Consider the following 72,089-nt stretch of genomic DNA (forward strand, 5'->3'; position numbering starts at 1 on the left):
GGTATCTGTAGAGCACTATAGGGGGAGTTATTTGTGGGACACTATATACAGGGGTGGTCTATATGGGGGCACTATCTACAGGGGCTCTATGGCAGGCACTATCTACAGGGGGCACAGTGTGTGTGTGGGACACGGTTGTATGGTGCTATTATAATTAGAGGTGCAGTGTATGGCGCTATTATATTTAGGGGGACAGTGTGTGGTATAATGATAACTTTATATTTATTTATAGGTGCAGAAATGTTGGAAAAGTGAGAAGCTGAAGACATCTGAGCGGCAAACTGCAGAAATGGGCTGTGACCGGGAGAATTCATCATAGAGGTCTGGACCGGATGGAGAAAAAGAACTAGAATCTGAGACGTCACCGGTGAGTCACTTAATGTAAATGTTTATTCTGCCTCTAATCAGCACTGTAGTTACTGTATGATTTGCAGCGAGATGATGGGTGGTGTGATTATGATATGATTTATTTTTTGTGAAACAGCAACTCCCAGCATATCCTTACCATTGTTCGGGCCATGCTGGGAGCTGTAGTTTTACGCCGTACACACCTATACGGCAGGGGTTGCACTAAATTGAGCTGTATTTGTGCTGGTGCTGTATTTATGTACTGAGCTTGGTTCTGGTGTTGTGTATAGAACCCTATTGCTTGTAAAATGTACAAATGTTTTTATGCTCGCGTTACATAAAAAGAAATGTGGAAAAGAAATGACACGTCAATTGGTAGAGAAAACAAACACGGCGAAGGCGAAGGAGATGTCGGGAAAGAGGTTGAGGGGGGGGGGCGCCAAACTGAATCTTTGCCCCGGGTGCTGGAGAACCTAGCTACGCCTCTGTACATAACTATGACGATAAGAGCCCAGCTCCCTGCAGTGTGCTCAGTCCGGGAAATGCGGCCGACCTGCGGACCGTATATCACGGACTGAACACGCTCGTGTGAATCCGGCCTTATTGTGTGTATCAAAGAAGTGTGCCACACAAATACTAACTAAAAATCACTAGTATTTATGTAGGTCTGTTAAATTGGAGGTAAAATTAGGACAGGCTCAGGTATAAAGAAACAACATTAACCACTTACCGCTCCTTGACATACTATTCCGTCATGGTAAGCACATCGTTCGCGCTCCATGACGGAACGGTATGTCACAGGAGGATCGACCATTTCGGCCGTCCTCCTGACACATACAGGAGCTGTGACAGCTGCTGTCTCGTACAGCAGTTGCCGCAGCTCCTTCAGTGGGGACCGATCGCCGTGTCCCTGCTGATTAACCCCTTAGAAGCCGCGTTTAATATCGATCGCGGCTTCTTAGGGGTAAAACCACCATTGATGCCCCGCTACATGATAACGGGGCGGGGATGATTGCTATGGCAATCGGAGGCCTAACAATAACCTTCGGATATGCCATCTATGGAAGCCTAGTGGGTCCTGACAAAGTCAGGACACACCATGCCTGCTGTCAGTGAGAAGTTGACAACTCTAATACAGTGTATTAGAATTGCGATCAGGGCCTGAACTACAAAAGTATTTCGTTATTTATCCCGCGCGGTGAACGCCATAAAAGAAAATAATAGTAAACAATACCAGAATCAAATTTTTTTGGTCACTTCATCTCCCAAAAAGTGGAATAAAAAGTCGCATCTACCTAAAAAAGGCACTGATCGAAACTACAGTTCCTTACGTGAAAAACAAGTCCTCACACAGAGTTCTTAATGGAAAAATAAAAAAGTTATGGCGCTTAGAATAAGGCAACACAAAAAGTAAATGATTTTTTTATAAAAAGTATTTTATTGTACTAACGCCATAAGACATAAAAAACTATAAACATATGGTATCTCCGTAATCGTATCGCCCTGAAGAATAAAGTGAATATGTCATTTATAGCACGTGGCGAACGCTGTAAAAAAAATTAATAAAAAACAAAAGTAGTATTGCTGTTTTTTACTCACCACGCCACTTAAAAAATAGAATAAAAACGGATCAAAAAGTCGCATGCACCCCATGAAAACTACTATGAATTCCTCAAGGGGTCTAGTTTCCAAAATGGGATCACTTGTGATATGGCGCCCAGAAACCAATGTTAGGGCATTCAGGTGTTAATAATGAAACAGTGTGTAATGTACTGCCATATTTCAGTACATATTAGTTAAACATCAACAGTAGAAGTGGTAAACCCTGAAAAGAATAAAAAAATGTTAAACAAAAATGTCAAACAAGGTAAAAAAAAAAAATGAACATACCTTAAACACCAATGTATATGTAGCCAATAATGGTGCCTAAAAAACACACACAGCTTATCCCACACAAAACAATATATAATATAATATAGCTACATCCATGAAAACATTTTATGGCTGTCACAATTTCTTTGCACCCTGAAGGCCAAAATTTGCTGGATCTGGAAGATAGGAGTCACTGAGTATCCTGCGGTATATTCTTTCTCAGCTTTTCTCTAGATTTGTCTCATAACGCTCATGTTACATTCAATGGAACATATTAGACATTATTGCTATGTGTAAATGGGCAAAATCAGAAAATAATCTGACAAGCTGATAGAATAGTTCCAGATACCAGTCCCGGTAATGTCATAGCAAAATATTAGTAAGTGGCTGAAATTACCATCACTGTAATGAAATCTATATATTAACCTCATAGTACTTGACATCTGATTTTATATAATACATCATGTTTCACCTTGACGTCCACCCTTTACATTTAGATCAGTAATAAACATTTATAAGACGGGATTGTGCTAAACCTACATGATGGTAAAACTGATCTAATAGTAAGAAGCATCAAACCTGACTTCGATCAGTAAACTGGAATAAAAAACATGGAGAGAAATGCCATGGTCCCTGTATTACATTTTCCCCAAATAATGACCCAATAAAAAATTGGTTTGCGTATCGGACATTGTTCAGGAGCAGAAGCCGACCTTTCATCCATCCAATGTTGCCCTGTCCCCTGCAGTGTGAAAAAAATCAATCCAAACACTATTAACCTTGAGCATAAGTAAGAGGATGTTGCCCTGAAGTCTTTTATAAATCTTACCGAAGACAAAACAATATATTTATTATTTCAATAAAACTGACAGTTTTTGTATCTGGCCAAATGAAAACTGGCCATTAAAATCTTATAGTACCCAGGATAATATTATGAGATGGACTGCCCAAAGGTACAATGAATTCTGATCAGTTATTATCAGCTGCTGATATCTGGGGTGACAGATACAACTTATTTAAATATATGTGGAGCTATATCTGTATGCCATTAGTCAAGAGAGTGCTATTGTTATTCATTTGAGTTCCTCTTTCCAACGCTGGCATTATGAGTCCCTGTTGCCAATAGGTGGTCCCCTGTTGAAGGCCTTACCAAAAATACTGGTTAACAAAACCACATGAAGAGGCTTAAAGGGGTTGTTCATGATTAGAAAAACATGACTTCTTTTTTTCAAAAACAGCACCACACCTGTCTATGGGTTGTGTCTAGTATTGCAGCTCAGTTCTATTGAAGTAAATGCAGCTGAGCCCCAATACCACACACAGTCTCTGGACAAATGTGTAGCTGTTTTTGGAAGAAAGCAGCCATGGATATTTTAATCCTGGACAACCCTTTTAAGGGCTTTGAGACCCTTGCACTAGGCTTTCTCTGTCTTATTCAATGATGAGTTTTCCTTGCGGAGAGGGAGCAGTGCACAGGTTCAAACCTGTGGAGAAGGGATATTCATATCATGTAAATGTCATTATTTGCATGCGTAATGCCGCCAATTATTTAATCCCATGGGACAGGCAGGCACGTATAACAAACGTCTGGGCAGCTCCTGGTATTGGCCCATTATGTGATGAGGTATTAATAGCAGCAAATGTCATATCTATTTATTCCATTTAGGCCTCTTTCACACAGTGTTTTTTAAGCCTTTTTTTTGTTTTTCTACATGCAATTTTTAAGGCATTTTTACATTTGTTTTTTAATGAAATTTTTTTCGAATTTAGTGTCATTTGGGACATGTGTTTCTCCTAGCGTATTTGAGGTTCTATTAAAAAGACTATGGAAAAAAACACCAGTGAAAATGTAATATCCAGATCATGCTGTGTTTTGATAGAAACGCTGCTAACCGCAAAAAAATGCTACAAAAATGGCACAAACTAAAACACTATGTATGTAGGCTTTCTCATATTTCACTATAGACTTTAATCTAACCTCTGACTGCTGTGATATAGCCCAAAAAATAAATGTGGCAAACAACGCCACCGAAAACACTGTGGCAAGAGTGGGAAGAACGTACGAACGCCATGTAATGCTGCCCCTGGTCAAATTTAAAGTGTTTCCCCAAATCCTTTCTCCTGCCCGTTCCAGCATGAACTGGTGCCCCTCCATGCCTGATGTAAGATCAGGCCGCAGTATAGAAATGAAAAGACACTTTAAACTCAGGAGACCAGTGCTACAAGGCAACAGTGCTGATCGCTGAGCCCAACATGATAAGCATAAGACATTACAGTCAGATGCCCAAAGTAACTAAGCGAACCAGTAGGCATGATAATAATAATAAGATCAAACACTTACTTGAAAGTATAGATAAAATTTGTCCCTTAGGGGAGCAATGTGCTGGAGGCTACATGGCAGCACGCTGAGTCCCCCGCAACACTGTACTATGGAGCCGCAGGGACTCTGTGTGGCGACTTACCATGCTGCGTTGGGTTCTGTATGTAGGAGATATTCTCTGCTAAAAGCAATGATTCTAGGCAAGAATAGCTCCATAACACAGCATGCAATCGTACAAGCCACATGTCATCTGCAGCCCGCGGGACACAGAGCCGCTAGTTCAGGTTCTGCTGCGGGACTCTGTGGAATTCCCTGACATCGCTGTCCACATATGGACAACGATGTCTGGGGCTTCACTAGAGCCAGAGTCCCGTGCAGAGCGCTAGTATAGGCTCTGCTCCGAGACTCTGTGGAATTCCCTGACATCGCTGTCCATATATGGACAGTGTTGTCAGGGTCTACCCCAGTGCGGAGTTCCGGGCAGAGCGCTAGTATAGGCTCTGCTCCTGGACTCTGTGTAATTCCCTGACATCGCTGTCCATATATGGACAGTGTTGTTAGGGTCTTCCCCAGAGCGGAGTCCCGGGCAGAGCGCTAGTATAGGCTCTGCTCTGGGACCCCGTGGAATCTTCTAACATCTCTGTCCACATATGGACAGCGATGTCTGGGGCTTCTCCAGAGCCGGAGTCCCGTGCAGAGCGCTAGTATAGGCTCTGCTACGGGACTCTGTGGAATTCCGACATCGCTGTCCACATATGGACAGCGATGTCTGGGGCTTCCCCAGAGCGGAGTCCCGGGCAGAGCGCTAGTATAGGCTCTGCTCCGGGACTCTGTGGAATTCCGACATCGCTGTCCATATATGGACAGTGTTGTCAGGGTCTTCACCAGAGCGGAGTCCCGGGCAGAGCGCTAGTATAGGCTCTGCTCCACGACTCTGTGGAATCCCCTGAGATCGCTGTCCACATATGGACAGCGATGTCTGGGGCTTCTCCGGAGCTGGAGTCCCGGGCAGAGCGCTAGTATAGGCTCTGCTCCGGGACTCTGGGGAAGCCTCTGACATCGCTGTCCATACATCGACAGTGATGTCAGTGGCTTCCCCAGAGCAGAGAGTCCCAGTGATGTCAGGAGCACAGCTGGAGTCCCAGGAAGAGCCTACTAGCGCTCTGCCCGGGACGCCAGCTCTGGGGTTGCCCCTGACATCCATGTCCATATATGGACAGTGATGTCGGGAGCAGAGCTGGAATCCCAGGTAGAGTGCTAGAAGCGCCTCTGCTCCGGGACTGCAGCTCTGGGCAAGCCCCTGACATCACTGTCCATATATGGACACTGATGTCAGTGACTTCCCCAGAGTTCCGGTGCAGATTCTATACTAGTGCTCTGCTCCTGGACACTGGCTCTGGGGTTGCCCCTGATATCACATTCCGGTCCAGGAGGATCCCCTGACGTCACTGTGTATGGACAGTGACATCAGGGGCTCCCCAGGCAAAGCGTCGGCAACTGTGGGCGTGTGCAGAGGGCACTGTGGCAGCCTCTGCGGAGGGCACTGTGGCAGCGTCCTCGGAGGGCACTGTGGCAGCGTCCTCGGAGGGCACTGTGGCAGCGTCTGCGGAGGGCACTGTGGCAGTGTCCTCGGAGGGCACTGTGGCAGCATCTGCGGAGGGCACTGTGGCAGCGTCTACGGAGGACACTGTGGTAGCGTCTATGGATGGCACTGCTGCAGCCTCTACGGAGGGCACTGTGGCAGCATCTATGGAGGGCACTGTGGCATTATCTACAAGTGGGTGTGTGGCAGTATCTACAGAGGACACTGTGGCATTATCTACAGAGGGCACTGTGGCATTATCTACAGAGGGCACTGTGGCATTATCTACAGATGACTCTGGGGCACTATCTAAAAAGGGGCTGCCCAATCTTGACATGTGTGTCTGCCAACTGAGCCGCCGGACTGCATTTAGCGACACTTAAACTGGAAAAATGAATTGTTGAAATAAGCACGTGGAGAATTCTCTCAAATTTTAAACCTAGCGGTATTATTATAGTTATGAAGTATTATTATTATTATTATTATTATTATTATAGTAATATAGTGTTATAGTAGTTCAAATAACTAATTGATTAACAATAACTTTGTATTGTATCAAATTTGAAAGTAATGCGGCCCGTCAACTTCCCATTTTTTCTACATGTGGCCCACTTACCCCTGCTTAACATGCACCTAAAAGCTGTTGTATTTTTCTTTAGACTGTGTGCCCACAGGACCCCTGGGCAGTTGCCAAGGCAGCCTGACCTGCCATGTATTGTACTGGTGTTCTGTCATGTAGCGGAGGAGCAGTTGGGCCCCTTCTCAGAAAACTGGGCCCATATTCAGCTACATCCTCTTAGATACCATGGTCTTGCCCCTTATTAGTGGAGAGGTGACACATGGGTGACAGGCTAAAAATACCTGCTTTATAAAAAATGATAAAATGAGACCGTATTAATTTATTACATATGGGGGTCGGGATCTCTAATCTATGGTATTACAAAACATACTGATATAATATAACTAAACATAACCATTAAGAAAACATTAAGATATAATAAATAAATAGACACGACACTGGAATGGTGGTAAAAAAAATATTCTGGCCTCGGCCTTTTATTAAAGTTACCATAAAACATTGTGTAATAAAAACGATTTACTTTATCATCCTGAATTCTTAACCTGGTTTAGCCATAAACTCAAGCCTACCACAAATAATACTGTACATAAATGTCCACTCATACTGCTGCGCGACTTACCACATTCAACAAAAGGCTGTGATAATAAATACAGTACAATAAATATCATATAAAACATGTGAGAGGGAGAGCACGGGCAGAGAATACTTCTTTCAGGAATATACCAGATGGTCTGCCAAGACCACTGCATATTCCTGGTTTATATCTACCCTAACTAGTCACCTGACCACACCTCTTACACCAATCCCTGACTGTCGCTAAGGCCCTAAACTATCCTGTGACATAGGCCGCAGCTGTGGCCCAATGACCGTCATCACCGGCGGGAAAAATCGAAATACCAGGGATGTCTGTAATCCCATGTAGAACCCTCCTAAGGGTCCGGGTTCTTTCATGACTCTGCAGCTGTAGTGAAGTAGTGAAACTACTACTCCCAGCATGCTCTGACCCGTGGTGGGTCCCTTCCTAAATGCTTGTTCTCGTGCTGCACCAGTCCTCTGGAATGCATTACCCCAATCAGATCAATTCCCAACATCCACAGTTTTAAACATAAACATCTTTTTAGACAGGCCTATAACATTCCCTAATCTGACTACTTTCCCTGCCCACATTAGTCATGGGAACTTGACCCCTTCATTCAGCAGTATCCCCCACACTCCTTGCACCCTAAGGGTATGTGCACCCGACCTATGTTCAGACGTAATTCGGGTGTTTTACACCTCAAATTACGCCTGAAAAGACGGCTCCAATACGTCGGCAAACATCTGCCCATTGCTTGCAATGGGTCTTACGATGTTCTGTTCAGACGAGGTGTATTTTTACGCGTCGCTGTCAAAAGACTTCTTGGGATGTAATTGGAGCTGTTTTTCATTGACTCCATTGAAAAACAGCTCCAATTACGTCCGTAATGGACGTCGCGAAAAACGTGAGTACATGCAAAAACGTCTGAAATTCAGGAGCTGTTTTCGCCTGAAAACAGCTCTGTAATTTCAGACGTATTTTGCTACTGCGTGTGAACATATGTTCACACGGCTTATTTACGGACGTAAGTCAGGCGTTTTCCGCCTCGATTTACGTCCGAAAATGCGGCTCGATAGCGTCGGGAAACATCTGCCCATTCATTTGAATGGGTCTTACGATATTCTGTTCCGACGGTCATTTTTTTTACGCCCCGCTGTCAAAAGGCTGGGCATAAATAGAAGCCCGCGTCAAAGAAGTGCCTGTCACTTCTTCAGACGTTAAATGGAGCCGTTTTCCATTGACTCCTTGGAAAAACAGCTCCATTTACATCCGTAATGGACGCAGCGAAAAAGCGCCTCAACATGCCATGACGGCTGAAATTACGGAGCTGTTTTCTCCTGAAAACAGCCCCGTAATTTCAGCCGTAACGGCCGCTGCCGTGTGAACATACCCTTATACACGCCATGTCTGTCATACATAGATACTGGCTGGTGACCAGCTCATGCAGCTTTAGGGTCTGTTCACACGCACTAATTACGGACGTAATTCGGGCGTTTTTGCCCCGAATTACGTCCGAAAATAGCGCCGACAAACATCTGCCCATTGAAAGCAATTGGCAGACGTTTGTCTGTTCACACGAGGCGTAATTTACGCACCGCTGTCAAATGACGGCGCGTAAATAGACGCCCGCGTCAAAGAAGTGACCTGTCACTTCTTTGGGCGTAATTGGAGCCGTTATTCATTGACTCCAATGAATAGCAGCGCCAATTACGTCCGTAATGGATGCGGCGTTCAAGCACCTGCACATGCCGTTACGGCTGAAATTACGGGGATGTTTTCAGGCGGAAACATCCTCAGCCGTTACGGACGCTGTCGTGTGAACATACCCTAAGGGTATGTTTAGACAGCCCATTTTCAGACATTTTTCGGGCCCTAAACGCCCGAAAAATCGGAAGCAGAACGCCTCCAAACATCTGCCCATTGATTGCAATGGAAAAACGGCGTTCTGCTGCAGTTATTGTTGAATCCCTGGTGTAGAATTCATTCCTTCACCAATAACATAAGAAATAGATGTGTGTATGTTTCTGGAGGAGTGATAAGGGGGGGGGGGGGGGCAGACAATTTTGTGGATCCCAGTGAAGAACAGTCAGTCACTCCCCAGCCTGAAATGGCTGATAACATGGAACAATAGATTTGATGCAACTACAGACTGAATGCACACGCTGTAGACTAGTGGATCACAGAGAAACTGGCTTTTCCTTTCAGTTATTTCAGAATGAAACCCAACTGAAGGCAAAGCCAACACATGAGCAGGTTACGCCAGGACGCTTGGTCACGTGACGCCTGTTCACCGCAAAGTCACCCGAACTACAACTCCCATGATGCAACGAGGACGCGCTGGCCGCTGTCCAGACCGTGGAGATGGGAATGTGGCTAGAAGCCGTGACGTCAAAGGGTAGGTGCGGCTACGACAGAGTATCCTCTGCTTCCAGCAAGTTGTATGGCCGCCGTCCCCTCCTGCTGTTTGTAGGCGGAGACCCCCGGCTCTCTGGGAGGAGCGGCCGCTGCACAGCCAGACTGTGAACCCGAGAAAGAGGGGAAACAAAGAGCGAGCACCCCGGGGAAAGGAGCGCTGGTGACTGGCAGCCGGTGTGTGGGGTAAATATCCCGGGCAGGGCGGGGCGTGCGGCCGGCACATATGTGAGTGTAAACATGCATGTTCCGTGTGCTGTCACTGGGCAGGCTTTATAGTCCGCTCCCGTACAGAAGTTGTGTGCGTGCACCCCAAGTCACGCTGCATTGTGGGGCTCACTTTCTGTGTGGAGCATCCCTCACCCAGGTGGCACCGGCAGTCAGAGACGGGTGTGACTGCCCTGACACCCTGCTTGTCAGCCCCCCACATCCAGCTGTACAGATCCGCCTCCCCCTTCCATCTCCCTCTGCCGCCTCGCACAGCATGTCATTGGCTGTGCCTCATTGTATGTGTTGTGTGTACGTGTGTCTGCTCGGCCAGACACGGATGGTTGGAGCTGCCCGAGTCTCTGCACACAGGAAAGGGGGCTATGCCGGGGAGGAGGAGGAGGAAGAGGGTCATAAATGCCCAAGAGCACTAACCGCGGCTCACAACTGGCAGGGATGCTCCCAGCTGCCGCTACATCCCCAGATAGTTGTGCCCAGACATGTGCCAATCTCCTTACACTGGTTCAAGTTTGAAATAACTCCTAGTACTTTTCTCTAGATGTCTCTTTACATAGGGATTACAGCCACTATGTGTGTATGTGTGTGTGTGTGTGTGTGTGTGTGTGTATATATATATAATTTATTAGTAGAGCATGGGCTGTGTGATGAGACACATACAAGGGTGATGCCCTTTCCTCCCATCACTGATTCTTCCTGTAGGAATGTACTGACACGTGAGACCACAGTATATATATATATATATATATATATATATCTTGTTCAGTACGGTCACCAGTAAAAGTAGCCGGCTCTTATGTTTCATGTCAGCCTGTTATTGTCCCTTTTAATAGAGCAGGCAGAGCAGCTGTCACTTAGCATGCATGCACTTGTAGACTGCTGGGATCTGTTGTCCTCCACTATCCTATCATATACGATGACTCCTTAACATATTTTCTTCATTGAATTAGTAGTCTTACAGTCCCAGCAATATTGCGATGAACTGCTATGTGTACACAGTATATTTTCATATATAGGGGTTATATATAAAATGGACCAGGTTCCAGCTGCAGTGTTACTAGTGAAAGCGATCTGTCACCTGACCAGCCCCTTTAAACCAGACTCTCCGATTCCCTAGTGAAGCAAATTCCGGAGTAAACTTGCATCCTTTGACCTCGCTTTGTCCACAGCGTCAATAATGAGGCAACTTCCGTCCCTTTATTGAGTCCTCTTGACCAGTCCGAAGGGTGGAAAGGGCCACTTGATTTTTCTGGTTGAATCCTGATAATCTCAATGGAAGTGTGACTGGCTCTATATTGCTTTCCCTAAGGTTATTGGCAGTACTTGAACCCCCCCCCCCCCCCATTTAAATACAGTAATATGTATGTTTTGGTGAATAATCTTGCGGAGCTGGGACTGCTAGTATGGAGATCTTAAACGTGAGCTCTCTAAGCACATCTCTATGGGCAAGAAGGGCTCACCAAGAAGCGTGGGTGCTGAATAGGACGTTTTTAAAAATATATATTTTGTCACACATGGGTACAATAGCACCAGCTCAATATGGGTTTATTAGGGCATTTGACAGACGTCCTGATTTAGAGAAGGATCTGTCCTGGTGAGAGACTCTATTGATGCATGAGAAATGAAAGCCAGTGTTTGGTTCCTATGGACGTCATCCCTCCCTCTTGTCTGCACTATATTTTACACGTGACCCTGTGGTAAACCGTTTTACAGACCGGCATATGTCGTGGATTCGCAGGATCATTTCTGAAGCTTGAGGATAGTCTGGCACTGGTCCTCATAGTCCGTACACTGGCCATTCTTATCACGCTTGTATGAAGCTGAGCTCATGTTGTGCGCACCTTCCTCTGGCAGGTGACGCCGGACACACTGCGGTTATTGACAATGGTGCTTTTTCATTTTTTATTACGCAAATGTCAGAAATGCCAATGTTATTAAGATCTGATGTGTTATTGCAACATGTCAGTAAATTCCATAAGTGGGGGTCTAGAAGATAGGACGCCTTGGTGCCCTTATTGATGCCGTCCTAGCACTTTGTAAACAGACTGACCCCACAGCTCTGACCTCCTGTGATATATCAGGGGACATCATGAACTGCAATTTCCTAATATAAACTATCAGAACTGATTTTACAAACGGACACATTCCAAGATTATAGCTGGGAAGCAAAAGGTAATGCAAATTCTCTGTATCCATAGTCATTATCATAGAAGAGAGTTTGTATTCTACTGATAATTAGAATTATTTTTGGGTAATTCTGCTCACAATTTTCATGATTGGTGTCTATGAATAAGAAAAACCTAGCAGCCTTCTTCTGAAAACGGCAACACACCAGGTTGTGTGTGGTATTGCAGCTCGGCCCCATTTATGTCAATGGAGTCAAGCTGCAATACCGAACACAACCTATGGACAGAGGTGGCACTCTTTTGGAAGAAACCAGCCATGTTTTTTTAATCCTGCACAATCATTTTAATTTGATCTACTGGGGGGCCTCTTTAAAATGAACGCTAAAACTGGATTTACATGCACAGCCGAATTAGGGAATTGCACAAATAGCCATTGCTTTATTAAGCGTTATTTTGGGCAGTGTGAGAGCAGGAATGCAGCCGGTCACATCAACGTCTGGTGGCTTCTCTACTCGCCTGTCCGCAGACTGTAGACGCTTTTACGACAGCCCGTAGTCTCCTTTACAATTTGCATTTCTTTACAATCCCACATCATCATGTCAGCGCCTCTGGCTAAAGGGAGTAACTCTATATTCGGTACTTCAGGGCTGGGCAATTCCTAATATGTTTGTATACGCTCGCAGAAGACCAGGCTTCTTTACTTTACATGTGTCCTGCTCTTTATAGTAGAAAATTCAGGAGTAGCCGTAGTTCTCTGACAACGGGGCTCATACTGATAACAAATATGTGTAGTTGTCTGTAGATATGTGGGACGGAGTTTCCCAGTTTTCCTTCAGACCCCCTGAAGAATCATTCTCTCGATCTCTTTGCTTTTTAGGCAGCACATGAGCAGGTTCGGGTGGGTTGCCTAGCGACGAGCACACCTGTCGGCGGGTGGCACCGTTGGCTCTCCATGCACTTGGCTAGATGCAGCAGTGGTGCATATTAACAACACAGGCGGTTCAGGCGTCTCTATTACCCACGTGGGGTTTGCTCTGGTTCCCAAGAGCTGAACTGTGCTTTCAGGACTCTCCTATACAGTTTATTTTTATTTTTGACACATTAATGAATCTGCGCCAAGGATTTTTGCTCCGAGATCTCCAGTTCCCCAAGCTAACATGGACCGCAATAGGTATCATTGGCGTGCACATTACAGTCCTATTGATTCTTATAGCAACACAAACCGCATTATCTCAGAGCTCTAGAAAGCCCATAATAGTGGTGTGCTGCCGCTCCTCAGTCCCCTCTCTCCCGCTCCTGTTTACAATAGAAAGTAGTGATGTTACGTCACCGCTGCATGCTGCATTTGGCTGCCAAGGTGACATCACAGTTGACACATATTGACACAAGTGGCGGACACAAATAACCCAGGACATCAGGCTACTACATTGTATTGTAAACACGTGGACCAGCCAGGGGGTCCGAACAACGACAAAATTTACATGGACTTATGAGGTGAGTATTTTGCAAAGTTTGTCTTATTCTGTATGGGTATCACTGTAATAGGCATTCCAGGGTACAAATTCAAGCTACATTTACAGTTCTCGTGTGTTCACATTTATGGTGCCAAATTTGATGGCAAGAATGCCAGTGCATGCATTGCCATTCTTGCTGTCAAAACAACGGAAACCACTATAAAACCCTGACAGACCCCATTATAAGGTCCATCCGGTGGCATTAGAATCTATCGTGTGACCGATCCTGTACAGCATTGTGGCTCTGTGAACGGATTCGCTGCTATGACTGCAGTATAGTCTTCAATAAAGCATATATGAACGTCCTGTTGGTAAGCTACAATATTTTCCTACTGGCTCCTATTGATATATCTGAATGTTATATGAACGTTTTGATCAAATATCTCTGGTATTTACGGCAAGCTCGGGTTTAGGATTTCTAGAGTAAACTCTGCCCTTTGTACTCTTTTGAATAAAGGTATCATGCCTACTATACTTTTGTTGTTTTTTGACACAAAAGCTGAATAAAGTTATTGAAATGCTGCTTGTGTATGACCGGTTTCATGTGATGAGCAGTTGGCTATAGTCCATACTAATGGCTCTCCCCCCCCCCCCCCCCCCTTGATTTTTCCAGATGTATTGCGTCCTTCTTGTAGAGGAAGAATGCACCGTTCTATGAAATCCAGATGCAGCGAGGAGAGGACTTGACTTTGTGAACCATCTGAAAAGTATTACTCTGGGATGTAAGCAGAGCTACGAACAGGGATCCTCGAAATACTTCATAGTAAAATGGGGGAAGACGCATGGAGAATTGTACGAGTCCTATATCTACACAGTGACATTTACTATAACCATTGAGTCCGGCCTGCATTCCACTGCCCTTTCTTGTTTGGGATATGTCACTACTGGAATTCAGCTCTACTTTTTGCCCCAAGGTTTATTCTGCTAAAGTAACGCAGTTTGGTGTGAGAGCTCACGTTCCCGACCAGTAGCGACAATGGCTCAGACGAGTTTACTGCAGGGGAAACCTTTCTACTGCAGGGAATGGATCTTCCACAAGCTCCAACAATGTCTGCAGGAGAAGACAAACTGCACTTCAAGCACAGCAAACAAACTATCACTGGTGGAAAACTCTGGCAGCAACGGAGGCAGCACTGGCAAGGGCACGGCCTGGGGGTTACTATTTGTTGGCGGCCCTGGCAGTGGGAAAACGGCTCTTTGTACAGAATTGCTGTGGCCAAGTTCGCCTGCAGGTTTACAAAGGGGCTTGCACCGCCAGGTGTTGGCCTTCCACTTTTGCAAGGCACAAGACTCTGATACACTTTGTGTGGGAAACTTCATAAGGGCGCTAGTAGAACAGATCGGTAAAGGAGGGCTCATGCCAGGATACGAGGATAAATTGAATGACCCTTCAGTTCAAAAACTTTTACAGCCTGGCGAATGTGAACGAAATCCATCAGAGGCCTTTAAGAGGTACAATATTGCTGAACTATTGTTATACTGTTTGCATGATGTGACTTTGGAGAGAGCCACACAACTTTTCCATGTTTGAGTCACATTACAATAGAAGTTAATGGGGAGAAATTGCCTGACCACTATGCCAGATACCCATTAAAGGGAATGTGTCGCTAGAAATTATTTTTTTTTCTTTTAGTTAACCTGTTAGTATATAAAGGATTAAACATTGTTTTAATTTTTTCACAAGTCAGGAAATATTATAGATTAGATTCGAATTTATAACATTTCCATGTGCTGGTCACTAGGGGGAGCAATTCACAAAATTGCAGCATTGGCATGTGGTAAAGCAATCTCATTGCTTTATGCTGCAAAATTGGAGAAGACACACTCGCTCTAGTGTACCCAAACAATCCCCCCTCCTTTATCCTGGCTAGTGCCAGGAGAAAGGAGGGGGTTGAATGTTCAAACCTCCTACACTGTGTGCCGCCATATTTTGAGCGAATGCACAGTGTAGGAGGATTAGATACAGTGGTAATCACACAGTATAACACGAACATACACACACATCACATGCACAAACATAACTTACCTGCTTCTGCCGCCTCCGCTCCTAGTCCTTGCTTCTGAACATATGGACGGAAGCCGCGACCGGAAGTAGTCATCTTACTGTCCGGCCGCGGCTTCCGGTCCACATGAAAATGGCGCCGGATGTCGATCTGCCGAAGACCTTCCTTTTGGACTGTGTGGGAGCGGCGTACACTATAGTGAATGGAACGGCTCCCGTTCGCATTCTCTATGGGGATGTATGTGCCGTATTCCATCTCTGTATGTGTCGTTAATCGACACATACAGAGATGAAAAGAAAAAAGAAAAGTACAACACAAATAAATGTTTTTTACTTTAATGACATAATAAAAGCAATAACATATAACATATTTTCGTGACACCTTCCCTTTAACTTCTATTTAGGCGCGTCTGTTGTACTAGCAAAAAGAATACTGTGTGTCTCTATTCATCAGATGCACCATACGGTGGCACACGTAACGCGTACAGCTCCATATTATGGAATGGTAGGCACTTAATGTGCCGCCATATAGGCACCGTGCATACAGGTGCATGACATGTTGTTGATCTGGACAATTTTACAATAATCGTTTCTGACAGGTGGAAATCTACTCCATTGGGAAGGAACACTTATCGTTCGTGCATCAATTTTTTTTTTCTCTGTATTTAGTGGTGAATGCTATGCTAGCTTTATGATCCGCAGACTAGAATCTAATGTCTATGGCCACGCTTGTTTTCATTCATGTGGTAGTACAGTTGCACTCAGGTTGTAGTCCTACTAACTGTAGTACTATTTCCTTGGAGGTCCGTTCTGCTGGGATGAAATGACACCGTGCATTCTATTCATTCCGCAATAGCATGGCTGGGCATCCGTAGTCTCATCTGCTTGACCACATCAGGCTGATATTCTGATATCGTAATGTCAATCACTTATTTGTAGGGAAATTCCATTTACAGCAGTTTCCTATAGGATCCCTCTCCACTGACCAAATACAAGCAGAGTTTGTACCATCTGTATCTTGGTAATAAAAAGAGGTATTTGTAAGTTGTAATGGCCTTTACCACGCCACAACTGCCAATATCCTCTCTCCCTCAAACTATACAAATGCCGTAATTTACCGCTATATAATGGTGACCGTGCTGGCAAATACACGGAGGACTTGATTTCTCTCCACCAACTATCCCTTATTACCAAAATTATGCTTGCATGTAAAGCAAGTGTATTTGGAGCTAGATATAGAAGTGGGAATTGCAGTAATTTAATAGAGAACAGTTCTCCCAATTGAAGATCATGCTTCTGTTATTGCCGCAGTTTTCTTTTTGCAATAATGGTGCAAAATCACCCACACGTGTGAACCTGGTCCCTTTGGTCAAACATATATTTTATGGACTATAGTAGCCAAAGAGAAATCTGAAATTTTAAGGCCGAATGCCACCTGATTGAGGCACGTTTGATTTAGTACATTTATGCCATTTATTGTGCCTGGTGATCCGTAATAGAAATGACCAAGTAATGACTTCAGACTATTTTGCAAGTATAACATTGGTCTCGTTACATAACAGCCAATCTAAACACGTGAAGTATGGTGGATGAACAGGGTACGGTAGGGGCCTGTCACGGAGGGTAGATTTTAGACTTGACACTAAAGGGCCTGTTCATATCAGCGTTGGCTTTCCGTTCTGGGGGTCCGACGGAGGTTTCCGTCTGGTGAACCCCGCAACGGAAAGTGAAACCACAGCTTCCGTTTCAGTCACCATTGATATCAATGGTGACGAAAACATTGCTAATGGTTTCCGTTCGTCACCATTCCGGCAGGTTTCTGTTTTATCGTCTGAGTCAACTGCGCTATTGATTCCGTCGGAAAAACGGAAACCTGCTGGAATGGTGACGAACGGAAACCATTAGCAATGTTTTCGTCACCATTGATATCAATGGTGACTGAAACGGAAGCTGTGGTTTCAGTTTCACTTTCCGTTGCGGGGTTCACCCGACGAAAACCTCGACGGAACCCCCCCGGAACGCAAACGGTGATGTGAACAGGGCCTAAGCTGCATTCACATACAGCAGAGCCGGCGCTGAAGAAAATAAGTAGCCGGTAAGCATTAAGCCCAGGTACTGTCGTGCTAGTAATGTCACAACTGATCATCTGCTATATAATCTAATAAAAGCATTGCTGACAAAGCCGTGAGAGCGCATCAAAACAGTGCTATGGCAGTGCCTACGTACAGTTCTGGAATGGGCACTGGCAGAGAAGAGATAAATGTGGCATTAAATATTGAAGCTTTGCTGAGTCATTGTACTGATAAAAATCACATTTAGGACAAGGATAATCCAGTTTTATAACTTTCCTCATTGTATATGCTTGCCGTTTTTATGAGAAGTAAGAGCTTTTCATTGGGTACGGGGGGCAGAAATCTGCATGTTTTTTCTTTGAGCGGTTTCCGCCTCTAACCTCCAATGGGAAATCTATGGGATGCAGAAAAAACCTGCGGTGCTCGTTTTTAAGTAATTTTGCGGCGTCCATAAAGTGTCAAGTGTCAAAATGCTGGCAATTAAAAATCTGCCTCAAAATTCCTGAAGGAATTTTTCTGCCTGTCAAGAAACTGTGTGGAGTAGACCTCAAGCATTCTCCATACACATTTAATTGAATGCAATTCTTCCGACAATAACCAAATGTGTATGGGCTGCTTGAGGGCTCATGCACGTGGCTGTATTAAAGCTTACAGAGCCATAACCGGGCTGCCATAGAGGGGTTTTAGACCTTTACTGTGCTTCGGTATGACTCCTATACAATATGGAGGCACACAGGTTTTATTGTGGCATGCACCATTAAACTCTATATTTACGGTGGTAAGCAATGCGTCTAGGCGGGAATATCTCCATACATATCACCTAGACTGCTGCACAGGCACTGCGTGTACGGTGTTGCCGCGTGCAGGTGCCCTTATACTGTTGATGTTACCATGACAACCCTAGAGCAGGCAGTCACGAAACAAATCAAGGTGTAGATTAGCAAGTGTCCTAAAGAGAGGCCTAGAGGTGCACTGCTGAACACAATATGGTGCTCTTTCGGCTGCCTACAGAAAATCAACTAGCTATGGAAAGCCCAGCAGTGAACGACAGAGGCCCAGCAGTGCACGACAGAGGCCCAGCAGTGCACGACAGAGGCCCAGCAGTGCACGACAGAGGCCCAGCAGTGCACGACAGAGGCCCAGCAGTGCACGACAGAGGCCCAGCAGTGCACGACAGAGGCCCAGCAGTGCACGACAGAGGCCCAGCAGTGCACGACAGAGGCCCAGCAGTGCACGACAGAGGCCCAGCAGTGCACGACAGAGGCCCAGCAGTGCACGACAGAGGCCCAGCAGTGCACGACAGAGGCCCAGCAGTGCACGACAGAGGCCCAGCAGTGCACGACAGAGGCCCAGCAGTGCACGACAGAGGCCCAGCAGTGCACGACAGAGGCCCAGCAGTGCACGACAGAGGCCCAGCAGTGCACGACAGAGGCCCAGCAGTGCACGACAGAGGCCCAGCAGTGCACGACAGAGGCCCAGCAGTGCACCACCGCTCTTTCATTCTAGGGATCGGTGGAGGTCTCCGTGTTCTGATCACCACTTCATAATAAACATGTCAGTAAGGATTGACAGTGACCCTTTATTTTAACCCCTTAATCAACGGGCCTGAAGAGGTCTCAATGACCAGCTACATTTTTCAGTTATTACCTCTGCATTTCAGCAGCCATAACTTTTTTTTTTTTCCATTGTACCTGTATGGGGCCTTGTTTTATGCGGGAGAAATTGTATTCTCTTTTTTCGTAGTTTGAAGGTAGAAAAAAATTATTTTTATGGCATGAATAACGATTCTTGGCATCGTTTTTCTTGTTTATGCTTTATCCCATTCACGTTTCACGCTAAATAACCCATTCGATTTAATTCTTCAGGTTATTACCGTAGTTTAGGTACATAATATATGTATTTTTTTTGTTTTTAGTGTAGAGGCAATAAAATATATTTTATGCAAATAATGTTTTTTTTTTCCCTTTTTTTTGTATTTTTTTATTTTGATTTTTTTTAATTCCATTAACCCCTTAATGACCAGCCTATTTTGGACCTTAATGACCAAGCTATTTTTTACGTTTTTCAATCGTCGCATTCCAAGAGCTATAACCTTCTTATTTTTGCGTCGACATAGCTGTATAAGGTCTTGTTTTTTGCAGGACAAGTTGTACTTTTTAATAGCACCATTTTGAGGTACATATTATTTATTGATTAACTTTTATTAACTTTTTTTGGGGGGGGAATAGAAAAAAATCTGAAATTTCGCCACTCTTTTTTGCGGCCTAAATCTACGCCGTTTACCGTGTGGTATAAATAACACAATAACTTTATTCAGCGGGTTGTTACGATTGCAACGATACCAAATTTGTATAGTTTTTGTATGTTTTACTACTTTTACACAGTAAAAACACTTTTTTTTTTCAAAATGATTTGTTTTTGTGTCTCCATGTTTGAAGAGCCGTAACGTTTTTATTTTTTCGCCGATGCAGTTGTGTGAGGGCTTTTTTTTTTTCGGGACGACTTGTAGTTTTTATTGGTACCATTTTGGAGTAGATGCGACTTTTTTATCACTTTTTATTACATTTTTTTAAAGTCAGGAGTCACAGAAAACAGCAATTTTTCCATAGTTGTTTTTTTTTTTTTTTTTTTTTACGGCGTTCACCGTGCGGGTTAAATATTGTAATTTTATTTTGTTTTTTTAATAGTAAAGCATTTTGTAAGGGGAAAAGCTGGGTTTTTAATTAATTTTTTTTTCACATTTTTTTTTTCATTAACTTTTTATGAAACTTTTTTTTCACTTTTTTACTAGTCCCACTAGGGGACTTTAATATGCGATTCTGCGATCGCATTTATAATACACTGCAATACTTTTGTATTGCAGTGTATTACTGCCTGTCCGTTTAACACGGACAGGCATCTGCTAGGTCATGCCTGCGGCATGATCTAGCAGGCATTCACTCCAGGCAGCCTGGGGGCCTTTATTAGACCCCCGGCTGCCATTAGAGACACAGACACTCGGCAATCGTATCGCCGGGTGTCGGTGGGAGAGGGAGCTCCCTCCCTCCTCTCCAAAACCACTCAGATGCGGTGCTCGCTATTGAGCACTGCATCTGAGGGGTTAAACGTGTGAGATCAATACTAATATCGATCTCACACGGCAGAGCAGGGACGCTCCCAGCCCTCAGCTGCCTCTAGCAGCTGAGAGCAGGGAGATTTGACAGCTCTGATTACTTATTCCGATGCCGCGACGTAAAAAGTCTATGGCATCGGAATAAGGCCCGTTAGTGACCGACGTAGAAACACGATGGGCCGGTCACTAACTGGTTAAGGGATAACTTTTTATTTATAACTTTAGTGTGCCTGAACAGCAGGCTTACTGAACAGACAGCCCTGGGGTCCTTTGAAGGTCCCTAGGGCTAACTGCAGAGGGATTCCCCCATTGTTTGATCATCTCACCGGGTTTCCGATAACCAGATCAAAGCGGGGAGTTCCCTTTGATCTTGCCGCGGTCATGGGCCGCGACGATTAAAGGGTTAAACAGCTGGGGTCCGAATGTTTTCTGACCTCAACTGTGTTCAGGAGGCTTCTCTAAGATCAGGAGTTGTAAGTTACAGCTCCTGCTTAAAGGATGAGCACTCACAGGAGTTCTCATCCGCCTCTTCTACAGCGACGCCAAAAGACGTCGCTGTAGACGAAGGACATGCACCGCCTGCCGTCGAAAGACGGTGGGCGGTTGTTAAGGAGTTAATAAAGATCTGTTGCACATGTTTTGAAGACCAGGAGGTAGTTATTTTGGCCCTTTGTAGTTAGAACTCTGTATTGTATGTTCCTCGGTGATGTACGATTTGACCCTTCCAAAAGGAAATGCACTCGAGTGTCCATTGTTCTAACAAGTGCCTCCAGTATTGGAAATTTTCTGCGGAGAACACATCAAACAGATAGTTGCCGGCAAAATCGGCTTTATTCCTTTTATACATACATTTTGAAGTTTGGAGGAAAGGTATCCCCAGACAAAAGTCAAGACAAAACATGGCAGTTGTAGTGACTAAAAAACAGCTAGGTCTTGCTCCCTGCCCTAAATGCATTGTCTGTTTCCACCCGGTTATTTCCAGACTGGAATCCATCCCTCACGCTCTATCTGCTCGCTCGCTCTCTATCTATCCCTCGCTCGCTCTCTCTCCCTCACTTGTACGCTCTATATCACTCGCTCTATAGCTCACTCGCTTTATCGCTTGCTCGCTCTCCTTATCGCTCTCTCCCTCACTGACTTTTCCTATCATATATTTAATATAGCTAAATAGATATACATACATACATTGCCCGCTCTCTCTGTTGCTCGCTTGCTCACTCACTCTGACACTTCCTATCTTTTATATATATATATATATATATATATATGTATATATACATACATACATACATACATACATACATACATACATATCTCATCCAATCTTCCCAAGGTCACTCACTAAACTGAACCATTTTACTGGCAGTTTGATGCTGTATGGATGTTTCCTCCAAGGATCAGACATCTGATCAATATATAAAGATAAATAGATGCTTCATGGTATAGACAAATCTGCCTTGTTCTGATGAGGACTAGGTAGAAGATTTGTACCGTGACTAAACTGCAAGGCAAACTCTTTGCGGTGTAGAAAAAAAATAATCCTGTTACTCCCTGCTGATAATGGATCCTATGATGGATTCAATCATGCCTTGTTTAAATATCCATCTCTAGGTACTGATGTGTTGTTGGTAATTGAACTTAACGCAGGGTGTTTTAAGAATTTTTTTATGACCGGAAAATATTTTCTTGTCATTATTATAAAAAAAAAATGCCCAAAACAAATTGAAAAGTCAGTGTGAACATATTGTTAAGGTGTTAATGAGCCAATCTGACCCACACAGCGAGAGTGAAGTGTTTTTTCACAAATCCCACTTGTCTTTTGTGATTGCGTTTTCTATTGCCATGTACAAGGGCCAGGACCCTTCTAGGCATGTCTAATTATCATTTAATTTCTATTTTAAACTGTAAGGTATCATTTACATTAAAAATAGAAACCGGGCATGCCTGGCATGTGTCATGTTCTAAATATTGACTGTGGAGGAGACAAGAACAGGATATTTCACTTGGCTAATTCCCAAGATAAGCAGTGTGCCTGTCGGTTTGCATTTTAATATAAGTCCTGAACCCTGTAAATAAATTAGATGTTTTTTAAAGCATCGATTTAGGCTCTATTCACACCTGTGTCAAGGCTTTCCATTGTTTTGATCCTTCATAGGAGCATAACAATGAAAAAAACGTAGCCTCCGGATTCATCACATGATGGAAACCAACGACGCCAGACGGAACACCATCACTTAAATGGGTTCTGTCTGGTTTGCGTCACAGTGGCCGTAGTTTTTACAGACAAAATAGTGCAGCATGCTGCACTATTTTGTCCAGCAAAAGCGACCGATTCTGTGACAGTCTCCTAACAGAGCCTCCGACGCAGGTGTGAACAGGGCCTTCGACAGTGAAGATTTTTTTGGCTGTTATGCATCATCTTGGTCCTGAAATTATAGGTCTGCTGTACAGTCTCTAAAAATTCAAATTTAAATTGAGACCATGTCATCAGATTTGACCCCCACAAACCACCGCAACAGTGGTATGCATGCCGGTAAGATAAATCCAAAGATGCCCACGTCCAGCTTAACGTTACCTTAAGAAACAAAGTGTAAAAGAATGTTTGGAGCACTGGTTGAACGTGTGCTATGGAAGTGTACGGAAACAGCCAAGGGAAGTGTTCTCTTTCGACTGAACAAAAGAATCAGACCAGTTGAAATTTAACATGCCTGATCCTCGTTTCCCCCAACATCTCCCATCAGGTGACCGTCGAGAGGTTCCACTGTACACGTTAGATTGTTGAAGGATTCTGATGATTTCAAGTAGGCCCCACTGACATTAAAGGGTTAGCCCCTGTATTGACAATTATCACCTATCCACATGATTGATGAGAATTGTCAGATCCCTGGTGGCCCCACCTCTCGGACCCCAAACGATCGTGAGAATGGGGGTTCCGAACCTTCAGATCATCCTAACTATACCCCCTTAGTGAGGAGTATGCACCCACCGCTCCATTTAATGTCTACGGGAGTGATGGAAACAGCTGAGTGCCATACTTGACTGTTTCTATTATTCTCATAGACTTTGAATGGAGCCGTAGCAAGCATGCTCTACCGCCCGCGTAACCAAGGCACTTACTACTGATGCCTAGGTGGTTAGGTGTTTGGGAAGCTTCTTTTTGCTGGGTCGCTAAAAAAAATATTTCTGCCCAATACTTATTTTGTTGAAGAACCAATATGTAATGTAAAGGAGAATAAATGTAGATATTTTTAAAATGAAACAAGTCTGCTAATTTCATTAGGGTTTTCGACTCCATTAAATTTTAACCGGTGTCTTGTTTGGTCACCACTTGTGAAGCAGGTCATCTATCACGTTTACCATGCATGAAAATCAATGAAGTATAATGGTTGTAACCAACCTCAGCCCAAAATATATATAAAATCAGCCTGATCTAGATGTATTCTTGATTGACGTCGATCAAGAAGGGGAGGTTAGGACGGTTTACATCCGACAGCCCGAGACGCTCCCTGGTTGATGAACACCCAGCGGACACTTGACATCTCATTAGCATATGCCGCGTAAGTCATTGAAACGTGATTTTCTCTGTTATGCTAGCAGTACGATCGGCAACAAGGGGATGTTTAGGCTTGGCTAGCAATGTTAGCAGATTGACGGGGTCAAAACAGCTGACAGAATCCCTTTTACTAAATGGATTTTAAATACATTTAAACTAGTAGACAAAATATGTTTCGGGGTTGGTTTTGGGATATACTGGGGCGTTTATAAATGCGTTACGTGGGAAGTGTGACTATAAGTTATTCTCCGACATCCTGTGTGCATTTATGAGTTTGTCTCAAGGTCTTGCCATTGTCCCTGGGACTTCTTTTCAGGATAGACCTGGGATTAATGGTTGTGCAGTGATAAAAGAGTCACCTCTACAGTCCCTGTGAATCTTTCAAAGTCTGTAAAAGCTCGACATGAAAACAAGGCCCCTTTTCACTACGACGGGGCAGTTTTGTGCATCTCAGTGCGGTTTAGTATTGATGCAGATTTAGCCGTAGTAACCTGTATATGATATTCTGCTGTAACAAGAGTGGCTTTGAGAAGTGGGCGCTTTTCTCGACCTTTGTGCGTAAAAAGTTTTTGTATACAGTTCGGCAGGAGGTTTCCTATTCCTATGTATACAGGGCACTGAGGCTGGAGATTTCCACTGGTAGCTGGGCTGTGAAGACATGGTCCGAATTTAACACTATAGTCATTTCCTAGCCGGTATTTCTTTCCTGTACGTGTACATACGTGGGTATGGGAAAACAGAGTATAGTTGATAAGACTGGCTGACTTTACATACCTTCTGGGTGTCTGCAATGGAAACTATTATGGCCATTCCTAAAGCTGGCCGTACACATTAGATAAGTCAGCCAAAACCCATCTAATGTGTATGATGGTATCTCAAGTCTCCTTCAATAAAAGATGTGGGGGAGGAGGAATTCGGGCATGTTCGATTTCGAGCTTCTAGAGCTTTGCTTTTCCTTTCCTAACTTTGAATGGAAACGGTCACCCAGTTAAAGATGTCCCTGTACGTTTATTTTAGAACTGCTGGAGGGTCATGAAAGGCTTCAAATAATGCATTACTTACTTTGGAAAGATGCAGTGGAGTTTAGTCAAAAGCGTAAAAGCAGCTCTAGACATGACATAGGGAGGCGTTTATGACATTTTCACCAGCATCCTGGCAGAAAAAAGTCGCAGGTTTTAGTGCACGCCTGTTTTGCGTAAAAATGTGCAACTAATTGTTTTGCCACTTTTCTAAAATTATAGTGGAAATCTACCCTAGGTCATAACATGCACATCTTACTCCAGCGGGCCTTTTAAGGTAAATTCCCCCCCCCCCCTATAGGGTCTAGCTGTTGATTTGTCATTGTCCCATCCCCCTTTCCCCAATTCGGAGAACAGGATTATCAATTAATATATTCTTACATGCGGCTATTGCTGCAGATCCGCTGTAAAATCTGCAGGTGAATTCTCAGCTTGTTTACCTGTGAGTGTACCGGTCAGCCTGGTAATGCTGCCCTCTTTAACCTCTTCCATTCCAGATCACTGGTAATGGCAGTCTAATGGCCTACAGCTATCATATCGCTAGTGTGTGATCTGCCTACACATTGCTCAGATCATGTCGTCTTCGCTTCCTATAAACTAATTCAATAATAAAAATGTAACCATCCTTTATGACATGGTCATATTTTAGATCAGTGCTTCTCAAACTGTGAAGTGGGTCTCACTGGTTTGGCTCCCTCTAGTTGTTGGAGAGTGGCTTCAGGAATGGCAGTTTTAAGTGATCCTATGCTTCACAATTGTTTCTCTGGCTGTATTCCATCTCTGGTTTAGCAACATAACTGATACATGTTGTGCTTATTTTAATGTTCTTTTGGGCTTGAGTCAAATTAAAGAGAAATTAAGATATAGTTTTAATTTGACTTTGATAAATGGTGAGACCCAGGCACCATCCTGTTCTGGCGGGGAGGCTCCAAAGGTTCAGAAGATCTATTTTAGAGCATATTGCACCTATATCATAGAGACTTAGTTACCCCAAATCCCCACAAATCGCTTCTCCTCGTAAACTTTTTATTTATAGACCCCCCCCTCCCGATCCGCTATATTGACTTCAGCAAACGTTTCGCACATACCAGTTAAGGGCACACCAAACGGTAAGATGGTAGGTTTGACCAACATATTTTGTAGCATTTTTTTACAGGAGGATGAGATGTTTAGTTTGTGGTACAAATTTGTTACTTGAAATCTCTTTTTCTGTGCTGTCATAGGACATATCCGTCACACAACGAACACCAATGGTGCTATGACGGAACCCATGGTGTCTGACATTTTTACAGTAAGGGTATGTGCACACGATAACTGGCTTTTACGTCTGAAATTACAGACTGTTTTCAGGAGAAAACGTCTCCGTCGTTTCAGACGTAAATGCTCCTCCTCGCATTTTGCAAGGCGTCATTGACGCCCGTAATCTTGAACTGTTCTTCATTGAATTCAATGAAAAACTGCTCAAATTACGTTGCAAAGAAGTGTCCTGCACTTCTTTGACGAGGCAGTCATTTTACGCGTCGTCGTTTGACAGCTGCCAAACGACGACGCGTAAATGACAGGTCGTCGGCACAGTACGTCGGCAAACCCATTCAAATGAATGGGCAGATGTTTGCCGACGTATTGGAGCCCTATTTTCAGACGTAAAACGAGGCATAATACGCCGGGTTTACGCCTGAAAATAGGTTGTGTGAACCCAGCCTAAAAAATAGGACTGCATGCATGGCTATGTTTTCCTTCAAATGTGATAGGCATTGTGACCGAGGCTCCAATGCAGATATGAACAGACCCTAACCTAAAAGAAGCACATAAGTTATAGTAGCATGTTTTCTGTTAAAAAGAGGAATGTGATCATTGGTTATTAGCTTGTGAAATTTCACATAATAAAGTTATGTTCTGGAATATCCAATTTTTAGGGTTATTGGATGCGAGATTAAAGTACTGTATATATCCATGAGACTTGTACAGTATTTCAGCACAAGGAACCTCTCTAAATCCTTTGAGGTGTTCTTGGTGACATTAGTGGTGGCAAAGTGTTGGTTGGGGTACTACTACCGTAACCTTCTTTGCAGTGGAGGGGGTATATCCGTCTTGGGTAACTCAGAGATCCGGCGATGCCAAGAATCCTCGCTTGGAGTAGGGATTGCTACAGATTTGTGTTTACTAGGAATCTAAAAGCCTCAGGTAAAAACAACTTGATCAACAGCCGATCTATTTTATGTGAACCAGAGATGATTTACTTTTCATCGGTTGGTGTAAGTGAGAACAATAGAAATGCTGTAGTTTTTGAAGACTGTAAAAAAAAAAAAATGCCAATAATAACAATCCTCCTTTTTACAGGTGCATTCTTCTCCCTCTTCTGGCCTTGAATGCTCCTGCTCAAAGTCTTCTTCTGGTTGTTGATTCAGTTGATGAAGGATGCAATATTACGGAAGGAGAACACAGACCATCTAGCTTATCTGGAACCATAGCTGATCTTTTAGCAACACATCATGACTTCTTTCCACCATGGCTGCTTCTTATATGTTCAGCTCGTAAACAGAGCAGAACAGTCACTAAAATGTTTACAGGTATGTATTCAAGTCACTATAAACAATAACCATGTTTTTCTAATGTTCCCCGGCTGCCGTTCTTCATGGTTCACCACAAATAAATGAAAAAAAGTTGATGCCTTGCCACTTTTACAGGGTTGAAAAAAGCACGGTCTCCCTCCAACCAGCCTCTGGTTTTTTAAAGTAATGTGTTATGAAGACAACCCCTGTTCACATGCCCTATTAGGGCACATGGGCTTCATAGAGGGGGGACCCCTGCTCGGGACCCCACTCCATAAGCTCAAATAGATTGTGTATTATATATATGGTCGGCCACTCATCTGAATAGTGCCTATGTAATATGTCTTGCCAGAGAAGGCTTCCCCTGGCAAAATCATCATGTGTCGGGAGCCGCCACGTCAGTATTAAAGGCGTCATCCCTGATGACAACCGCCATAATGCTTGTTTGTAACTAGAACAGATTAGTAGTAAAATGAAATCTACATTCTATAAAATAACTAGACTATCCCTGTATATTCTCCTCTCTCCTCTTACATCCCAGGGTCTCTGGGCTTTTATGTGTGTGGTAAAGTTACTTTAAATTCCAGTAAACCGGTCAGATGTTTTATTGTGGCCTTTCATTTTTTTTTAATCATGTCAGCCTTTTCTTTCTTTAATAGCTATTAAAATCACTTGTTTTATTGAAGTTCCAGCCTGTAAGGAACAAGATAATTTATGGGTTTTGCAGAACTATGTTAACTATGTAAGTTTAACAAAGCGGCCCCAGAGTTCAGTGAAAGACCCCTTTGCTATTTATGAAATTGCCTGAGGCTGGGCTTTGCTGGTTGCTCTCTGTGGTGGCCAAAGGTCACTCTGCTATTATGTGAGGGAATGAGAGTGCTGAAAGTAGCCATAAAGCTTACGTGTGCATAGTAAACTGGAAGGGCAAAATCAATGGTGAGAAATGGTTGCATAGTGAACTTTCATCTGAGATGCTAAAAGCCCTGTTCACACTGAGGTTTTTTTGCTGCGGTTTCTGACTGCAAAAAAAAAACTCTGTGTGAACAGGGCTAAAGACTTCATGGAGAATCTTTAAAGCCCTACTATATATTTTAATTTGTAAGATCTACAAACCGCTCTATTTTTGAGAAGTACAATACTTTGTAGAAGTCAAAAGCCAAGTTAAGAGGTTGGCCCTTTAGCACAATGCCTATCCATATGCCTGATTAGGGAACACTTCGGAGCCACCCTCTATGAGGCATTATGGAGAGCCACCAGAGTTGTCATGTATTACATGGGCAGCCATGCATTTGAATAGTCCTAATGTAAAACTACAGAGGAAAGTAGCAGCCAGATGCATTTTGGTGACGTTGATTGCCGTGGTAGCTCTCCTCTTAAAAGGGTTGTCTGTGGTGAGACAACCCCTTTAATTAAATGTATGTAAGAGATGTACGTATTTTAAACATCAATGTGTACAGTCATGTATTTACACTCATTTGCATCTCTCTCTCGCTCTCTCAGGGTATGTTCACACGGCGGGGGTCCGTAACGGCTGAAATTACGGGGATGTTTCAGCCTGAAAACATCCCCGTAATTTCAGCCGTACCGGCATGTGCAGGCGCTTGAACGCCGCGTCGATTACGGCCGTAATTAGCGCTGCTATTCATTGGAGTCAATGAATAACGGCTCTAATTACGGCCAAAGAAGTGACAGGTCACTTCTTCTACGCGGGCGTCTATTTACGCGCCGTCATTTGACAGCGGCGCGTAAATATACGCCTCGTGTGAACAGACAAACGTCTGCCCATTGCTTTCAATGGGCAGATGTTTGTCAGCGCTATTGAGGCGCTATTTTCGGGCGTAATTCGGGGCAAAAACGCCCGATTTACGTCCGTAAATAGGCCGTGTGAACATACCCTCACTCTTTCTCTGTCTGTTTCTCTCTCTCTCGGTCTCTCTCTGTCTCTCTGTCTCTTGTCTCGCTGTCTGTCTGACATTAGAGAGGCTCTGTCACCACATTATAAGTGGCCTATCTTGTACATGATGTGATCGGCGCTGTAATGTAGATTACAGCAGTGTTTTTTTATTTAGAAAAACAATAATTTTTGACGGAGTTATGACCTATATTAGCTTTATGCTAATGAGTTTCTCAATGGACAACTGGGCGTGTTTTACTATGACCAATTGGGCGTTGTACAGAGGAGTGCATGACGCTGACCAATCAGTGACCAATCAGCGTCATGCACTTCTCTCTATTCATTCACACTGCACTAGTGATATAGTTATATCGTTATGTGCAGCCTCACACACAAACACTAACATTACTGCAGTGTCCTGATAATGAATATACATTACCTCCAGCCAGGACGTGATGTCTAGTCAGAATCCTGACCACTTCTGTAGCGTCTCTGTGAGACTACAGCACAGCACAACGAGATCCCGCTGTAAATGACAGTTTACAGCGTAATCTCGCGAGACTAGGTCTGCTATGCTGTAAATCACAGAGAAGTGTCAGGGTTCTGAATACACATCACGTCCTGGCTGGAGGTAATGTCTATTCATTGTCAGGACACTGAGGTAATGTTAGTGTTTGTGTATGTGGCTGCACATAGGGATATAGATATATCTCTATGTGCTGTATAAATGAATGGGGAGAAGTGTATGATGCTGATTGGTCAGCGTCATACACTTCTCTCCACGACGCCCACTTGGTCAAAAAGTAAAACACGCCCAGTTGTCCATTGAGAAACTGCTTAGCATAAAGCTAATATAGGTCATACCTCCGTAAAAAATGATCGTTTTTCTAAATAAAAAAACACTGCTGTAATCTACATTACAGCGCTGATCACATCATGTACAAGATAGGCCACTTATAATCTGGTGACAGAGCTTCTTTAAACTCAATGGTCTGTCCTTGTAATGCACAGACATGCTGGGTATTTGCTGTCACTATCGGCTATGGGGTTTTTGAAGAACCGTAAAAGTGACTTTCCCAACAGTGGGTTGAGTGCCAGGATTAATGTGATTTGCCCATTTTCCCCCACAGTAATGTGACCGCTCTGTGTGGATTTAGTATTCGCGTCACTCACTGCAACCCGGTAGTGGGCGTTCTCTTTTGACCACACATTTTTGTTCAGTTATTATGCTAAGGTACATATACTGTATCTCCATTCATGTTGTATACGTATTTATTGGCTGGTCCGTGCAACTCCATTAGTCGAATAGAGCAGGGATGGCTTATTGCTGAAATGTGTCACCCATTGAGCAGTGCCACCACCTGCTTGTTCTCTCCCACTTTTCCGTGGCCAAGTATGAAGACAATCTGGTGTATTGGTTTTTGTACTGTTCCTAGCCTCTTTCCATGAATGTTTTTGAAGTGGTCTTTTAGGTTTTTAAAGGAAAGTGATAGACATAACCATTAGCAATGCATGGAAAACATAGATGCTTCTGGTTGTAGTCCTTTAGGAACTGGTGTAACTTGCCCTACAGGCTTTATTAGGATCTTTTGATTTTCATTTTGGAGTTAGTCGAATGCAGTGGTCTCCTTTATTGGCATGTGATAACCGCTATTAGACTATAGGGACATCTGGTTTATTATGGACATGTCCCTGAACAGCCTGTGTCCAGAGACTTCTCAATAGGTTTTAGTGAATCCTGATGTCCTCTGCATCTGTAGTACATGGAGCTGACCATGGATGTTTAGCACCTGTATGTATAAGGCCTAAGAACATGATTAGACACATTTTTTTTTTTTTAGAGCCTGTTAGACCAAGAAGCGAGTTTGAATATGTGTTTAGCCAATCAATAAGCACTTTCTTTTTCTGCCGCGGTACCCTGATAATCCACTAAGTCTGCTTTTATTAACAGATCACTGTATATGATGACTACATTATTTTACCCCACACAACACAATGGATGAAATCCACAACCGGGCATGCTGCAGATTCAAAGGGGTATCCCAGCAAAAAAAAAAAAAACATTTATCACCTATTTACTGACTTGGTGATAAATGTTAGATCAGTGGGGGTCCGACTGCTGGGATCCACACCAATTGCTAGAATGGGAAGTCCCCACCAATCTAGCAAAAAAAGTTTTTGGCTGGAATGCGCTTTTAAATTTCCATAGCATGCTCTCTAATCCTTAAAACCTCATTCATTTACGTTATACTATACTTTGTAGCGAAATCCAGTACTTCCTGTGAATTTAACCTTACCTGGAAACTATCGAACCATGCACACAACCGTAGAGGTTTAGCGCTCCACAAAACCACAAACTCGTTGCGGTCCATCTGACCGCAAAAAAACTTTTTTTATCATTGGGATTTACGGATCCACAAAAAAAAAAAAAATATTTGATTTCTTTCAGTTTTAGTAAATACGCAAATCCGGACCGTAAAATTACTTGTTTCGATTTGCGGCCCCAGCACGTATCCGTGAAAACCACAGTCATGTGCATGGGGCCATAGAAATGAATGGGTACGCAATTTATCCTAAAAAATGAGGATAAATTGCAGATGCAAATGCACAGTCGTCATTGATCATAACCATGCTTAAACCCTTTCGCTGCCAGGAGTTTTAGAACATTTTCTACCTCCGGTTTATATTCGTTCAGGTCACATGTATGAAAATTCTCCTGGCCACCAAAGTTACAAAGTTAGAAATCATACTAAACCATATATATATATATATATATATATATATATATATATATATATTACTGAAAGCAGATACCTGGCACGTTGTCAAAATGTCACTTAGCACTTTATACTCCCTTCCACTGCCATGCAATTTTATGCATAGCGCAATTTTTTTGGGACTAGAGATTCATATTTGTGACAAAGTGTTACCCAAGCAGCAAATGAGATGTACTAAACATCCTATAAATGAAAGGTCAATATGCAGAGTTCATACATACCACGTATTCTTATACCTACATGCACATAGCTTCATAAAATCATCAGAATTGAAGAGACCAAAAATCTGGTTTTAAGATGGAAATTAAAAAAACCAAAAACAACCTGTCAAATACTGGGATTACACACCTTAAAAAGTAAGTGCACCCCCAAAACCTAGATATTTGCTCAAAGAAGACAAGCAGTTAAAATTGTCTTGACGTGCTGTTGGCAGCCATATCCACCTTCACGTAACTTTGTGACAAACAGGAACTATTAAAAAAAAAATGCATTATAATGTATATTTGCGTCTAAAACTCACGTACGAGCAGCAGTTTACTCGCAAAAACAATGTAAGAATAAAAAAACCAAGGTTTCAGTTTTTTTGAGGGAATCCAGTCAACTGCGCTATTGATTCCATCAAAGAAAATGGAAACCTGACGGAATGGTGACAAACGGAAACCAGTATCAATGTTTCCGTCACCATTGATATCAATGGTGAAGCCAAGGCTTTCGTTTGTCTTTCCGTTGAGGGGTTAAACTGACGGAAACCTCCGACAGAACCCCTCAGCGGAAAGCCAACGCTGATGTGAACCTTACTTGGCAACCAGAACACTAATAATTTTTTGCGTGCAAATGATGTTGGTGATTATATAGATATATAATTTTCCATTCCCCTATAGAAACTCTAAGGCTATGTCCAAATGTCGTAGTCAAATTTTGCCGCGATACTGTGAAAATCGCGGCAAAAAATACAAATCGACGGCAACTTGTGAACACAGCCTAACCCTAATCAATCTCAAATCCTTAAACTTAATCTAATGCTTAATGAATACTGATTTTCCTAATGGAACTAGTTGGAAATGATCGTTTATGGTGACCATTAGTGGATGAAAATGTATTTTCTGACCGCCAGACTTTTCCATCCATTATAAATATATTAGACAATCCGCTCTTGTGATAATCGTGATCACTGTGACCGTAGCGTGCGGCGAGTATCTCTAGAGAAGCAGTCAGCATATTTTACTCTAAATCTCGGATAGGGACAGTGTAAAATGTAGGCACTTTACTGATGCTTGTGTGGTGCTTAGTGCGACTTATTTAAAAGCCTCGATCCGGGCACTGGTGAATATCCGGGTAGTGGAGAAAATACATTAGATGCATAGGGACAATTAGATGAGCAGATTCTTGGCTTTCAAATAAGACCCGGAATGCAGATCGAGCTTCTGCGACACAGCCCGTGTTAGATCAGATCGTAGCAAGGCCGTATTAGTTACGTCTTTGGTTACTGAAGTGCCTCCCTGCCGGAACGTATGAGATACATCGTTTATACTCGTTTAAAGCAGGATTCACACATTGTGTTTCATTGACTTAGAACGGAAAAAAAACATATCTTTACAAACACGTGTGTCCTTGTTAGATGTGTTCACACACATGAGAAATAGTGTTCTAGTGGAAAAAAAAACATGTGTGAATGGGACCTAATGGAGCAGAGCTAAAATTTATTTTCACGTGGACATGGCTGTATGAGGAGAAAAATTATGAACCAAAGTACAGCGCTGCTAACATCAAATGCAAGTCCAGACAAGGAGGTAATAAAAGGGATTTATTGGGTTTTTAATTAAAATAATTAGGCAATTAAATAGGCTACGCGTTTCGACACTAGACTAGCATCTTCATCAGGCCATGGACATTACATTGTGAGAAGGAACTTTAAATAGTGAGGGAAGGCAAGAGAAAAACAGACAAAAAAGGTAGGTCAAAGGTCACCTCTGACGTCGATCATGGTGATGCAGAGAGTCAGATGAGAGCATAATTGAGTAACGGAGATTACAAATGTTAATTAGTAAATGTATATGTTTAAAAGCAGAGGGAGAAGAAGGAAGATGACTAGGAAGAGAGCATGGTGGGAAATAATAATAATAAATTATTAAACTGACAGGGATTAGCCACCAAAGTCCTACTTACCAGAATACGATGATAATCTCCTCGTTTTGCATGCGTTCGTACACCTATTGATCCACTTTGCATTTTCTACCCTTTTGTCCCTCTGCAACCACTGTAGCTCTGTGTTTCCTTGACTCCAGGGACGCTCTCGTAGCGCCGCCGGTGTTTTAAAGAGGTTCTGTCACTACATGTAGATTACAGCAGTGGTTTTTATTTCGAAAAACGATCTATTTTCACCAAGTTATGACCTATTTTAGCTTTATGCTAATTACTTAATAGACAACTGGGCATGTTTTTACTTTTGACCAAGTGGGCGTTGTACAGAGGAGTGTATGACGCTGACCAATCAGTGATCAATCAGCGTCATACACTTCTCTCCATTCATTTACTCTGCACATAGTGATCCTGCGTTGTTCACTAAGTGCAGTCACATACTCACACATTAACGTTACTGAAGTGTCTTGACAGTAAATAGACAAAAAGTAAAACACGCCCAGTTGTCCATTAATAAACTCATTAGCATAAAGCTAAAATAGGTCATAACTCCGTCAAAAATGATCGTTTTTCTAAATAAAAAACTGCTGTAATCTACATTACAGCGCCGATCACATCATGTACAATATAGGCCACCTATAATGTGGTGACAGTGTCTTTAATGACCAGCTAAATGTTTCCGTTTTTGCGCCTCTACCTTTCAGCAGCCATAACCTTCCGATTTTTAAAGGGGTCGTCCCAGAATCGATAATTATAATTTATTCACAGGAGAGGTGATAATTGTCTGTTCGCTGGGACCCCCACTGATCCCGAGAACAGGGGTCCCGAAATCCCAGATGCTACTCACTGCACCCCCGAATGGACTGGCAGTTGAGCATGCGCCCGCTGCTTCATTCAATGTCTATAGAATTGACGAAACAGCAGAGCGCTCTATTTGGCTGTTTCTGTCATTCCCATAGACTTTCAACAGCGGTTGAGCAGTGAGGAAGAACAGGTGGTTCGGGACCTCCATTCTTACGATCGGTGGGGCCGCCAGCAATCAGACAATTATCATCTATCCTGTGGATGGGTGATAATTATAGATTCTGGGAATACCCTTTAATCTAGATCAAGGTTTTTAGTGAATAAAGCTAAAACTCTTGGCTCTTTTGATATGTAAAAATCTTCTTTTTTTTTCTTTGAGTAGCCAAGAAGAGCAAGGAAGCCTCTGCATTACATTACACTTGGTATCAAGTCCTAACTAATTGGTTGCTCTCCCCAGAAGTTAGATCTTGACTATGCAGTATGGTTATTCACAAGTTGGATCTGTCCATTCTAATTGCGTTTAGTCTACTGAACAGCCCTATTGGCAGTAATGGATATTTTTCAAAGAAAGACGGATGCTGTGAGGTAGGCACTAAGTGTTTGTGGATCAGTTTGTCGCATTGGATACAGGATGAGCTGCTGTTTAGAATTCCAAGAAATGTAGAGGAAAGGGTTAGTTGAAATGGAATGCTTCTAATGATTAATGTCCTGCTTGTTCCAAGAAAGCTTAGACAAAAGGCTCTGTCCTAATGAGAAACAGCTGTTAACTTGGCATTGGATAACTCTTAAAGGGGTAATCGTCCAGCGCATATTGATCTTCTGCACCAAAGGTCACAGTAGGTGTTAAATAATAAAATACCCCATACTGTTACTGAATAATACCTCCACACCATAACCAGTGACGGAATAATACCCCCATACTGTTACTGAATAATACCACCACACCATAACCACATAGTGACTGAATAATACCCCCATACTGTCACTGAATAATACCACCACACCATAACCACATAGTGACTGAATAATACTCCCATACTGTTACTGAATAATACTGCCACACCATAACCACATAGTGACTGAATAATACCACAATACAGTTACTGAATAATACCGCCACACCATAACCATATAGTGACTGAATAATACCCCCATATTGATACTGAATAATACCACCACACCATAACCATATAGTGACTGAATAATACCCCCATACTGTCACTGAATAATACCACCACACCATAACCACATAGTGACTGAATAATACTCCCATACTGTTACTGAATAATACTGCCACACCACAACCACATAGTGACTGAATAATACCCCCCATACTGTTACTGAATAATACCACCACACCATAACCACATAGTGACTGAATAATACTCCCATACTGTTACTGAATAATACTGCCACACCACAACCACATAGTGACTGAATAATACCCCCATACTGTCACTGAATAATACCGCCACACCATAACCATATAGTGACTGAATAATACCCCCATATTGATACTGAATAATACCACCACACCATAACCACATAGTGACTGAATAATACCCCCATACTGTCACTGAATAATACCGCCACACCATAACCATATAGTGACTGAATAATACCCCCATATTGATACTGAATAATACCACCACATAGTGACTGAATAATACCCCCATACTGTTACTGAATAATACCACCACACCATAACCACATAGTGACTGAATAATACCCCCATACTGTTACTGAATAATACCTCTACACCATAACCACATAGTGACTGAATAATACCCCCATATTGATACTGAATAATACCACCACATAGTGACTGAATAATACCCCCATACTGTTACTGAATAATACCACCACACCATAACCACATAGTGACTGAATAATACCCCCATACTGTTACTGAATAATACCTCTACACCATAACCACATAGTGACTGAATAATACCCCCATACTGTTACTGAATAATACCTCCACACCATAACCACATAGTGACTGAATAATATCTCCATACTGTTACTGAATAATACCGCCACACCGCAACCACATAGTGACTGAATAATACCCCCATACTGCTACTGAATAATACCGCCACACCACAACCACATAGTGACTGAATAATACCCCCATACTGTTACTGAATAATACCGCCACACCGCAACCACATAGTGACTGAATAATACCCCCATACTGTTACTGAATAATACCGCCACATCATAACCACATAGTGACTGAATAATACCTCCATACTGTTACTGAATACCACCTCCACACCATAACCCCATAGTGACTGAATAGTACCCCCACACTATTACTGAATAATACTGCCACACCATAACCACATAGTGACCGAATGATACCCCCATACTGTTACCTCCACACCATAACCACATAGTGACTGAATAATACCCCCATACTGTTACTGAATAATACCACCATACCATAACCACATAGTGACTGAATAATACCACCATACTGTTACTGAATAACCACATAGTGACTGAATAATACCCCATACTGTTACTGAATAATACCTCTACACCATAACCACATAGTGACTGAATAATACCCCCATACTGTTACTGAATAATACCTCCACACCATAACCACATAGTGACTGAATAATACCCCTATACTGTTACTGAATAAAAACCACTATACAAAGACCAATATTACCACCATATAGTGATCATATAGTGTAGATGCTAGTTATACATTGGAGTCCTGCAGACGATATAAGTGATTACAGCACATTTATATACAGTAACTCACAGGTGATGTGTTCTCTGATTAGAGTCCTTCACTTTCCCTTTTTTTCTTTTTCTCCTTCCGGCCCAGACCACTTTGACAACTTTTTACAGCCACAACTCGTCTCTGCAGAATTTGACACACAGACATGTTGGTTTCTTGCTTTTCCAGCACCCTCCACACCTATACCCCTAAAACAAACTCGTAATCCACGGTGCCCCAGATGGTAATAATGATCCCTCAGTGCTCAACACAATAAGTTCCCCCTCATTAACCGTGCCCCCACAGTAATAATGCCCCCTGTATATAGCACAACACAGTCCTCCACCTTGTATTTAGTGCCACACAGCACCCCCTTGTATATAGTGACACACAGCCCCCAAAAAAAAATTGTACTTACCTAGCCCCGTTCCCGCGATGGACGGAGCGCTACACCGCTTCCGGGCAGGACCCTTGTGCAGTCCAGCATGATGCAGTGACGTCACCCTGCCGGCGTGTGCAGACATTCTTCCCAGCGCCTTATAGGCTGCAGGCCTGACGTGGCCTGCAGCCTATAGTACTTAATTGTATCTCTGTCCTGTGGATGCAGATCAAATTAAATGTGGCTGTCACTAACTAGTATAGGGTGCTCCACCCCCTACTTTGCTAGCGCTGCCATCGACCATGAGGGGGGCCCATAAATGTTATGGCACGAAGAGGTTGGGAGCACTGGGCAATTGCCGAGTTAGCCCTGCTTTTACTCAAATTTAGCATATTCGGCGCAAAGCAGAGCAGGGGCTGTAGTGGGACAACGGAAGGGCCAAAAAAAAATTAAACTTGCAGCGCTGCAATCGAAAGGACGACCGGAATAAGGGGAGGTATGTGGTTTAAATAAAAACCTGACAGATCCTCTTTATTTAAGATGGATATATTGGTGACTAAGGATGTTTCTAAATATTCAGAGCGCCTGCATTTTCTATTTTTTTTTTTTTTTCATGTTTATTTTTGAACTACTTAAAAATGTAATCCAACCGGATTGTCTAGAAGGTTTTTCTGTGGTTAATACCATACTAGTTAGTCATATGGACAATTTTGGGTTTTATGAATGTTGTCTTGGTAACAGTGAGGAGTTGTATAGGAAGCAGGTGTTGTACCAGGCGCAAGTCTTTTCTGTTTCTTCATATTCTCTTGGAAAAATACTTACCTATGCTCTTTTGAGGCCAGGTGTGACAGTTAAGTCTAGTTATGTTCTCCATGTCTGTGATAAGACATTTACTTATTAACCTATGTAGTGTGTGCATTGTCTGATATGTCCTTTTGGGTTTCAGAGTGGGCTGTTATGGAAGACGTTTCTATAACCCCTTAGTGACCAGCCCATTTTAGGCCTTAATGACCAAGCTATTTTATTCGTTTTTCTATAGTCGCATTCAAAGAGCTATAACGTTTTTATTTTTTCGTCTACATAGCTGTATGAGGACTTGTTTTTTGCGGGATTAGTTGTACTTTTTAATGGCACCATTTTTGGGTACATATAATTTTTATATTAACTTTTATTAACCTATTTGGGGGGGATTATAAAAAAAAAACTGAAATTCCGCCATTGTTCTATGCGTTTTTAAATTGACGCCGTTCACTATGCGACGTAAATAACATGTTACCTTTATTCTATGGGTCGGTACGATTACGGCGATACCACATATGTAGAGGTTTTTTTATGTTTTACGACTTTTGCACAATAAAAACACTTTTGAACTAAAATTATTTGTTTTTGCATCATCGCTTTCCAAGAGCCGTAATTTTTTTATTTTTCCATCAATGTAGTGATTTTTTGGGCTTGTTTTCTGCGGGACGAGACGTAGTTTTGAATGGTACTGTTTTGGGGTACATGGGACTTATTGATTCATTTTTATTATGACTTTTTTGGGGGGCAATGGAAAAAAATTGCAATTTCGCCATAGATTTTTCCGGTTTTTTTTTTTTACGGTGTTCACTTTGCGGTTTAAATTACATATTAACTTTATTAATGGAGTCATTACGGTCGCGGCGATACCATATATGTGTACTTTTTTTTTTTTTTACACTTTTACTAACCACTTTTTATGGGAAAAAATGGGTTAAACGGCCGCGATCGAAGTAAACTTCGATCGCGGGCGTTGGAGCAGGAGCTCAGCTGTCATCAGCCCCGGCTCCTGCCTGCACGGGAGACCCGTGCAGGACTTAGACTAGGCTGACGTGAAAAGGCGTCAGCCTAGCCTAAAGCCCATTAGTGAATCACGTAAAAAGGCGTATTAGTGGTCACTAAGGGGATATAAGAGACCAACTGTTTGATCCTATGGAAGATTATGTTGCATACTGTGGAATTTAAGCATTGGGGAATGAATGTGCTTTTGCATTACATCATTCTTTGTATACATACTATAGGACTCACATGTCCCCCTCTCTACAACTGAAAATTATTAAAGTACATAAGAAAGTATTTGAGTATTTCTACGTAAAATTTAAAAATTTAACATATAAGTAAATAATCTTCTCGGAAACTGTCGTTCTGTCGGCATGTTCAATAGTTGCTGAGAAGGAATATGGCTGCACTTCCTGTTCCCTTTTATGTAAGTTTCTTGGTACCCAACTTTGGCTACTGTTCTAACAGTTTCCATTTTTTTTCCCCCCATATTGGGTATTACTAACGGTTCATATTTGGTTTTCCAGATGATATATATAGTTACATAGTTACGTAGTTACGTAGTTACATAGTACGGCTGAAAAAAGACACATGTCCATCAAGTTCAACCAAGGGAAGGGAAAAGGGAAGGGAAAAATTTCTACACATAGGAGCTGATATTTTTTTGTTCTAGGAAATTATCTAACCCTTTTTTAAAGCCATCTACTGTCCCTGCTGTGACCAGCTCCTGCGGTAGGCTATTCCATAGATTCACAGTTCTCACAGTATAGAAGCCTTGTCGCCTCTGCAGGTTGAACCTTTTTTTCTCCAGACGGAGGGAGTGCCCCCTTGTTTTTTGAGGGGGTTTTACAAGGAACAGGATTTCACCATATTTTTTGTATGTGCCATTAATATATTTATATAAGTTAATCATGTCCCCCCTTAGTCGTCTTTTTTCAAGGCTAAATAGGTTTAATTCTTTTAATCTTTCCTCATAACTTAGATTCTCCATGCCCCTTATTAGCTTCGTTGCTCTTCTTTGTATTTTTTCCAACTCCAGGGCATCCTTTCTATGAACTGGAGCCCAGAACTGAACTGCATATATATATGCATATATATATGCATATATATATATATATATATACTCACTCACACACATTCTACCCTAGATACGAACGGTTCATATTTCCTTTTCCAGATGATACATACACACTGTTTTTATGTAGCTCCTCTGTATGCCACACAAGTGTCTTGGATTCTTGTCACTGACCAAAAAGGGAAATAAATCTCTGATCCTTCCTACTCCAATACCGTTCACTCACTGCGTGGATTGGCACAAGAAGAGATCTTAACATTCAAGAAGCTGCTGATTGGCTGCTCATCCTGTTAGATGCACCAAGGACCATGGTGGAGATGAGATTCTGAAGACACTGTGGCTGGCATATTTGTATGTGTCTGTCACTTACTATGCTGGATTGACTATTTGACTGCACATGGGTGTAATAGTGACTAATAACTACATGGTGGCACTTGTGTGTAAGGTATAGGTGCTATGTCCCCCAGATCAGATGTAACATTTGGTGCACTTGAGGTTATAACCACTATTTTCTTTTTGGATAGAATAAAGGATGGGGTTAGGTTCTACATCTGAAAAGGTTTCTATGGTGCATGCTTCTATGGCACCTGAACTAAATTTTTTTATCACTGAAGGCGACTTAGGCGGGATTCACACGACCGGGTCGGGTCCGAGCCCGAGTGCCGGCCGGTAAAATCGGCCATTCTGCCCGGCCGGTTTGCATAAAGTTATGCATCCGTGCCGGGCCGGGCAGATCCGGACAGTGACATCAGCGGCAGCTCCTGAAGGGGAATCCCCATGTGTTCGGGGATTCCGCTTCAGGAGTTTCCCCTGATGTCACTGCCCAGATATGGACAGAGACATCAAGCGCTCTGTCCAGGAGCGGAATCCCCGAACACACGGGGATTCCGCTCCTTCAAGGAGCTAAAGTGCGGCTAGCACATAGCAGAGCGGGGAGATACCTCCCCGCTCTGCTATAGTGGCGTCGCTGCAGTAGTAGCAGCCGCAGCAGCTGCTGCTACTAGCGGCGCCATCTAAGGTGTCGCCGAGCCAGGGTGCTTTTAACAAGCAGGGGAAGGGAGCCAGCGCAGCGCTCCCTCCACCTGCTGTACACCCCGGCCCTGCAACACAGTGTGCAGCGATGCCATTCGTCAGAATGGCATCAACTCCTCCTCCTCACATGCACTCTGCGCTGTGAGGAGGAGGAGATAGAGCGCAAGCGCCGGGAAACCCGGCCATCACTCGGAACACATTCCGGTGATGGCCGTGTAATACCCGGCCCCATAGACTTCTATGGGAGCCGGGCGGCCGGGTGTCCGGGCAAAGATAGAGCATGTCCTATTTTTTGACGGCCGGATTTTCCGGCCGTCAAAAAATCGGTCGTGTGAATAGCCCCATTAGGGGTCTATCATTCCTAATGCAGCCGGGTGCCGGCCGATTTATGAACGGCCGGCACCCGGACGGGAAACCCTGCCGTGTGAATGAGGCCTTAGCTTATCCACGGTGACTTACCTTATGCAATGTTTTGTAACGCGATTGTATTACTCCACGGTGACTTACCTTATGCAATGTTTTGTAACGCGATCTGTATCACTCCACGGTGACTTACCTTATACAGTGTTTTGTAACGTGATCTGTATCACTCCACGGTGACTTACCTTATACAGTGTTTTGTAACGCGATCTGTATTAGGGTATGTGCACACACACTAATTACGTCCGTAATTGACGGACATATTTCGGCCGCAAGTACCGGACCGAACACAGTGCAAGGAGCCGGGCTCCTAGCATCATAGTTATGTACGATGCTAGGAGTCCCTGCCTCGCTGCAGGACAACTCTCCCGTACTGAAAACATGATTACAGTATGGGACAGTTGTCCTGCAGAGAGGCAGGGACTCCTAGCATCGTACATAAGTATGATGCTAGGAGCCCGGCTCCCTGCACTGTGTTCGGTCCGGGACTTGCGGCCGAAATGCGACCGTCAAATACGGACGTAATTAGTGTGTGTGCACATACCCTTACTCTCCGGTGACTTACCTTATACAGCGTTTTGTAACGCGATCTGTATTACTTCACAGTGACTTGCCTTATGCAATGTTTTGTAATGCGATCTGACTTATGGTATGCAATGTTGTGCAATATGATATCTTGCTCAAAATTGTATGGGATAAGTACATAATCATTTTGATATTGCGAATCACGTGTTTAAAATTGCATGTCATTTACAGGAAGGGCCGTCCTTTTGAACACACAAAATTCAAAGAACACATTTGGACAATGGCATTTTTTTATTTATTTTTTCCATTTTCGTTTTTCACTTCCCACTTTCCAAAAGCTATAACTGTTTTAATTTTCCGTTAATAGAGTGCTGTGAGGGCTTATATTTTGCGGGAGGAGTTGTAGTTTCTATTTGTAGCTCTTAAAATACCATATAATGTACTGGGAACGAAGCTGAAAAAATTTTATTTGCGGGCTGAAATTAGAAAAAAATGCGATTCCTCCATTTATGTGTTTTACGTCTTTCACCGTGTGGTAAAAACAACAACTTAACTTTATTCTGTGGCTCAATACGATTACGGTGATATCAAATTTATATATATATATATTTTACTACTTTAAAAATATGTGTAACTTTTTTACTTTATTTCGTTTTTTTTAATAGTAAAGCATTTTGTAAGGGGAAAAAGTGGGTTTTAATTTTTTTTCAAATTTTTTTTAATTAACTTTTATAAAAAAAAATGTTTTACTTTTTTACTAGTCCTACTAGGGGACTTTAATATGCGCTCGTCCGATCGCTTTTATAATACACTGCAATACGTTTAAAACGGACAGGCATCTTCTAGACCGTGCCTCTGGCATGATCTAGCAGGCATTTACTTCAGGTCTTATCGCCGGGTGTCGGTGGGGGAGAGAGGGAGCTCCCCCCTCTCTCCAAAACAACTCCGATGCGGTGCTCGCTATTGAGCGCCGCATCTGAGGGGTTAAACGGGTGAGATCGATACTGATATCGATCTCACCCGTTAGAGCAGGGATGCCCCCAGCCCTCTACCTCTGGTAGCTGAGCGCAGGGAGATTTAACGGCTCTCTGCTCTGTTTATTTATTCTGATCCACAGAAATAAATGGAGAGAGCTGTGCACAAGCGCAGCCATCTCTGCCTAGATGCAGCGGCACTCTCAATTTAGGCAGGATGGGGGTCGGGTGACCTCCGTTCTAGAGATGGGTATGAGACCTGCATCTATTAGACATTTATGGAACATCTAGTGGAGTTGGGGATACAACCTTCATTTTAAACTATGAAGGACAACTAAAACCTTACAATGCGCACACACACCACAATTTTATTAGAGGATAAGAATTTCTAGTGACTGATGTATATGGTGACATTCAACAACAGTAAATTGTCCGTAGTGTCTTTGATGTGGCTGCCAGAGATTCTAACATTATTTTTTGGTGTCTAAGCATCACTAGGTATTTGTCTCAACCAATGAGATCTCTGTGAGGCCTGAACAATGTAAATGATTCCAGTTCTTTCCATTCCTGCATGGCTTTTAGCTGCTGTTTTAGGAGTTTGGACGCAGCTAATGTTAAGGCTATAATACTGACCGGTGAGCCATAGGAAGCCCACAAGCAGCTTCTTGTTTTTGCCTGTAAGTTGTAGAAGCAAATGCAAGTGCAGAATTGCAACTTTTAGGTAGCAAACTAAAGCTATTCTAATGGTGGCCGGTGGTTTTCCCCTATGAACTTCCTGTCACTGTTACCGGGTAGAAGATGGTAGTCCACATTACAGAAATAGCACAAAGTTTATATGAAAACAGGAGGCGAATAACATTGGGTCTCCATCAGCAGCTACCTCAGTCTTCATTTTTGCGTGGAGTAATGGTATGGAACTTTTATAGTAACCACAATCCTGGGCTGCTAAACTGGTGTAACCACTTTATAACCTTTGTCCAAAAACACATATGTTCAAAGTTGGCAGAGGTTGATGGCAGAATGCTTTCATACATTATTTCATAACTGAATACGTAATAATCTATCTTTAAAGGGTTTAACCCACGAAAATAATTTATCACCTATCCACAGGATAGAGGGTAAATGTGTGGGTCTGACTGCTAAGAACCTAAGCGACCTCGAGAACGAGAGATCAATGTTTTGCTATCAGTCAGTGGAGAGGTGATAAAAAATTGTTGGAAACACCTTTAATTATAAATGAGTAATATATGGTGTCCATACCATCCCCCTTCCTTTCTACACACAAACCTTTGTAAGTGTTTAGAAATGTCTTAAAAAAATCTGTCTAGTGTAAAACTGTTAAATACTAGATAGAGGGAAGGGTGAACCTGCAGGAGTGAGACACTAAAGCTGAGCGAGGGGAGGAGGGGGAGGCAGCTGCAGTCTCTCTGTCTAGGCTTGTTTGTGGGACCAGCAGAGAAGGATAAAGACCCTGAATATGGAGGTATATCTGCAGCTGCCTAAGTAGTGACTGTTACTTTATGATAGGTACTGTTTTAAATGCTCAAAAGTAGTTTTAATCCCCTATTGTACTAGAAAATGCAATGTGCTACAGTACACACAAATGAATAATTTAACATGGGAAAGTAATTTACATTTATTATAATAACCAACATCTCCAAATATTGCTGGTCAGATTGGGGTGAATTGGCTTGTGTATGGACAGGTTGTGTATATAGGCAGGTTTTGTTCCCTTCATATCATTTCTACAGGGATAGTTAAAGCTGCTCTACAGTGTGAGGATCCTGTTATTGAAGTCTCCTTATTACAACTTTCTGGACACGTATGAGCATTACATGCGGTGAATTGAATTTGGGTGTAATTAGGCTTTATTGTGGCCTTTAGTATACCGTAATTGTCATACTTTAGACACTAAGCTGCGTATATGCTGCAAATTCCATTGACTATAAATGGAGGAGTAAAAATCCTCATCATGCCGTAGCCTACTAATATTTATGGGTTGACTTTGTACATTTACATCCGTGACCTCCAAACTGTCTTTCCAGCTGTTTTCAATCCACATGTCTCTGCATGCAATGGCAGCTGTGGAGTCACATATTGTAGACCACTGTTGTAGATGCATAAGGAATATGCATTCCTATTTATGGTATCTTGCATTGGCAAGCACTTAAGACATGTTCACAACAACAAAAATTGAAAATGCAAAGGGTTCAGACAGCCCAGTGAAAGGGTAACTAAATGTTCAACAAACTTCTGACATGTCAGTGACATCTGAAGTTTTGATTAGTGGGGGCCGAGCACTGAGACCCCCACCAATCGCTAAAACGAAGAGGCAGAAATGCTTGTGTGCGATCTCAGCCGATGTATCGGAGTATGGGCTCATAGATTTTCTATGGAGCCCGTATTCCGATACGTTGATTTCCGGAAAATGCTGAACAGAAACTAAGCGGCTGAGCGCTCACACGAGCACTTCTGCCGCTTCGTTTTAGCGATTGGTGGGGTCTCAGTGCTCGGACCCCCACCAATCAAAACTTTTGACATGTCACTATGACATCGCGTTTTACCTTGTCTCATAACACATAGACAACTGCTTTACGTATGGAGCTGCTGCGCCACAGCAATCTTGCTGGGGGAAGCCGTGACCAGCCAGACAACTAAGTGAAGGGGCCACAGCGACAAACGCAGCGGCTTCTTCACAGTTTACCAGGCACAGCCTGGGACTGCAGTTCTCTGTAGCTCGGTCCCATTCACTTGAATGGGAATGGAACTCCAATACCATTACTGGCGTAAATTATAGCGTAGCAAAGTAGTGGCCCTTGTTGGGCCTCGTATCTTCCTCCACCCCTTCCCCTTTGGACAATTAAAAAAATATAGAAAAAGTTTGCTCACCTCACCGCTCTTCAGGTCTGCTCAGGCTCCCTCTGCATGCTGCGGCTCATACAATGTACTGATGCCGGGCAGTTTCAGGATGTTATATGTGACACTGCTCAGCATCTTGACCTTGTAGAAGCCGCAACATGCAGAGGGAGCATGAGGGGACCCGGAGGGGAGGAGCGGTGTATGGATGGCATCCGGCCATGACTGTTAACCAGAGCCTCTTTAACGGTGCTTTCCCAGAATTAATGAAAAAAGCCCTGTATCTTACATGGATCCAGAGATTTCCCAATTCATTGCTCTTATTTCTCTGCTAGGTTTTATTCAGGCTGACATCTTAGGGGGCATGTCTTTTCTGCTGCATCTCTTCCCCCTCCCTGCCATAGCTTGTATTGTCAGATTGTTCTGTTTCAATGCCTCTGCCTCCTCTCTGCGGGAAGCTTTACAAATGCCACCCATTACATGTCTTTTTAGAGGGAGAGCCCCTGCCCTTCATAACTGAAGAGGGAGAGCCTGCAGCTTACACAGCTTGAGAGGATGAGTAGGAGAGGGGAGAGCTCAACGCTGTATGTAAGTACTGCTGTATGTAGGCTCTCTTTTCACCTAAGCAAACTGCTCCTGTGTGTTACTTTAATGTGTGAGTCTTCATTACTGACGAGCAGAGAAGGCATTTTCTATTAGCTAGTGGCAGTTGGAGAGTGGAACTGAGCATGTGCGACCTCCCTCATTCAGCTAAGGGCCTGTTCACATCACCGTTCACTTTCTGTTCCGGGGTTCCGTCGGAGGTTTCCGTCAGGTGAACCCCACAACGGAAAGTGAAACTGAAACCACAGATTCTGTTTCCGTCACCATTGATGTCAATGGTGACAGAAACATTGCTAATGTTTTCCGTTCGTCACCATTCCGGCAGATTTCCGTTTTTCCGACGGAATCAATAGCTCAGTCGACTGCGCTGTTGATTCCGTCGTTAAAACGGAAACCTGACAGAATGGTGACGAATGAAAACCATTAGCGATGTTTCCGTCACCATTGACATCAATGGTGACTGAAACGGAAGCTGTGGTTTCACTTTCCGTTGCGGGGTTCATCTGACTGAAACCTCCGACGGAGCCCCGGAAACTGAAAGTGAACGGTGAAGTGAACAGGCCGTAAGTAGGAGGAAGTGCACATTACTATACAGTTTGAACATGACGGAGCATGACTAAAATGTTGTAAAGAGAATATCTCGCAAAAGGAGCATTTTTGTAACCTAAAGTAAATTACAAAACAAATTATTTCAATAGCATTTAATACTGGGACAGCCCCTTTAATAAATCTGTCATGTCTTGCTATAGCGGAGTAGGAGGTTAAAATTGGCAAATGAAGCGACAGTTTTAGTAAATCTGCCCCAAAGTAGATCATTAGAGTACTTATACTATTTAAATCCATAGTACGAACGCATATAAGAAACTTTGTAATGTATCTTTACAGAAAAATGCCTCTTTCTTAACCTATCCCCCCCCCCCCCTATTTTCTTGGCTGTTTACTCACCCTGCATTCATCGATAGAATCTAAGCTTCACCTAGGAATTTAGGTTATAGCTGCACATAGCGGTCAATGTTGAGGAGAGGGAGGAGCAGAGTGAGAGAAAAATACAGAGATGCTGCTGCAGCTTCTAGTGAGTGGTATAGCTCACCCCAATTCTGCATTCACAGCTACACTGCTCCGGTGTGATAGATAGAAACAGGAGAGCAGGGACCTCCTCTTCTCTCCTTATTCTGGTATGGCAGACGTCATAACCGCTTGTTTATTCACCCCACTGGAGCTGAGCTGAGGGGAAACTGACAATTCGAAATAGAGCCTACAAAAGAGAAAAACAGCCTATTCTCAAGTCACCTGAAAGATATAGGTATGCCTTAGGCTGGGGCTAGACCTAGATTGTTTTTTTTGTAGGAATGCATTGCACTAGGGCTCCACACAGAATATTTATGTCACTACAAAAAAATCGCTGTGATATCATTGTCCATAGGAATGCAGTGACTTGCTTGAAAATCTCTTCAAAATCTCTCCTGACAAGTGTGTAGCTCTGAAATCCCAGCATGTAGCGATCAAGATCAAAACCAAATCGCTTGACTGGAGCGATATTGAAGACATTTTCAAGCTATTCAATACATTCCTGTGGACAGAGATGTCACAGCGACTTTTTCTTGTGAGACAAATAGCCCTACTTTAATGTGTCACTATGGACAGCGATTAAATCGCTCACTACAAAACAACAGTCTGTCTAGCCCCGGCGCTTCGTTTTATTTGCTCCAAAACTGGAAAATTCTTTTAAAACACAACAATGTTAATGTCCTGAAGTGACCAAGTCCAAACAGTAGTGCAATGATTAATGGCGAAAAACTGCAGTGTCCACATGTTCAAAACTGATACAGATCTATTCACATGGACTCGAGGTGGTTGTTGTGTTCAGAGATGCTTCCCAATAAATACTGACTTAGGAGGGGTGATTGCTTTGTGTTCCATGTTTGTAACTAAAGATCACTTTGTAGTTTTGTTTTCACATTGATGTCAGTCTAGCTTTCTTTTGATTTAAAAAAAAAAATTCTAATTAAATCTGCGGTTAGTCAATGTTGTTACACCATAAAACATGAATAAGTCCAAGGGCGGTGGATTCTTTGTAGGCACCGTACATAAGGTGAATGTATCTTTAAAGTAAAGCAAAGTATAAAGTATTCTGAAAGCCTATCAATAAAACATCTAACTGATCACAACTTATGTAACTATTCGTATGGGAAAAAATGCTGCAGGCACTGGGATGCATTCCTGAAGTTTTTAAAGGGCCATAAAGTTAAAAAAAAATATATTGCAATCCACAATGTGTTATGTTATGTGTTATGAGTGGCATCAAGTTTCCATTCCTTCCAGGGAATACTGCATGTGAAATAATAATGTTTTGAAAAGGTGCTCGGTGAACTTAAAGGGAACCTGTCACCAGATTTTAGGGCAGTAAACCCTCAGCATGTCCTTTTTCCCGCTGAGGTTTAGCGTCCTAAACTTGCCCGTCTCAAAACTGTCCATTTGAGCATTTTGTCTAAAAAGAAGTTATAAATTGCCGGAGAAGAGTCCTGACATGAGTCCAGGTGTACTCTCCTCGGTTTCATCTGAGCATGTGCAGGATGCTGTTGGACGCCTCTCAGGACTCTTCTCTGGTAATTTACATACAGCACACGCGGTGTTTTATCTTCTGGTCAGACAAAATGTTAAAAAGGACGGTACTGGGAGGGGCATGTTTAGGACGGTAAGCCCTAGCAGTATGTCAACATGCAGGTGGTTTAGTGCCCTAAAATCTAGTGGCTGGTTTCCTTTAAGTCCATCCTCAGACTATAAAATGGGGAGACTTAAAGGGGTTTTCCCACGAGGGACATTTATGATCTACCGACAGGATATGTCATAAATGAACGATAGATGCGGGTTTCACCTCTGGGACCCCCACCTATCTCTAGAACGGCGTCCCCTAAACCCTGTTCTACCTTTTTGTGCTCGCGCTGACTCCTGGCCACTTCCCGATTTACATGGTTGGAAGTTACTGAAACAGCGTAACTCGCTTAGCTACGCTGACTCCATAACTCCCATAGTAGTGAATGGCAGTTACGGAAGCCGCGTAGCATGCGAGCTATGCTATTTCTGTAACTACCATTCAGTTCAATGGGGCTTACGGAAACCGCGTAGCTCAGCGAGTTACGCTGTTTTCTCCCTCATGGTCGGAAATCAGCCGTAACACAGAGGTAGAACGGAGTTTAGTGGGCCCCGTTCTAGAGATAGGTGGGACCTGCATCTATCTGACATTTATGACATATCCTGTGGATTTGTCATAAATGTTCCTAGTGGGGGAAAAACCCTTTTTAAGATGGCTCGCTAATTTATTTTCCAGGCTAATAAATTGGATATTTTTGTGCATTCCTTTTTGTATTTTTTTTTTTCCTTATTTATTTCTAGATCTATTCTGAGTTTAGGAGTATAGTTGTGATTGGTGTGGGAATAAGACAAAATGTTTGTTTTTAACAAATTAAATACAAAAGTATTGAATATATATTTTGTGTGTGTGTGTGTGTGTGTTTAATTTTTTTTGGGTTTTAGTTAATATTAACAAAACACTGATTTGAAGTTCTTTTCATTACCATTAAATATTGTGTATACTTCTGCGTAATGGTTTATGAGCTGGATTTTTGTGTGTTTTTTTTCCACACAGAAGAACAATCTACAAGTTCAGGAATTTTATTTAAAATAATAAATAAACATAGGAAGTGCAGAGGTGGCCGCTCTATTGTCTTAAATTATGTGGAATGTTGTTGAAATGGGAACTACTTTTCCTTTTCAGGATTAAGGCTTGATATTATAATTCTTGAGTTTGTCACCAATAGCAAATGTTCACACCTCCTAGTCAAACAGTAATTGCCAAATATATATAATCGCACATTGCTTTAGATAAATGTCTTGTGTGGAGCTTCTTCCTAAGCTTAAGTAAGCCTGTTTTCTTTTCAATTGCAGGTTTTAGAAAGTTAAGTCTGGATGATCTCCGAAAAGCCTACATAGTTAAAGACGTACAGCAATATATTCTGCATCGTTTAGACCAAGAAGAAGCTTTAAGGCAACATTTAACTAAGGAAACTGCAGAAATGTTAAATCAACTACACATTAAAAGCAGTGGGTGCTTTCTTTACCTGGAACGTGTATTAGATGGCGTTGTGGAGAATTTTATTATGCTTCGTGAAATTCGCGACATCCCTGGAACTTTAAATGGTTTATACCTCTGGCTTTGTCAGCGGCTATTTGTAAGAAAACAGTTTGCAAAGGTCCAACCAATATTAAATGTGATTCTGGCTGCTTGCAGGCCTTTAACGACCACTGAACTTTTCCATGCAGTTTGGACCAAAAACATGTTATTAACCATGGAAGATTTTCAACGGAAATTGGATGTTCTATCTAAAGTCCTTGTAGATGGGTTTGGAAACGCTAAAATCCTCTTCCATTACAGTTTTGCAGAGTGGTTGCTTGATGTCAAGCACTGCACTCAAAAATACTTATGTAATGCAGCGGAGGGACATCGAATGCTTGCAATGAGTTACACGTGTCGAGCAAAAGAACTAACCCCAGTAGAGGTTCAACAGTTTGGATTACATCTCATACATTCAAACTTGCAGTTAACCAACTCTGAATTGGCATTATGGATGATCTGGAATGGAACATGTGTTAAAGACTCTTTGTGTACTGTAATACCAAAGGAGCAAGAGGTGCTACAATTGCTAGTCAAGGCAGGTGCACATGTTGACAGCGACGATGACAGAACTTGTTGCATTGTAAGGCAGGCCTTGGAAAGAGAAGATTCTATCCGCACTCTCCTAGATAACGGAGCATCTGTGAATCAGTCTGACTCAAATGGAAGAACTTTGTTGGCAAATGCTGCTTATAGTGGTAATCTTGATGTTGTCAATTTACTTGTTTCAAGAGGATCTGATCTTGAAATAAAAGATGCCAATGGACAAACGGCACTTACTCTGGCTGCTCGACAAGGACATGTAAAGGTTGTAAATTGTTTAATTGGATGTGGTGCAAATATAAACCATTGTGATCATGATGGATGGACGGCTTTAAGATCTGCTGCATGGGGTGGTCACACTGAAGTTGTTTCTGCGCTTTTATATGCTGGAGCAAAAGTTGATTGTGCAGATGCAGATAGTCGAACCGCTTTAAGAGCAGCATCCTGGGGGGGACATGAAGATATTGTACTGAATTTGCTACAGCATGGAGCCGAGGTTAATAAGGCTGACAATGAAGGTAGAACTGCTTTAATTGCTGCAGCATATATGGGTCATCGAGAAATTGTTGAGCACCTTTTAAATCATGGTGCAAAAGTTGACCATGAAGATGTGGATGGGCGAACTGCTTTATCAGTAGCTGCACTATGTGTTCCTGCAAGCAAGGGTCATGCATCAGTAGTAAGTCTCCTGATTGAACGGGGTGCAGAAGTGGATCATTGTGATAAAGATCTTATGACTCCCCTACTGGTGGCTGCTTATGAAGGACACGTAGATGTTGTTGACTTACTCTTGGAAGGTGGTGCCGATGTTGATCATACTGACAAAAATGGTCGTACACCCCTTCTTGCAGCAGCCTCTATGGGGCATGCGTCTGTAGTTAACACGCTACTTTTTTGGGGTGCTGCAGTAGATAGCATTGATAGTGAAGGTAGAACTGTTCTTAGCATATCTTCCGCTCAAGGAAACGTTGAAGTTGTGAGGACGCTCCTGGATAGAGGCCTAGATGAAAACCATAGAGATGGCGGTGGATGGACTCCCCTACATATGGCTGCGTTTGAAGGCCACAGATTGATATGTGAAGCATTGATTGAACAAGGTGCTCGAACAAATGAAATTGACAATGATGGTCGAATTCCTGTAATATTGGCTGCGCAGGAAGGTCATTATGACTGTGTGCAAATTCTTTTAGAAAATAAATCTCCAGTTGATCAAAAGGGATATGATGGGCAAAATGCTTTGCGTGTTGCTTCACTAGAAGGACATCGAGACATAGGGGAATTACTTCTTAGTCTTGGTGCAGACATAAATGCCAAAGATGCTGATGGAAGGCCAACACTTTATATATTAGCACTGGAAAATCAATTAACAATGGCTGAGTATTTTTTAGAGAACAGTGCAAACGTAGAAGCTAGCGATACTGAAGGAAGGACAGCCTTACATGTTTCCTGCTGGCAGGGACATTTAGAGATGGTTCAGTCCCTCATATCCTTCAGAGCCAATGTCAATTCATCAGACAATGAAAAACGTTCTGCCTTACAATCTGCTGCTTGGCAAGGTCATATGAAAGTTGTTCAGCTTTTAATTGAGAATGGTGCCCTTGTTGATCATGCATGTAACCAAGGAGCCACTGCACTTTGCATTGCAGCCCAGGAAGGGCATACTGATGTTGTACAAGTTTTGTTAGAACATGGTGCTGACCCCAACCATGCAGATCAATTTGGAAGAACCGCTATGCGTGTTGCATCTAAAAATGGACATTCACAAATAATTAAACTTCTTGAAAAATATGGAGCATCGACTCTCAATGGCTGCAACCCTTCTCCTGTTCACACAATGGAGCAAAAAGCCTTAAATCCTTCATCTACAAAAGTGCAGACTTTAACAATTAAATCAAATAGCTCATCCAGCACTGGAGGTGGTGATGTACATCCTACGATGCGTGGCTTATGCAATGGTCCATCTCATGCTTTTAGTTCTCCTTCAGAATCGCCGGATTCCACTGTGGACAGGCACAAGTCCTCTCTATCAAATAATTCCCTAAAAAGTTCTAAAAACTCTTCTCTTCGAACAACCTCTTCTACAGCAACTGCTCAAACTGTGCCTATTGATAGTTTCCATTGCCTTTCTTTTACAGAGCAGATTCAACAACATTCACTTCCACGAAGTAGAAGTAGACAGTCAATAGTATCTCCTACTTCAACAACTCACTCTATAGGGCAGAATAATTCTCCCACAAGTGAATTTGAATGGAGCCAAGTCAAGCCTAGTTTAAAATCAACAAAACCAAGTAAAGGGGGCAAGGCGGAAACCTCAAATAAATCTAATTCTGTGTCAAAGAAAAGCAAGCAAAGCAGCTGTTCCCAGTCTAATGTATTAGAATATGAAATGACTCAGTTTGACAAAAGAGTGCATGTTCCAAGTCCTGTGACTGGTATGAATGTACCACTAAATCAAATTCCTGAAGACCCGTCAAAAATTCAGATTACCTCAGTGCAGCAGGAGGTCGGTCGTTCTCAACAGCAGTTTCTTATTCAACAGCAAAGTGCGGAACAAAAGAAAAGAAATGGAATCCTGACCAACCCCAATTATCACCTTCAAGGAAACCAGGTTTTCCTTGGTAGAGTTTCTGTGCCACGTTCAGTACAAGGTCGAGGGCATCAAGAAGTTTTGGATGGCTACCCTTCAACAGAAACTGAGTTAGGCCTTAACCAGTCACTAAAGCTTCAGATTGATGGAACAGACCCTAGCTTTAATTACAAAAAGGAAACACCACTATAATTGGTAATTGTTTTTGGTTTTTTGGATTGCCTATGGTTCTGTGCATTTTAAGAAAATATAAAAAACTTTGGCCCTCATTTATGAAAAGTAGTGCAGACAAAGTACAGGTGTTACCCCAATTCAGATTTCACTTATTAGGGCATATTCACACTTGGCAGTAATGGTTCTGCATGCAGCAATCAATTGAGGCCAATCTGCATTTAAAATATCTGCCGCACTTACTGTCCCTTATGTAAAGGTACCCTGTTTTCTGGAGTGCAGTTTAGAGAATCTGATCACCTTTTTTGTTAGTTTTTGTAAATGAGATATAGTTTCTCTCCTTGGAACTAGTCTATATACAAAATGCAGGCTAACTTTAGAAGTGCATTATTTTACTAAAGTGGCAGCTTTTTAGGTAAATTTATTAGTTAAAAATATTTTTAAAGAAAACCTCCTACATACAAAGGGGTTTTTATCAAACATTTATGGCCTATCCTTGTCCACCCACAGGACCCCTGCCGATCAACAGAACAAAGGGGCCGCGGACCATTCAGGTGAACCAGACTGAGCTATCATGCGAGGCACAGCTTCCCATACGGACAACTGTGCCTGTGTAAACTCCTTCATTCTGTTGACCGATGGAGTCTAAGGTATCAGACCCCAACCGATCAAACCTTAATGTTCTTTCCCAAGAAGTCCAAAGTTCCGGAAAACCCCTTTCAAATAATAAGTCGACCCTGTTTCAGCGCTAGGCACCAGGAGCCATATTTGGCTGAAAAATACAGTTAACGCTTTAGCAACACACTCCATAAGCTTTTCTCTAGTACAGAAGGTGTATGCGCTAGTCTTCCTAAAAGATTGATGATCTTTGACGTTCCCTGTTGCTAAGCAACTGTGCAAACTCTTGAGCGCACTATCTAGCAACCTCTGCATTTACTTTAAACTACAATTTCTAAAAGTTTCCCTAATCAATAACTACATTTTGTAACTTTTTTTTTTTTTTTTACTTTTTTTTTTTTTTTAACTCGTGTTTTCCTTTTACACAGACAACAAATAAAAATTTTCGGTTAAATTTAAAATAAAACTTAGCTTATTACATCTTTATTAGCTTCACTGCTTCTCTACAGAGTCCTGGTAAAATAAAATAAAAAATGGGACAGACTTGGCATGTACACTGATTCCATTAAATCAGATGCTGACTATAACCCTTCTTGTTTCAAAAGTCTTTCCCTGAGAAAAATAGGAAATAATATTCCTGGTTAATACAATAGGACAGAAGTATACAAAATATTCTTAAATTGTATATTATTGGCTTTTAATAGTTAAAAATGCATTGCTCATCATCTGCTTTTGATAGTAATTATAACCTTAACTCTCTGAATTTCAAGTGATTCCTTTAGGCCTCCAGATATGGTTCTGCACCGGCATTGTGAAGATTCGCTCAGCGTTTTGTTCAACCTATTTTAGCACCTAAAATGGGGAGCGGTGCCATAGGGGGCAACAAAGAAATGTTTTTCTCTGTTCCCTCTTATGCGGTAGGACTGTATTCTAGCTCATAAGAGTATATTCTCCACACATATATTGGCATAGGTATGAGGCCAGATGAAAATTTTCTAAAGTCCGACTGCTATGTCTTCCAACAAAATCATGCATGCTCAGATGGAGATGAGCTGCTGCCAGACACCTCTGGAAGTGGCTTATGTCCCCGGGAAAAAAGGATCAGGTATGCTAAAATCCAATTTGCCCACTCAAGGAAAAGTTGGTCTGTCCCCATATAAAGTAGATTGTCGACCCATCCTGCCAAAGTCTGCGGGCTGGAACAACGTTTTTGTAGTGTGTATGGCCAGATTCAGACTTCCATCATAGGTACTAGTATAAACATAGTTACTTTCACTGAGTTCTATAAAGCAAACTAATTGTGAAGTATTGGTCACTTTTGGGGGGGTTTCCACTGTTTTGGCACCACAAGACCTCCTTCAAACCTGACATGGTGCCTAAAATATATTCTAAAAAATAGAGGCCCCCAAAATCCACTAAATACTCCTTTTTGCTTCTGAGGCCTGTTTTTCAGTCCATTACCACACTAGGGCCACATGTTGGATATTTCTAAACTGCAGAATCTGGACAATAAATATTGAGTTGCGTTTCTCCGGTAAAACCTGTTTTGCAGAATTTCTTTTTAATTAAAAATAAATTTCGGCAAAAAAATAGAAATTTAGAAATTTCATCTCCTACATTGCTTTCATTTCTGTGAAACGCCTAAAGGATTAAGAAACGTTCTGAATGCTGTTTTGAATACTTTGAGGGCTGCTGTTTTTAAAATGGGGTGATTTATGGGGACTTTCTAATATACAAGGCCCTCAAAGCCACTTCACAACTGAACTGGTCCCTGAAAAAATAGCCTTTTGAAAAAAAATTCAAAATGTGGGAAATTGCTGCTAAAGGGACATATGGGAAATGTTAACTAGTAACTATTTTGTGTGGTATTACGATCTGTAATAATTTTTGGTGTTTTTCACAAATATTGAATTTATCGACCAAAATTTTTCACTAATATAAAGTACAATATGTCCCGAGAAAACAATCTCTGAATCGCTTGGATACGTAAAAGCATTCCAAAGTTATTACCACATAAATGAAAACATGTCCGATTTTTTTAATAAATAGTCTGTGCCGCAAGGTTACAACAGGCTGCGTCTTCAAGGGGTTAAGGTGGCCATATTATTATTATTATTATTATTCGTCCCCATTGAATCATTGCTACTTATCAGGTAAAAAAAAAAAAACGTTTACCAGAGATTCACGTAAGATTAGGCGTAAGGTATTGCGGAGAACTGCGTTGTCATAGTATTGAGCGAATAATGAAATGATGCTTCTGGTGTGCAGGTTTGAGGCTAGTGCACCACAGCGACTAAAATCCCTACATTACCTCGTAGCACAATGTTTTACTATGGGGAAAAAAAAGTCCAGAGACCATCGCAAGAATTACGTCATACTCAAAATTTTTGCCCGTGATTTTCATCCCTCACGTCGTGGTCATAACGTGTTTTTTTGTCACAAGTTTTGCAAACTCCACAGAGAAAATCGCAGCAAAAAAAGTGAATTTCCGGCACCCCACATTAATGCTGAACGCAGGTTGTGATAATGCTACGACTCGCAGGGGAACATAGGTCGCGGTGCAGCTTTAGACCAGGGTCTAGGCCTTTTTATTATTGTCGGTTAGCAACCAGTTTTTATATGATGTATAGGTTCAATTCCTAATTATATATCTTTCTCTTACAGGTTGTAAAAGCACAAGACTATAGTATACTGGGGGATAGAAGACACCGCACCGACAACCGCAAAGCTGTCGGTTCTGGCTTCTGTGACATCTGAAGTGAAATTGACTTGAAAATTGCTTTAATGTGCCTTCCTGTAGGCAACATAATGTTAACAAATTGTTAAAAATGTTCTTAAAAATGTTTTGTGCACGGAAATGCACTTTGTACCTGCACCTAGGACCCTTTTTCTCTTTTCCCGTTAAAAACAATTGCGGCTAGCAGCTTTTCAGATGGAAGCGAAACATAAATATGCATGTCCTGCCATGAACTGTATGACTTCCCCCCCCACTCGTCTCGTCGCTCCTGTTTAGTAAGAAGACATACGGCTGAAAGAAGTCCAGCCCTGACAGCGTCTAAAAATATAACCTGTGCAAAGGAGGCAAACGTTGTAAATGGAAAAAAAAATCTGACTTTTCTGCAGTATTTACCTCCACTATGTAACTAACAACCTGTGTCTTGCCTAGACATGCCCCGCACAGTCAAGCAATGCCCATCCCCCCCACCCCTTTGCAGTGGAGTTGAATGTATTAAGCTCAACTTTCCTTTAAAAATCCTATTTATCCGCCACTGACTATCTCCGTGTTATGTATTTTTCTGGTGTTAATGTTTTTGATGCTTATTTAAAGAAACTTTGTAACCAGTTATGTGGTGTTTGTCCAGTTAGAGGAAGGAGTACATATCTACCTGTTTATGTAAACCGTGGACAGATACACATGTATGAGCTAAATTGACTATAGTTCCCTACATAGTAACCGTGTTGAAGCATATTTATTTTCCATGCAGCGCTCGAAGGTAATAATATAATAATGACGCCTCTGCTGAGAAATTGCAACATGTTGTCAAAGTTTTGAATTCCTTGTCCCTGTGGGATATATACTTAATTGTAAAAACAAGTTCTTAAACAGTCGCCTTAAGAATGCTAACTGCTAATTAAGTCATACATAAGGGAGTACGCTGGGCTTTGCTGTACTGCTCAGTCACCGGTCTGTTAAGTAGAAGTATTTTTTAAGTTCGTTAAAAGTTGGCAATTTCTAATTACGTTTTTTTTTTTTGTTTTTTTTTTCGGGGGGGTGATAAATGTCCATGTAAACAAACGGGCTTCCCTTTAAGAGCAAGCTGACAGCCTGTGGTTGTAGGTTTTTATTTCGCTTTATTTTTTTAAATAGTACACCATGTGTTAGTACAACACTGCTATATTGAAGGGGTTGTAAAAGATTAGAGTAGAAAAACATGACTTCTTTCTTTCAAAAACAGTGCCACTCAGTGGGTTGTGCCAGGAATTGCATCTCCGCTCCATTAAAGTTAATGTGGCTGCAATACCACACACCACCTGTAGACTGGTGTAGCACTGTTTGGAAGAAAGCAGCCATGTTTTTTACTATTGGGCAACTTCTTTAATGATCCTCATCAATAGTTCATTGTGTCTACTATAGTTCTTCACACAACATGGCTGTCTCCATTTGGCGTGTTCAATGTGCTGTCATTTATTTTAAATTGTTTTTCCAACCAAACGTTCGAGGTTCCACAATTGGGTGGAAGAAAATATATATATTTTTTCCCAACTTTGGTCATTCCCCCCCCCCCCCCCCTAAGAACTTGTTTTAACTGGTAAAACCACTAGTATTTTTATTTTAATGCATAAAAGATATCTCAGCGGGAAGAAGCGGATCAAGTAACTGCTCTGTGAAACATTTACGTTTATTCCATTATTTCCGATTAGCCAATGTGCTTTATTATTGGTGGTTTTGCTTTCTAAACTCTGCAGTATTTCATTTGTCTGTATTATGTTACTTTACAAATCATTTACTCTGCTATGCAAATGTATTTTGCTCCATCCTTTATGGAAAAAAACATTCATTATACTTTTTTTTTTTTTTCTGTTTTTGAATGTAAATATCCAATGTAAATTGAATTAAACATTGTAAATTTCTTTTTATTTTATTCCTTGTATGATATTCAACAAAAAGACTCCTATGTATATGAACGTGCATAATAAATATATTTGCTTTTCATCAAATCTCACTACTTTTTAAATCTTTAATTTACAGTTGCCATCTTTTACTCCCTTTTAGTTGGTCTCGCTGCCGTTTTGAGGATTGTCGGGCTTCTCCGCATAGCTAAAGAAAAAACAAATTACGTACTAGGACATATCCAGCACTCCTTGGGGTAGAAAAAAATCGTATAGAAATTGATTCAGTGAGAGATACAAATCCCATTTCCCAAGACTATTCTTATTCAATGTTTACATACATGTATCTAGTAAGCAAGCCCTTAAAGTATCCTATATTGATCGCAACCATGGTTGATAAGCAGAAATAATGCATAATAATATATTATTGGAACAGGTTGGTGGGGTGGGGGGAGGAAAGGTAAAAGAATAACTATAAGGAAAAAATTGTATTATATGTATATCTGTAATATTTATTCTCGAACAATAAAATTATTTAAAAAAATATAATAATCTATTATTGCACAAGATGCATGAATCCACTTATTGATCTCTTTCAATCAGTATCCAAAAACACTTAAGGAGATGTATAACCTTCAGGGGGATATTGAAAGCCATGTATGAAACAAAGGTCATCTTATCTAACCAGAAACCACACATTTTTTGGCAGTATATATAAATGTGGCCTCCCAACATTTGGTATGCAGTTCATGCAGCAAGCACAGGGCAAATTATGCACTTTTTTTTAGTAACTATTAAATTTGTATAAGAACAGCTACCACGGAATTGATATGCAGTTCATGCAGCAAGCACCCGGTAATGACTATATAGAATATACTCTTGATCACTTTCTAGCAATACATTTAAATATGGTCTCCAAATGATTGGTATGTAGTTCATGCAGCAAGCACAAGATGATAACTATAGAGAGTATACTCATCTGATCACTGCGCTATTTTAATGCCCCGTCTCATGGCAGAGTATGGCCGCTTCTGAATAAATAGCAGAGTATTTCTCAGTTCATTTGTGCATAATTTTCATGTAACGTAGAATTTATCTAGTTTACCATCCCATTTGTCCTCCGTGCTGCTGCGTTTTTTTTTTAATAGGAGCTTGCTCCCAAAGGGTAACATATGTGCTGCAGTCGGATAGCAGGAGTCCAGGCCTAAGTGGCAGGAGAACCAGCATGGTGTGGCATACATCTACAAAGGGTCTGGCGCACGGCTAATGGGACGTCCTCTGAGCCACTGAGGTGCATAGCTAACATCTATGCTTTATATAGGATCATGATTAAGGGTGACATACCTCATATAATCAAACAAACAGGTCTATCAATCTTTTAACCCCTTCCCGACATTAGTCGTAAGAATACGTCATGGAAAGCCAGTGCTACCCGCAAGTTGTATACTTATGACAAATGGATGGCACTGGCTCAGAAGCTGAGCCGATTCCGTCATCACCGGATATCAGCAGTATCTTACAGCTGACTTCCTGCTGTAATGGCGGGGACCGAAGTTAGCTCTGATCCCCGCCATTAACCTCTTAAATGCAGTGGTCAAAAGTGATTGCTGCATTTAAGGTGTTTGCAGCTCACCGTCACCCCAGCAATCAACGGCAACCAGAGGCCTAATAGTGGCCTCCAGGTCTGCCTAGTACGGAAACTTTCCAGGCCCCGCCCGGAGGCTGGACCTTAAAGGCATCCGTAGCCGCCAACAAGATGGTGCCGCCTGAGGAGATGAGCCGGCGTCATCAGCGGTGGATGTCAGCTGTATGTTAGAGCTGACATCCATCTGTAACAGCAGGAACCGGAGCTAGATCCGATCCCTGCCATTAACCCCTTAGATGCAGCGATCCCTGCATCTTGGTGGTTGGCAGCAGATCGGCAATGGCCTCCTGCTCTGCCATTACGGAAGCCAATTAGGCCCCGCCCGGAGCTGAAGCCTAATCATGCTGTCCGTGAACGACTGACAGATATAATACATTGCACTACACACTTATTGCAATGTATTAGAAAAAAAAAAGTTGTAAAAAATATAATAAACGTTTCAAGTAATAAAATGAAACACTATCGCCCTTTTTCCATGATCAAGTCCTTTTATTATTAAAAAAATTAAACCATACATACTTGGTATCGCCACAACCGTAACGGCCTGAACAACGTAAAAAAAACATGCCAGAATTTCTGATTTTGGTCACGTTACCCTACAAAAATTTAAATAGAAAGTGATTAAAAAGCCGCATGTATCCAAAAATGGTACCTATAAAAACTATAGCTAGTCTCGCAAAAAACAAGCCTTCATACAGTTCCGTCGACAAAAACATCTAAAAGTTATGGTTCTCACAAAATGGCGACAGAAAAAATACATTCTTTTTACAAAAGTAATTTTATTTTGCTAAAAGTTGTAAAACATAAAGTGCTATAAATTTTGTATCGCTGGAATCGTACTGACCCGCAGACTAAAGTTAACATGTAATTTATAACGCCTGGTGAACGCTGAATAAAAAAAAATTTAATAACTATGCCAGAATTGCTGTTTTTTGGTCACCTTGCCTCTCAAAAAAATAGGATAAAAATTAATCAAAAAGTCACATGTACCCCAAAATGGAACCAATAATAACTACAGCTCGTCCCGCAAAAGAACAACCCTCATGCCACTACTTCTATGAAAGAATAAAATGAGTTAAGACTCCAGTAAGTCAGGAAATAAAAAATATGCAGTTGTGCAGGCCCGAGGGGAACATTTCTTCTGTTTCAAGAAGCGATTTATCAAGGCCCTAAAATTAGGGAACCAGGAAGGGGAGGGCCTAAACATATCTGTTGGAAGCGACGGCGCCCGTATTATACCAGGACAACACTTTCCCAGCAAAATTCCCCAAACTGCAAAGGTGCGGAGTGTGGACCAAAAAGGGGATAAGGAACGACATTTATCAGTGCGACACTGGCCTGAGCAGAAAGGATTGCTTCACAGCGTAACACACATCTATGGATTATTTTATTCTTTTTTTTTACCCCATTATTATACCACCTGAATATGCCCCTGATGTATTCTGCCCAGCTCACATGTACCCCCACATTATAAACTGAAATACTGTAAAACTCAAAACAAAACTACTACCAAGCAAAATCTACGCTCCAAATGGTGCTCCCTCCCTTCTGTACCGTACAGTGTGCCCAAACAGCAGTTTACTTCCACATATATGGCATCGCCATACCCGGGAGAACCATTTTAACAATTTTTGGGGTTTTTCCAGTGGCACAAGCTGGGCACGACAAATTTGCCACTGAAATGGCGTATCTATGGAAAAAAATAAAATTTTTACTTTGCACCATCCGCAGCGCAATCGTTTATGGAAAAGACCTGCGGGGTGAAAATGCTCACTACACCCCTTAATAAATGCCTTGAGGGGTGTCGTTTCAAAAATGGGGTCACTTCTCAGGGGTTTCTTCTATTTCACATCAGAGCCTCTGCAACTGTGACTCAATACTTTTTAAGTCGCCAAATTAGGCCTCAATTTCACATGGTACTCTTTTCACTTCTGAGCCTGGGCGAATGTCCAGGCAAAAGATTAGGCAGACATGTAGGGTGTTTTTAAAACCGGGAAACACAGCATAATAATTAGAGAGCTGTCTTATTATGGTGGCACAAGCTGGACACCACATATCCGCATATCTATGGAAAAATCACATTTTCACTCTGCAATATCGAGTGCACACTAATTTCTGCAAAACACCTGCGGGCTTAACATGCTCACTACACCCCTAGGTGAATGGGGTCACTTCTGGGGGACTTCCACAGTTTTGGTCCTACATGGGCTTTGCAAATGCGAAATAGCGACCAGAAACTAATCCAATAAAATCTATGAAACATCTGTGGGGTCAAAATGCTCATTACACCCCTAGATGAATTCTTCGAGGGGTGTAGTTTTGTGAATGGAGTCACTTTTGGGTAGTTTCCCCTGTACTGGTACCTAAGCGACTTGGTGCCAAGAAATCAATCCAGCAAAATCTGTGCTCCAAAAGCCAAATGACGCTCCTTCTCTTCTGAGCCTTGCCGTGTGCCCAAACAGCAGTTTATGACCACATATGGGGTATTTCCGTACTCCAGAGAAGTTGTTTTACAAATGTTTGGGTTCTTTTTTTTCCTTTATTTGTTGAGAAAATGAAAAACTTGGAGCTAAAGCTACAATAAGGCCTCATTTACACGAGCGTGTGCGTTTTGCGCGCGCAAAAAACGCTGCGTTTTGCGCGCGCAAAAGGCACTTGGCAGCTCCGTGTGTCATCCGTGTATGATGCGCGGCTGCGTGATTTTCGCGCAGCCGCCATCATAGAGATGAGGCTAGTCGACGCCCGTCACTGTCCAAGGTGCTGAAAGAGCTAACTGATCGGCAGTAACTCTTTCAGCACCCTCGACAGTGAATGCCGAACACAATATACACCAACCTGTGAATAAAAAAAGACTTTCATACTTACCAAGAACTTCCTGCTTCCCCCAGTCCGGGCTCCCGGCCGTTGCCTTGGTGACGCGTCCCTCTCTTGTCATCCGGCCCCACCTCCCAGGATGACGCCGCAGTCCATGAGACCGCTGCAGCCTGTGATTGGCTGCAGCCTGTGCTTGGCCTGTGATTGGCTGCAGCTGTCTCTTTGACTGAACTGTCATCCCGGGAGGTCGGACCGGAGTTATCGGTAAGTCAGAACGTCTTTTTTTTTTTACAGGTTCATGGATTTTCGGAGCGGAAGTCACTGTCCATGGTGCTGAACCAGTTTAACGCTTTCAGCACCGTGGACAGTGACTGTCTCCTGACGTCGCGTACCCGAACATTTTTTACCGGTTTCGGTCAAAACGAGTTTGGCCGAACCCGGTGAAGTTCGGTGCGCTCATCTCGAATTTGACACTCCGTTTGGATGTTTGTAAACAGAAAAGCACGTGGTGCTTTTCTGTTTACATTCAGGAGTTTGACAGCTCTTGCGCGAATCACGCAGTTCGCACGGAAGTGCTTCCGTGCGGCATGCGTGGTTTTCACGCACCCATTGACTTCAATGGGTGCGTGAGTGCGCGAAAAACGCACGATTATAGAACATGTCGTGAGTTTTTTTCTGCGCACACGCGCTGAGCGCAAATCACGCATCGTCTAAACTGCCCCATTGACTAATATAGGTGCGTACGACATGCGTGCAAAGCACGCGCGTCGCACGCGCGTATATTACGTTCGTGTAAATGAGGCCTAAGACATTGAAGAAAGAGGATTGTTTCTAATTTTAATAAAATCTATGAAACACCTGTGGGGTCAAAATGCTCACTACACCCCTATATCAATTCCTCAAGGAATGTAGTTTCCTAAATGGAGTCACTTTTTGGCCGTTTTCTCTGTTTTGGTCCTTCAGGGGCTTTGTAAATGCGACATGGCCTCCGCAAACCATTCCAGCTAAATTTAAGCTCCAAAAGCCAAATGGCGCTCTTTCCCTTCCAAGCCCTGCGTGAGTCTAAACAGCCGTTTATGACCACATATGGGGTATTGTTTTACTCGGGAGAAATTGCTTTCCAAATGCTGTGGTGCTTTTTCTCCTTTAGTCCTTGTGGAAATGAGAAAAAATTTGCTAAACCTACTTTTCTTTGAAAGAATGTAGATTTTCATTTTCATGGCCTACTTCCAATAACGTCTGCAAAAAAACTGTGGCGTCAAAATGCTCACTATACCCCTAGATATATTCCTCAAGGGGTATCGTTTCCAAAATGGAGTCATTTGTGGGGGTTTCCACTGTTTTGTCTCTTCGGGGGCTTTGCAAATCCGACATGGCCTCCGCAAACCATTCTTGCTAAATTTGAGCTCCCAAAGCCAAATGGCGCTCTTTCCTTTCTAAGCCCTGCCGTGTGTCCAAACAGCGGTTTATGACCACATGTGGGTTATTGTTTTATTCGGGAGAAATTGCTTTACAAATTTTGTGGTGCTTTTTCTCCTTTAGTCCTTGTGGAAATGAGAAAAAATTAGCTAAACCTACATTTTCTTTGAAAGAATCTAGATTTTAATTTTCACGGCCTATTTTCAATAATTTCTGCAATAAACCTGTGCAGTCAAAATGCTCACTATACTCCTAGATAATTTCCTTGAGGGGTGTAGTTTCCCAAATTGGGTCACTTTTGGTAGATTTCCACTGTTTTGGCACCTCAAGAGCCCTTCAAACCTGACATGGTGCCTAAAATATATTCTAATAAAAAGGAGGCCCAAAATCCACTAGATACTCCTTTGACTCTGAGGCTTCAGCCCATAAGCACACTAGGGCCACATGTGGGATATTTCTAAAAACTGCAGAATCTGGGCAATAAATATTGAGTTTTGTTTCTCTGGTAAAGCTTTCTGTGTTACAAAAAAAATGGATTAAAAATGAATTTCTGGGGAAAAAAAATGAAATTTGTAAATTTCACCTCTACTTTGCTTCCTTGCTTTAATTCCCGTGAAACGTCTAAAGGGTTAAGAAACTTTATAAATGCTGTTTTGAATACTTTGAGGGGTGAAGTTTTTACAATGCGGTCAATTATTGGGGGTTTCTAATATATAAGGCCCTGAAAGCCACTTCACAACTGAACTGGTCCCTGAAAAAAATAGCCTTTTGAAATTTTCTTGAAAATTTGAGAAATTGCTGCTAAAGTTCTAAGCCTTGTAACATCCTAGAAAAATAAAAGGATGTTCAAAAAATTATGCCAATCTAAAGTAGACATATATGGGATGTTAATTAGCAACAATTGTGTGTGGTATAACTGCCTGTCTTACAAGCAGATACATTTAAATTTAGAAAAATGCAAATTTTTGCAATTTTTCGCATAATTTTGGTGTTTTTCACAATTAAATACTGAATGTATCAAGCAAATTTTGCCAGTAACATAAAGTCCAGTGTGTCTCGAGAAAACAATCTCAGAATCACTTGGATAGGTAAAAGCATTCCAAAGTTATTACCACATAAAGTGAAACGTCAGATTTGAAAAATGAGGCTCTGACAGGAAGGTCAAAAGTGGCCAAAGCAGGAAGGGGTTAAAGAACATTATATCGTTAGTTCCCACATACAATTCAATGCAACTATATCCTGGTTATAATATAGGGGAGCCCAATTATTTCATAGAAGTTTTGACAATCTTTATAATGAATTAAACCTATCAAGATACTAGGAAGGTGCCCCCCCCTCCCCCCCCCCCCCCACCAAACAAAAAATTGGAAAAAGAAGAAAAGGGGGAAAAAGGAAATACAATTAATAAGGAATGCCTAAAATATATAGAATAAAATGATTAGACATATAGACTAAACAAGAAAGAGCCAGAGCATATAGCCAACCGTATGCAAAAATCTAACAATTTTATTATACAAATACAACAAACAATTATTAAAAAAACATATAAAGACACGACTCTAGTAAAGTTTTATGGAGCAAGACAATTTTGCTGGATGACATGTAAAAGATATTAAGGCTGTACTAAATAACTGCTAATTAACTCAAATCCCTGTAAACGTATATAGACTATTAGGAAAGGGGAAATAGGAGAAGGTGCAGATTTAGATCAAATATAAATACCTATCACGAGATGTGAAGACATATATAGTATATCCACAACTGGATAAATAACATACAGCACACAATTGTACCATCAAAATATAAAAAGACTTTATTAAAATACACATGACAGTATATTGGCCATCAAAAGATAAAATCAATGATACAAGTAATAAAAGAATAGCGTGGAGATACAACAGGGACATATATGTATAACATGCTAATAAAACGTAAACATCATGTGATGTGGTAAGGTACAGACATCCCCATCAGAAAAGAGGGTATCGTATATGCAGTATAGATGAGACAAACAACATGATTGTCATATACACCAAACCAAGGCAAATAACACAAATTAGGAGATATGGCAGTAGATAATTCACTAACACTGCATAGCAAACGTAAGGGAGAGCCTAAAATCAAGGCCTCAGAGAGCTGTACCAACCCGTAGACTGCATGATCTGTCCCACAAAAAAGTATTGCCACACTAGACGCCCCCGAGGCGCGTTTCGCCGTCAGCTTTCTCAAGGGGTACTGACTGATGGGATAACAGTAATTTTAAATATGGGACGCACTGGGAGTGGATTGTGTCAGAAATTGGCCTGTAGGGATGGCACGAATAGTGTGTGAGGGATGGAACGAGGATGCATGTAAAAGGGCATTTACCGCCGTTTTTTTGCGGAAGATGGTGGTACTCAAATTACCCATAGGTAGTACTGTGATCTTAATGTCCAGGAATTCCATGAATTCCTGACTGATCACATTTGTTAATTTAATGTTACATGTATTAGTGTTTAAAATAACTAGGAACCTGTCCAGTTCCACTCGTGTGCCCTGCCAGATGAATAAAATATCATCAATAAAGCGCATCAAACTGACAACATTACCCGAAACCATATCCATGGCTGTTCTTGCAATCTCTTGTCCCCAAAAGCCTAAAAATAGATTCGCATAGGACGGTGCACAAGTGGCACCCATCGCCTTCCCACGTAGCTCTAGATAGTACTTGTCCCTAAACAAAAAGTAGTTATGCTCTAGGACAAAGCGCATTAAACGGATGAGGAAATGGATCAGATCCTGATCGTGATCCCCTAGCCGTAGAAAATATGAAACTGCGGATAAACCAAGATCATGGTCGATGCACGTATAGAGAGATTCTACATCGCAAGACACTAGACACATGTCCTGCTCCATTGTTACTCCATCAAGACGTTTCAATCCGTGGAGTCTTTGATGTATGATTGGAGACCCTCCACACAAGGGCAAAGGTAAAAATCCAGAAAACGGCATATGGATTCACATAGGCTCCCACAGCCAGATACAATTGGTCGACCAGGAGGCCTCTTTGGGTCTTTATGTACCTTCGGTAACAAATATAATGTGGGAATGATAGGGAATTTGACCGTAAGCCCTTCCAAGATTTTTTTTGTAATAATATTATGATCAAGTGCATCAGCAAGCATACTATCCAATTGTCTCTTAAAGACTTCAGTTGGATTAGAGCTTAGGCGTCTGTAACACTTCACATCGCGCAATTGTCTATACGCCTCGAGTTCGTACATTTTCACTGGCCATACCACCACATTTCCAGCCTTGTCTGCCGGTTTGAAGATCACACCCTTCATCTCTTTTCAAATAGGGACATTTATATGTATGTATCTATCATATATATGTGCAACTCTTTATTTATTATATTATATAACTTTTCTTGAGTATATGTGTATATATATTGATTTATTCATATTTATAGGGATATGCTATGTTTAGGTTTTGGTTTGTGTCAATATCTATACGCACTGCCGATATACATATGTAAATGGTTGATACACACAGCCCATGATTCAACAATATCGGTTTGTTCTTAGTATAGCTCCTGTCCCGCTGGGTTGAGGCACGCCCTCTATCCTCCCACACTCAAACGTAACATTCTGGCATTACGCCAGTCTTCAAGATGGCGCAGCTCTCCTTGTGTTCGTCGGACATGGATAGTCTGACTCCTCCTCTATTTTTTCCGGCTGGATTTTGATGCGCACGCGCAGTGCGCACTCTCATGGTGGCTGTCGTCATGTGCCCTGATCCTGACGCCCGGATGAGCGCCATTGCGCATGCGCGATTTTGAATGTCATGGCGTCTGCTTGCACGAATCCAGTCTCTGTTTTCAGCTGAATTCCTCCGGTTCCTAGGTACGGTAGGCGTGTGTATAATGATAATTACTAATGCCTATAACCTGTGTATGCTCCATGCTCACTGGATGCTAACACAATCCACTCCCAGTGTGTCCCATATTTAAAATGACTGTTATCCCATCCCTTGAGAAAGCTGACGGCGAAACGCACGTCGGGGGTGTCTAGTGTGGCGATACTTTTTTGTGGGACAGATCATGTACCATTGATTTTATCTTTTGATGGCCAATGTGTATTTCAATAAAGTCTTTTTATATTTTGATGGTACAATTGTGTGCTGTATGTTATTTATCCAGTTGTGGACATACTATATATGTCTTCACATCTCGTGATAGGTATTTATATTTTGTCTTTTTTGATGTGTGGGGACGCATAATAACTCTCTTGGCGTAAGCCCATGGTCTATACTTGAATAGGTATTTAAGATTTAGATAAAAGCAGCCTTACCCATAGCAGCAAAAGGAATTGTATGAACCAATGTTCACTCCACCACAAAGACCCCAATGCGCGTTTCGCTGTAAGTGCTTCCTCAGGGGGTGTGTAGATTTGTGTCCTGAAAATATCCAGCCCTTATATACTGTAGAAATAGCTGTTGTGTATCATCACCGTAGTGAGAAAAGCGGCGAATGCCCGCTGACATGACCGGAAGCGAGGCAGGCCCCACTTCCGGCTCCAAACGCCAGAGCGCACATTCGGATTCCCAACGCGCAATGCACACAAGAAGCCGAAGAGGGCAGTGCATCGCCGCCAGCAGACAGTGCGCATGCGCACCTCTCCACCGGAGATGATTGCTAAAGAAGGTAAGTCCAAGAGATTTAAAGAACAGTATCCCCACTTTATAAATATACATTCCAGTTTAATTACCTAAACATGAAGTTAATTACAAATTCAATTAATAATCATATTTACATGTCCCCAATGAATAACCATAGATGTCTTATGTTGCCCAATAACTAAAAGACCCTATGTCGGTAAAGTTCCACATCAGCATATAATAGTGACATTAATGTGCTGCTGCATGCCTCTCCGGCCTATACTCCATCCACTATTAAAGCCATCCCGGTTGGACAGTTCCTCAGGATGAGGCGGATCTGTTCCTCTAATAACCTATTCGAACAGCAATCCAAAGATCTTAAGTCCAGGTTTAAGGACAGTGGTTATAGCAATAGAACCATCAAAGTGGGATATAGGAGAGCGAGAGCAACCCCCCATAGTGATCTTTTGAGACCTAAACAACATGTCAGTGACCCAGGTGTACGGTTCATATCCACATACAATGGCCAATGGAATAAGATGAGGACCATTTTGGAAAGGCATTGGCCGATCCTGAGATCTGAACCACAACTGGCTAAAAATTTATCAGAGAGACCGATGATGACAGCCAGAAGGGCAAAAAACCTAAAAGATCTCCTTGTCAAAAGCCACTATATACCACGGCAGGTATGTCCGTTTGGTTCTCGTGGACCAAGAAAAGGGTGCTACCCGTGTGGAGATTGCAATGCCTGTGCCAACATTTGTCGGGCAACTAACTTTTCGTCAGTTGACGGAACAAGGCATTTTAAGATAAGAGAATATATCTCATGTAGCACGACACGTGATATATTATGCCACATGCGGCTGCCCTAAAACCTATATAGGACTAACTTCGAGGGAGTTGAGAATTCGCACGAGAGAGCATGTGCGTGACATCATGGGGGCTAGTGAAATTGAGGACCTAACTCAATTAAAGACCTTGCCTAGACACTTCA

General features: G+C 42.2%; 1 protein-coding gene across 3 annotated transcripts; it reads left to right on the plus strand.

The window, feature by feature from the left end:
* Nucleotides 1-9,770: 9,770 nt before the first annotated feature.
* Nucleotides 9,771-60,516, plus strand: ANKRD50 (ankyrin repeat domain containing 50). Of its 3 annotated transcripts, none has more exons than XM_075860475.1 (5): nt 9,771-9,877; nt 14,170-15,008; nt 27,655-27,884; nt 51,824-55,374; nt 58,633-60,516. In XM_075860475.1, the coding sequence occupies exons 2-4, from the start codon at nt 14,533-14,535 to the stop codon at nt 55,369-55,371; spliced, it is 4,254 nt and encodes a 1,417-aa protein (XP_075716590.1). In that variant the 5' UTR covers nt 9,771-9,877; nt 14,170-14,532; the 3' UTR covers nt 55,372-55,374; nt 58,633-60,516. The 3 variants fall into 3 exon arrangements, with proteins under 3 accessions (XP_075716590.1, XP_075716591.1, XP_075716592.1); XM_075860476.1 differs by having other exon boundaries at nt 9,771-9,868; XM_075860477.1 differs by lacking the exon at nt 9,771-9,877 and adding an exon at nt 13,446-13,536.
* The last annotated feature ends 11,573 nt before the right edge of the window (nt 60,517-72,089 follow it).

Source organism: Rhinoderma darwinii, chromosome 1, assembly GCF_050947455.1.
Source record: "Rhinoderma darwinii isolate aRhiDar2 chromosome 1, aRhiDar2.hap1, whole genome shotgun sequence".
NCBI classification, from domain to species: Eukaryota; Metazoa; Chordata; class Amphibia; order Anura; family Rhinodermatidae; genus Rhinoderma; species Rhinoderma darwinii.

Bases quoted from the DNA above. Each gene is read 5' to 3' on its own strand.
- ANKRD50 (XM_075860475.1), top strand. From the start codon at position 14,533: ATGGCTCAGACGAGTTTACTGCAGGGGAAACCTTTCTACTGCAGGGAA. The intron at 15,009-27,654 runs GTACAATATTGC...TCCTTTTTACAG, and splicing joins CCATCAGAGGCCTTTAAGAG to GTGCATTCTTCTCCCTCTTC. The intron at 27,885-51,823 runs GTATGTATTCAA...TTTCAATTGCAG, and splicing joins AGTCACTAAAATGTTTACAG to GTTTTAGAAAGTTAAGTCTG.